We start from the raw sequence: 59,560 nt of genomic DNA, 5'->3' as shown, positions 1-59,560 counted from the left end.
TCTTTTCTAAAATATTTAAAATGCAATATTTTTATTATTTTTGCTTGGTCATCGCTTTATCTCCCGATGACCGGATGCCTCCACCTCTGTTGACCATGAAGATTTCCTATACGGTGTACACTTTTAGAAGGAACATGAGTTCAGCCAATACGCAGCCAGTGCTGTCGCGCTGTTGCGAAGCCAACTGCTAGCGGAAGGGAGAAACAGAGAATTCGCTGTGTCCAGTATTCAGCTTTTTATGGGTATAATGCATGCACGTGATATTTGAGTACAATGAAGTATATAGTGAAGAATTCTACAGAGGATTATATCACTGCAGCATATAAGAGAAACTAGTACCTGAAAGAAGTGGGAAGGTACGTATTTATTATAGAGGAACTGCAAGGTCATCATCATCGCTCTCGTTTCTGTTTTCTGGCATGTTGCCCAGGAGATTTGAATAGGGGTTCATCGATTTCTGTGGCATATACTTTACCCTGTTTTATAATGTGAAACACAGTATGCACACATACATCACACACTTTAGCCGTAAGTTCTCGACTCTGAGAAAACACTGTTTCAGCATGCACTTCTTGCGAACGCCAATTCCTTGAAGTAAGAATAAGCTTTAAAACTAAGATTTCTGTCCTGTGAACGTAATACGAGTATTTTACCCTTGGTTCCTGTACTACTGGTATGTACTAGGTTTCGAGTACAACATTATTAATTTGATTTGATTTGCTTTATTTTACTTCGCTTTTCTGTCACTTTTGGCTAATTGCAAAGATGGGAATGAGTGATGATATAATGAAATTGATGAAGGGACGTTCATAAACATCCATGTTCAGATCAGGATTCGAACCCAGGACTCTGGCATCGTAGAGCGATATGCTAACCACTACTCAATGGCGCCGGCGCGACATTATTAAATAACACTCACACAACACACACACACTATTGCACAACTATCGAGCATAAGGGCTGTATTGCACAACGTGCTACAATGCCAGGAGTCTCGGATTCGAATCCCAGGCCGGGCATAGGTGTTTGTAAGTGTCCCTTCATCAATTTCATCGCCGGCCCCCGTGGCGGAGTGGTTAGCACATTGCGCTACGACGCCAGGGGTTCCGGGTTCGAATCCAGACTTGGGCATGGATATTTGTGAGTGTCCATTCATCAATTTCATCATTCATCCCCATCTTCGTAAATTAGCCAAAAAAATTAGCAGAAAAAGCGAAGTAAAATAAATTAATTAATAAGGGCTGTATTGAATCCTCTCACAACTGTTCTTCGTGCCGTACGAGTAAAATTATCTTACACCGCCCTTTTTATGAAAATGCTGAACTCAAAACTGACCCAGACTCGCAATGTTTGTGAACACACAAGACAATGAAAGGTCATTGTGCATATTCAGCCGAATTTGACACCCATAAATTTTACCAAGACATCGGGGTCAACATGGTGGCAACGAAAAAAAACAAAGGACGGAACACGGAAGGAAAACGAAAGGGTCATTGTGTGTGTGTAGAGACATGTTGTTTCCCGTGTTTCTTCGAGAAACTATAACTCCGGCTGTAGGCGACAGAAATTCATGGGACTTGGACAGTCAGGTTCAAAATGTCTTTCCCCATCTTATGATGAACCTTAAAGTGGTGTGTTTTATGAAAACTTCTGGCACGAAAGAAAAATACAGAACATGGCGTTTAACTTGCACTCCTGCCATTGGCTGGTCGCCACGCACACCCTCTGCGTGGCTCCGCCCGATATTGCTTCTATAACCGTGCGTCGTATAGAGATTTAAGATTTGAAGCTCCCTCGCATTACAAGCCATCAATTTCTGGTTGATATTGAGAATTCACCCACTCTTCTTTTTTTTTAAACACATATTTATATTTTAGGCCAAGCATGTTGAAGCTAAATAATAAAAGTCACATATACATAAAACTATTTCAATTCCTGTGCTACAGGCCAGAAGGTTTATTCCCATACAGCTCCCACCAAAAACTGATGTGTTGTCTGCAGACCATTGTTCCCGCTGTTGCAAACGTCCTTTGGAATATAAACCCTTATAGGGCAAATTCTTTTGCATATACCATCTGAAATACCTACTACCTGAGTGTCCATTGCTTTTCCCTCGGTTTTGTTGTTAATGTGTCAATCAAGTGCCCAAATTCCCTTCACAATATGACCTTTTCAGATGCACTCAAATTGTATGTGTTACGTAGTCTTGCCACAACAGCACTAAAACATTGATCCAACAGTTTGTGATGCTCCCCAAATGCATGAAGGATTCACGTTATTTAAAAGTGAAAATTAGGAAACAGGCTTTCATTTTTTTGCTGCTATTGAGATTACACACAATAAAATCCAATTATGACCTACATCTGATGGAGTGTTATCATATCATGCTAGGACCATCTGGGGTCTTGGGTTTGAATCTCAGACTAGAGTGGCAGAAAGGTGAAGTAAAATAACCAGTCAACCCAATTATGTTCTTATTAAGATTATTATGTACCTAGTATTACCATAAATACTGTCACAAAGTTGTAAGTAAGTTGACACAAAATGCTGAGATATATTTTAATATCCTAATAACATTACTGAAATGGGTGCATGAAAAATCAAAATCACAAATCATTATTCAAAATGGCCACCCTTAGCACGCGCACAGTTCTTAAGTCTTTGTGGCCACTCATCAATTGAATTACTCAACACATCGAGTGGAAAATCAGCAACTGCCTTCAGAAGAGACCGCTTTAAACTTTTAATATTGGGATGTTTCTTCTTGCAAGCCATCTCCTGAAGCTTGGACCACAATTTGTAGTCCAAAGGGTTTAGGTCTGGACTTGCAGAAGGCCAAACTGAAGTGGAAATGAAGTCTGGAACATTTGCCTCCAGCCACTGCTGTGTTGTTCGGGCCTTATGTGCTGGGGCTGAATCCTGCTGGAAGCCCCAGTTCTGCCCATGGAAGAGGGTGTTGTTGAGATTCTTGACTAGTCTCTCAAGCACTATCTTCTGGTACACTTTGGCTGATGTTTTGACCCCTTTTTCACAGAAATGGAGCTACATTGTGCCCTCATAGCAAATGTTCCAGACTTCATTTCCACTTCAGATTGGCCTTCTGCAAGTCCAGACCTAAACCCTTTGGACTAAAAATTGTGGTCCAAGCTTCAGGAGATTGCTTGCAAGAAGAAACATCCCAATATTGAAAGTTTAAAGCGGTCTCTTCTGAAGGCAGTTGCTGATTTTCCAGTCTATGTGTTGAGTAATTCAATTGATGAGTGGCCACAAAGACTTAAGGACTGTGTGCATGCTAAGGGTGGCCATTTTGAATAATGATTTGTGATTTTGATTTTTCATGCATCCATTTCAGTAACGTTATTAGGATATTAAAACATCTCTCTGCATTTTGTGTCAATTTACTTACAACTTTGTGACAGTATTTATGGTAAGACTAGGAATGGACCAAAATTTGAAATCGGTAACGTAACTGCTTTTATTAACTCTTTACTGGTTCTGTCTACATCATTCAAGCTTTAAAAAAAGAAGTTCATTATAAACAATAAATGAAAAGCCCCTCACTGAAGAAACAATTTTCATCACTGGTAACATAAGCATTTACAACAATTTTATATTTTGTCACCATTTTGATGGCTTTTTACAGTGGAACTGAAAATAACAACATAATTTAAATTCAATTAAAGTTTATTGTAACATGTATGAAAACTAAAATAACATACAAAAAAAATTATGCTTTTCATACTAGCAATGATATGTCAGTATTTTTAAATTACAATACATACAGATGCATCTTATCCAACATGCAGACAAGAAGTGCAAATCAAGGAACTATATTCTGTTGTCACAATGTGAAGAAATACTGAGTTTACAGTTGGAAAATACACATTATTCCATTTGCCTTCCTGCTTCCGGCAGTCCTTGCTTCTGGCCATATGCATATGCCACGACCATCTGCCTGACCCATCCCTGCAGATTGCCGACAGGATGACATCATTGATTTCATCAAGTTTTCTTACGACAGCGAACCCTTTACATTGGATGGAAAACCACATTAGCTTCCTGGTTGAAGAACAGGAGATTCAGTTGAGAAGACAAACCGATGTTCTCGACACGCTCCAACTTCGCCTTGTTTGATCCACTGGGTCGTCTTATAATTGCCATGCCAGAAACCCTCATGGTCTGCACATCTTTGTTGTTGTTTAGCTGGACGTGGCAAGTCACGTCGACATGGATGCGCTTGACAAGAGCGCCATCTGAATCGACCTCGCTGCTTTCCTCCTCCTGGGTCCTGTCCACTCGGAATACTGTAGCTTCGCCCATTTGCAGATCTCCAACCTGAACCGTGAAGTTCATGCCAGCAAATACCGCTCGAGGTTCAAAGGCAAAGCCATCTGGATTGGAGTCGCTCCAGAAGTAGTTATCGGGGTCATTCAAGCTCTCAGACTCAAACGTGAGACGTTTTCCATAGCCACGGCCAATGCTAACCAGGCGCAGAGCTTTGCCTCCAAAGTAGTGTTTCTTTGATTGAGCTGGACGCACCATGTAGTGGAATCCAACAGCGATTCTTGGATCTATGTAAGTACCTAAAATAGAGAAAAAGGGGGAAAAACACATTAGTAACAGGTTTATGAAATTTCCTATTGTTACAACCTGTACAAACACTTAGTTTTTCTTTTATGTATACATTGTAGAATTATTTCTATTGTAGCCTGCGGTTGTCACAAGCATAAAAACACAGTTTTTGTTGTGACGTTTCAAGAGAACACATGCTCCCATCATCAGACATTTCTTTTTAGTTTGATTAAAAATACAGTTATAAGAATGATTAAAAATGTGTTCTGAAATGTCAACAAAAACTGTGTTTTTATCCTTGTAAGAACCCTAGGCTACAAGAAAAAATATTATACAAACACTGTTTGGTCCAACAATAGGATCAACTAAAGACAATTTATTTTATAAAAACAGAATGAGGGCTGAGATTGACATTTGATATAAAGAGTAGTAGTAAGGGTAGAAATCATGTTAGAAGTTGATTAGAGAGGACACAGCTAAATCACGTATGCAGTAAATAATGTACCAAATATGATATTTGCAAAAGAACCCAACAGATTAGCAGTTTTGAAGTTTGAAGATGAAAGGAATGAAGCCATTATGTACTTGAACTAAATATTGAAGTTGTCAAAGTTTTAGCATTTCATTTGAATTTCACGTGATTTATGCATTATTTTTGCCTCTTTATTGTTCAAGTTGTATTATATTGGCTCATCAAGAGTTTATCATAACTTATGCTGAGTTTTGATGGTTTAGTGAGTTCAACCCCGAGACTTCACTTTATTTTTTACATAAAAGTAGGAATCAAATTTATAATATGATGCTGGACACCATCAGAGCATCAGTCAAAGCCAACGATATATAAAAGTTAGTTCTGATAAGTAAAATGTAGTAGTGCAGATGATTCAAGCATTATATATTTGCATGCTCTACAGTGTGAAATTTACATTGTACCACACTGCACCATATATGAACATATCAATGAATAACATCAGCTAATAAAATCTGTATAATTTTCTGCATCAAATTGTGAGAAGAAAGAAAAATAAACACTTACCAATAACAGGCATCTCGTGAGATTCGAGGCCAACAACAGTGTACTGGGTTGGGACATCGCTGATCTTCTCCCCATATACAGTAGTACGGCGACACTTGTCCACTCCGGGAATAAGGGAGAAACCCCTCTGGTGGCCGACAACCACATTAACAATGCGGGTCACGGAAGATATTCTGGCTTGGCGTGTCTTCTCTGAAACTGCTAGCCCACTGATGGGGACGACGACTTGAGCTGTTCCAGTCTCAAACCATTCCACTTTTCCCAGAATCCTCACCCTCACATACTTCTTCAGCGTTCCATCGGGGAGTACTTCGTGTCTACTTTCGGACTGAGGAACCTGTTGAAACAGGAATTTGCTTTGTAAGTGGTTGTTATGGTTAAATACTTCAAAAAATAGGTAATCTTATATTGTATTCTCCATGTTGTCATTTCTTGTTTAACAGATTTCCTTCCCAAAAAAAAAACAAAAAACAGATGGATACTGTATGATTAAACATTATTTGTCACATAAAAGGATAGTGTTAAAATGCAAATTCAATAATTTTTCATTCCTTAGTTTTACTGCAATATCATCAAGCTGCTTATATGATTGTTATTACATATATATCTTGTTCATATCCCAATTTTTACTCACAGAAATTCCTACCTGCAAGAATGGTCATGCATGAAATATATATAAAATGTATATAACACATGCATTTGTTAGTGTGTGCACAGATAAATAAACAGACTGGGGAATGTTTAAAAGTTTTTGTGAAGTTACATTTCACCACTTAAAAGGCATACAACACAATATGGTCCTTGTACTAACATTTGAACAGCTCTGGAATGGAATTTGATAGCCATGCTCTGTTAAACACTGAGCATTGGATCCAGTTGTTGCACAATAGTGAATAAAGATGGGAACATTTGGGCTGCCCATAAGCCACATAGCCGTGTACAAACTTTCTTCTCAGCTTCATACTTTAGTAGGTCATTAAGTTTTACTTCTAAGTGGTTCCAGTTAGTGTTACAAGTTAATAAGGCTTAAAAAGAAAGCAAACTACCAATGAAGGAAATATGATTTAGATCTTTTCAATATTTTTCTAAGAAGTGAACCCAATTCCCTTGTTTCCTTTATTATTTGAAATTTTAAACATGGGTACAAACGTTTTTGAAAAAAGTAATTTTGAGATATCTTAGCCAGAGTACAAACTTACTGAAGTTTTTTTTTATTATTATTATTATTTATTTATTTAGCTTACCTTGCATTCAAGGATTTCCAGACTTCCCACTGCTAGATGGTTGGCATCGTGAATGGTGAATTTCTCTCCTGGGCCAACAACCTCAATCTCGAATCCAAAACCTTCAGGGTTGGAATCACTCCAGAAATAATTCTCATTGATATTGAGCTTGTCAGACTCGAAGGTAAACCTTTTGCCATATCCACGACCAATGCTCTGCAATGTGAGTGCAGATCCATTGAAGAGATGCTTGTCAGATCCCAGGCAGCGAACTCTGTAGCGATAGCCAGGAACCACTCGAGGATCCACGTAGACTCCAACCACTGGCAACTCGTGGGGACGGGGAAGAGGCACGACATAGCTGGCAGGAATATCTCCAACGTCAGTACCGCGCACTTCAAGCTGGCGTGGTGGGGTTGCAGTTTCAATGTCACCTAAAAATGTCTCCTGAAAGAATGAGCTTTCTATAGTCACTCTGCATAGAACCATTGGAGTTTTACATACAGGTTCCTGTATCATTTACTTCTTGTAATATTGTGTGAGAATTAGTTAATTTGAACAGGAGCCTTCTTTGTAATGAAAGAGTTGTTTTTTAATTTAAGAAAAGTTGAAACACAACTGACGTTAACAATTATTTATCTGTTAAATACAGTAAAGAAAAATGTTTCAATTTTTATTCATTCAAACAAACTGTTATGAATAAGTTAAGTACAGTACTTGTACAGTTAATAGATTGAGGTAAAAATTTACAGTTAGAGTTCAAAAGATTATTCTTTTGTAATTAAGAAGGATTTTATAATCCAAAACAAATACAATTTGAATACGCAATACCAGTGTACAAAACACTCACGAGTCACCCATCCGAAAATGGCCAGGCTCCATTCCGGGCCTGACAGATGTCGCCGGTCAGTTCCAGCGCCACCAGCTGCAAATCACATGTTGATCTCCAACCGCTGACGAAGACTCTCGCTGCTTGAAGATGAGAAAGCCGCCTCATGTTGGTTCCTCCAAACAAATTCTCAACTCAGACAAATGTGTGATACACGAACAAAACGCTCCTCTGCCAGACAGGCTGCTGTGTGCGAACACACCCTGCAACACAAACTCTTGGTAGTGGCACTGCAGAGGGCCCTTCCCCATACACTTCCACATCCCAACAGTTTGTGTAGCAAGCAGCATTTCTTAAATTTGCCCAGATACACAGACGCATATGTCCACTTTCACACTACATCAGAAGCAGAATTCTAACCCACACTGAATTAACAGGAGATTAATGGGTAAGAAGGAGGGAACGTATAGTATTGAATTTGGCTTCCTCCCCATATACACTGCATATAATTCCAAAAATTATTAATTCTTAGTGAGTACTAGCTAATTCATGCAGTTCCCTATCCTGTAGCTTGGGACTTGTGTGTTGAATGATGTGTTGCTTAAGTTCTTTATGTGCATTTCTAATAATGTTAATACAACACATTTTACTTAATGTGGCAAAAAAAGTATAATCTTTTCAGTCTATAATGTGTCCTAGCATAACTAAGTAAACTAAATCCTATGGTGCAATGGTTATGTAAGGATCTGGGCCTGCCAGAACGACTTTCACATTGGGTGATGCATGTCAACGGTTCGACTATCATTGCTGCTGTTTTTTGAATTTATTAATTGTAAGCATTCGTTACAATACATTGTGAAACTATGTTACTTTTTATTTTTATTACTGCAAGAAGTTACTTTATTTATTTCATGGACACCTCCCCCCCCCCCCAACATGTAATGGGAGTTGTGTAAGAGGGATATTTAAAAGCAAGCACACCGGTAAGGTTTCATTATCCATTTTCAAAAATGGGAATACTTTAATGGTTTACATGCTAACCCAACAAAAGAGCCTGCAGATGTAATGTGAAAGTTGCCAGCTGCAAACACACACAGATGCACTAACCATCCACACACCTTCAATCATATAATGTCTTGCTACTGTGGTTGCTGCATTGCAAAACACAAATTTTAAGATCACAACAGTGAAATTCAATAAGGTAAAAAGAAGCTAAAAGAAACTTTCCACATCAAATGGAGAAAAGTCGTCACTTGATGCATTAACCAACCTTGGCACCAGACCAGGACCAACCCAATCACTTAGCGGAATCTATCTATAGAACAGGATCTGCATGGAAAATGTCTGGGTGGGGACACACTTTTCTAAACATGGGTATGAAATTATGAAAGGTATGATGGTATGATTATGAAAGGAAGCATGTTGTTGCTTCCTTTAAAAAAGTGGAAAACTTGAAACACTATCAGTTTTTTGTCAACATTCAGATTACGCTCACCCTTAAAATGAATTTATTCTTTCCGCAGTTGGGATTCCCCCTTCCCCTCTCCTCCTAAAAAATCTTGTTTATACTGTTTGAACTAGCTGTGTTACAAACTCAGAAACGTGTTCGAATAGAAGTTTCCAATGAATAGCATGGGGATGGAAGTTAAAATGATGCTTTTTTGTGAAAAATGTTGTATCATTTTTGCAGAAAATCTGGTGTTTCGGTGTGTGGGTAAATCACTGACTGTACTGAGACTTCTGTTAATAATTATAATTAAAATTTGTACAGTCTACATTAAAAGTAAGGAAATTAACAATAATCACATTCTTTAAGCCTGTGGTGAATTTTATAATCCTTATTCCATGGTTTGTGTTGCGGAAATTTCAACAAGCTTGAATACTGTCATACGGCTTCACAAACCCATTAGTGAGGTTTCGCATTGTTTCTATCAGCACTCCTGGAGCTTCTCTGCCTAGAGACAATTTCCGGACGTTGATCACACGAACTCTTCTCCCTCCCCTCCTCCATTTCAAGCAGGATGGTAATTCTTAATGACCCCTAGCAATCGAGGTCACCACTCTTGGAATGTAACCAATATTTGGCTTGACCTCTTTACGAATGTTTTTAAACAGTGTCTTGTGCAAAGCAGGACAGGGAATCTTTAAGAAATTGGAGTTGCATAGCTTTGCAAATAAATGAGTACAGGGTATGATAAAATAAAAGTACAACAGTAATAAAAAAAGCACAGGTAAAAGTTGATGCAACTGATCAAACTAATAAAAAGTACATAGAATGCTCTATTGGAATCTCTATATTAGCTGAAATTCCTTCACCAATTCTAAGAGATAAAAATGTCAGCAAGATGTGCTTTCTCCCAAAAGAAAATTATGGGTATTTTGAATTGCAAAGAAAGAATCATATTTGATTCAAACATCAATCTTTGGGAATGTATGTTCCAAATTTTTTTATGAGTGCAGCAAGAATTAGTTTCTTTCGAAAATAGTCTATCTTTGAATCATTTATTCTTATTACTCTGAATAGCAGTGACATCATTCATACTTTTTTGCTCAATATATTTATAATGGCTTATAAAAGGACCCGCTCCTCTCCCAAAGTGTGCAGGTTTAGGAGACACATCTCTAAATTATTATCTAATATCCTCACCAATTGCATTCGAACTTGATTTCTGGGACATTACCAAAAAGGGGAGAGGCAATTGGGCAATAATGTTCTAATTATCATAATAGGTACACTTGCACTTCTGTTGTAAATAGTTCAAATCTGAATATGAGTCATGAAAAACTGAAAGTGACACCGCAAAACTAACATAATATGTGGCAGAGAAAATGTGGTGTCATTACTTGGAATTTAATCTTTCAGTATGCGAGTATTCCAAAAAGTGACATCCAATATGTGTGTGTTGCAATTCAAATGCTTGTATCAATTCACCTGAAACAAGATAATTGTGTGGCGCATCTCACATGCTCTTGGGTGACTACTTACGTCACGGATGAGCTAAAGTAGAAGCAGAAAGATAAGCAACTGTGTCCAAGAACACATATATTACTATGATAAATTATTTCCATAGTATAGCCAAATCAGAATTGTTATTACAAGCAAACAGAACTAAAGGGTGTAAACAAACAACACAGAAAAACAATTCCCTGGGTTTGTTGAACATCATTTTTAGAACAGACTTCAACTAGGTCAAAGCTGGTAAATCAGGATGGATCGTCAGATCTTCTTTCAGTCTATATCTGAAGAGTTTAAAAGTCGCAACATCCACTTTTGTGAATCAAATAGATTTATTCAGATTTCAACTATTTGCAAAAAAAAGAACAAACTCTAAACAAGCAAAATATCTGTTGTAAGTTTTAATCTGGTAACTAAGCTTTACATCAAAAAATTATGCAGATTTCTTTTGATGTCTTTTTGATTTTTTTTATATAAGAGCAATGAAGTTTGAAACACTTCACACAACATATTGTTGAATAACAAGTAGAAACATTCACAGAAAAAAGCTCGTAGCACTTTTATAAATGCAAAATAAAATAAAACAGGTTGATATAAAGCTCTAATCTTGCATGCAAATACTGAATCTTGCAATGCAACCATGAACTTGCAACAGATGTGAAAACATAACAGGTGGTGATGGGTTGGTCCTGATGCACAAAGGTCAGTTTCTGAATTTGACCATTTAAGGTCATTCAGGAGAATGAACCTCTTTACCAGCTTGTCCTTTTTGAAACAATAAATAATGTTCAGTGACCTACCTTCCAAGGTTCATTCTCCCAATCAGATTCCTCAAAATGACATGGAGTGTGACAGCGAGGTGTTGAAGGCAAACTTCTTTCACAGCATGGGGATTTTGCTGTTAATTCATCATCCTCCTGAAAAATAATAATAATAATAATAATAATTGATTACTACAGTACACATGAGTTACATATCTTATAATGACAAGCCAGATTAAATAATGTTAAAACACACATATTTTATTATGCTTGCCTGTTAGGTAAAAATCTTTTCACCATTTGATTTCATTATCAAAAACAATATTTTATCCCTCTCATTTAAACAGAGGAACTTCTTACTTTCAATACCAATGTTTAGTCTTAATTTTCTCTTTCCCCGTGAGTGATAGGAATAATTGAAAAATCCATTAAATAGGTTAATTGGCAATTTATAATGATTTTCAAATTTAAACAAATGCTTAAATGAGGTCCTGCTTATATGGGTACACCAAGAGAAGGGTATATCAAAAGGGTGATATCCCAGTGGTGTATTCTCCCATGTTATCTGGTTTAGCACCGGGATAAAACAACATTTTTCATGCACAGAAATTGCCAGAAAATTTGATGTTGTTGGGAGTTCTGTTTTTCGTTTATCTGTATGCCTGCATTGGTGTCTTATTTATATTATATAATAAATAGGCTATATACAACAAATAAGAATTGTTGTAAACAAAGTCAAATTTTCAGAATACATCACTAGATAAATCCCTTACAATGGCCTTAAATTTTCTTTAAAACAATTGAAGGTCAATTATCAGAGGTGGGAAAATAATGTATAATTAGCAAAAGGAGGAATCATATGTCCTTTCCATTTATATTGCCTATACTTAAAGGCAGTGCTGGAAGTGGAAATTGTTAGGGGGGGGAGGGATTTGCTCCAACCTTGGGGCCAGCAGGGAAGGGGAGATGAGCCTATGTTTAATATGTTTGCAATGAGTCAAATAGGGGATGCTTTGCATACATGTTCCCTCTTAATCCACTTTAGCTTTGAGCACTGCTTAAGGGAATCAACATGACACCCCTTGATTGCAAGTAGGGGCATGCAATGAAATTTGGTAAAGGAAAGGATGTGGCCACAAATGGTGTATGACTTTTGGTTAATCAGTGCACATTCTATCATATTTATACATATCTGACTTTCTATCTTTTTAAAGAAAAAATTATGCCCATGGGGGGGGGGAGGGGGTAATTTAGTTCCACCACACAACCTATCAGAACATAAATTCCCGACAATTCTATCACCGTTGTAATGAAACAGGAAAACAAAATCACTCTTATGTAAAATATTCACGACCTAATAGACTTGGACGTGTGCAGTGGTGTGCCCAGGATTTACGAAAGGGAGGAGGGCTACTTATATATGTTTTTAGTAGTCAGTCCTCATCAGGCGCGTGCCCAGGATTTTCGTAAGGGGGGGGTTATGAATCCAATACATTTTCCAGTTCACAGGTCAAATTTCTTGTAATAAATTAGATAATTAATATACTTGGATTTTACCCCAATGAACGCAATCAATGTATTTGCTATGGATGCTTCATGTTTTTATTGCATCATATAAAAGCACCTGCTTGAATATTTCCAAATTATTAATATTTTATATTTAATTGCTCAAATATAATTTTTAAACAAAAAATGTACACTCAACATTGTAACAACATTAAAGAGATTAAGACTACTTGATGTCTTAAAGACAGTAATAAATAAGGTACCACAGTTCAACAATTTAAATTCTGAAATTTAGGCATCGAGGTTTCTGTGCGAGTTCTGACAATATGTCGTCACAAGTAACTTTTATATCCCAGTGAATGTTCAGAGCAGCTAACCCATTTAATCTTTCTTCGCAAATGGTATTTCGAAGATAGGTCTTCAACGCCTCAAAGTTGAGAATGATTTATCATTTGATGTTGTTGTTACCGGGATTGTACATAATATGCGCAAACGTGTGTTTACCCAGGGAAATATTACTTCAATGCATATATCAATTGCTTCAAGAGCATTTACTGGACGTCTTTGCATTGCTGCAAGATGACGATACCACAGTTTCATTTCAGTGTGAGCGTCGTCGCCTTGTAATCAAGGTGTTCCAGGTTCAATACCCACCCGGTGGAGGCTAATAGTGGTTCGGGTCTCACTTTAAACTTTAGGCCCAGTCCCTATTAGCCTTACTGTGCATAAAGTGGATTTAAAACATCAATTCAATCAACATTGTACTTGTTGTGGAGATGGATTTGCTAAATATTGTGTACATTTTTGGCATTGTATTATTATATTATTGGTCAAAACATTTGTTTGACAGTCGATAAACAAATACGAACCCCTTCAGTAATTAACATTTTCTACTACAGTGTCATTAATGTGTCATATTCATTTTCATATTAGGTCTATGGAGAGGAATTGTGTATAATGTTAACGTTATGGAACTGCGAAACCAACTGTTGAAGGGGCCACTCCCCCCTTCCCCTCCGAAGCCCAGTACCGCACCACAGGATCTGTCACTGAGCCCGACAAAATCTTGCCAGACAGTGCTCGAAATAGAAATTCGTAGCCGAAAAGGGAGGGGATAATTGATCGATTTTGGAAATACGATGGGGTACATCCTTGTATGGATCAACATGGAGACAATACAGTAGGTGGAGGATGCTCAATATGAAAATTATTCTAATTGGGGGTATGATTTGTGAAACTTTCTTAACTGGAGGCAGCATCACCTACTTCGACCACTGATGCCAGAAAAGATGCTTTCAGAAAATGAATTTATTACTGCACACGTATATTACTTATTGTATTTGTTGCGTTTGTATAAGAGAAATATTCAGAAGATTTGTAAGGAATATTTACAGTTAATAGGATGCCTATCTAGTCTATCCCGTGTCGTAATACAAATTTTATCCCTTTCCTACAAAATAATAAAACTGATTTTATAATGTGGTTGCATACATATACACTGTATAGTAGCACCAAGCTTTCTGGGACCTCGGAAAATACGTGAACCACAGGCTTCCCCGTTACTTTAACTAGCGACACTAGTGCCACTGCTCCGATGCCAGGGTTTCAAATGCCTTGGTGGATCTATCGTTTTTCGAGGGTTCGTGAACAAAACAAAAAGTAAATGATTGTAAAGTCCATTTTATATTCAGATACGTTAATCGGGACTGGACTTAAAGTTTAAATCGGGATACGTACCACTGTGCAATGCACCTTCACAGGGGATCAAACCCAGGACCTCTTTGATTACACCACCATCGGTGAGGCCCCTGAAATCATTGAGGGAACTTGTTCATCCTCATGTTCTCTCGCCCTGCGAAAGTTTATTGGTGATATAGGGTGACATCCTACACACGTCTTCCAGACATACACACGCGGGTACCCCCCTCCCCTGCACACACACGATTGTATGCTTACAGCACATGCTGTGCCCTCCCAGAAAAACAATTCTAAATCCGTCTATGGATATATCTGCTATCAAATAATGAACGTCACTTACCTCGACAGTTCCTTGACATAATGTTGCAACAAGGTTTGCAATATCTTCTGTTATGCCTTCTTGTTGAATATCAAGAGTCTGAAAGTTCGCACGTTTCACTCTCGCAATTCGGATGGAATTCCTCTGAACTTAAATCGACCTTTTCTGACGTTCTATTTGTGGAAGGTGAAGCTTCAACTTCCATTTTTTGTTTCTTTTTTAAATAATCTAATACGTATTTCTCCTCTTTTCTCTATCCATCTTTAGTTCCACGTCAAAAATCTATTACACACGCAGAAACGTAACACACAACACAACCACTTCAACTTGCTACCTTGCAGACTGCAACTCGCTACAACCCCAGAGAACACCAGGACTTGGGACAAAGATACCGGGCGGTCGAATGTCTGAAACATGCATCCAACTTGGTCCAGCTCAAATTACGTCACCAGTGTTGACAGCAACCAGTAGTGTCAGTAGTGTTGGCAACTGCTTAATTATTTACGCACAAATTCAAGTGAGATCTTTCACACATGTTACAAGAAAATTCAATAAACTGAAGGCTGGAAATTGGTTGAGAAAAAAATATCTAATTTGTAAAGAGCACAAGAGTAAAACGTATAATATTTTGGCACATTAATTGCTTTTATTTTGTTTATGAAACTGACTGGGCCAGTTGCGCTATATAACGCATCCCTCCCTCCCTCCCGGCATGCTATTGTACAAAACATCGCTTGCCTCCTTCGTAAAACCATGCCTCGCTACTGCCTGCAACAATTATTATTATTATTATAATTATTGATATTTTGAAATAAATATGCATCCAGGTGCGAAATAAGATTTTGACTTACTTTGCCTACTAATTGTAGTGATTCAAATCTAACAGAACTTTGCTCTGCTGGCATAAATGGTATAAGAAGGGGAAAGAAAGAAAAGGGAAGTTAGCAGCACTGTCGTAACAGGAAAGGGAGGGTCATTCTCCTAAGAGGGTCATCGTGGGTGAAAGAAAGGGGAGGAGGGATTCCTTCAGTTCGCATTCCAAGGGTTGCGGCTCTTTTCTTGACCATACTGAGAAGGAAATTCTACTTCCTTTTCAGTGACTAAGGAATGAATGAATGCTTGTGCATTGCTGTAACTCAACTCCAATATTATCAAAAGTAATACATTTCTAATTGCCAAATGTAAACATTTTACAATATTGGCGATTTATGAAATAAAATGTATTTCTGCTTTGAATTTTTTTAAATGACGAAACCAATGGGGGGGGTTTTAACCCCCACCAACCCCCCCCTGGGCACGCCACTGGTCCTCATTTTGCCATCTTCTCTGCTTTGACGTTCTTTTTTTGGAATACCAGCCAAAGGAGAGCGGTTATGACCACCCACTAACCGACCTTGGGCACGCCACTTATTTTGTGCATCTTTGCCGACTAGTCTCAACCGAGAGATTCCACTACTCTATTCATATGGGGAGCAAGCACCATGCTCAGATAGATATTAACATACGTCCCATACCGCGGGAAAAAATCGTATTTTGAAGAAAAATTGGAGCGAAGTGTGAATCCCTAACACCTTTAACGTGAGCAACACAGTGTCATCTAATTCGAATTAATAATTACACGTATTCTGTGATCGGTATGTTGCCGTTTACTGTGGACACTAACCCTATATTTTTCAAGGACAAGTTGCTTCTTCCATTTGTTTCGTTTTTTCGCAAAGTAGCATGAACTTCTGCTACTTCCGCAGTGCGGATTATAATGAAAGATAAACAATAGTTTTCATTCTTAAAATCTACTAGTTTGCCGCCTGTAGGAAAACACACTTTCTAGCAATTTATATTTGTATTTAGTGATGGAAGCGATTTTTTTTTTAGGAAATTTGAAGTGAGAAACAAATCCAAGCAATAAATCAATTGAATGAATTTGATCCTTCTAGCAATTGCAAAAGGTAAGTGAATCTGATTCTCTCGCTCACCTAATGTTGTGTAAATTATAATCGATGACAACAAAATCGACTCACTGTTTATTTAAAAATAATACGTCTACATTTAATACTATATATTGTTCTCTAGCATATTTCAGAACATTTTGGTCTTTCTAGAAATAACCTAGACCTGACCTGCCACCTTGCATCCTGGGTCAGGAAATTTATCGCCGTAAAACCCGTAAACGATCAGCTTCAGCTTTCACCAAAGAAATGGAATGGATGCGCGCGCTGCTGCAAGACGAGTGGAAATTTCTAGAAGGTGAGAGGTATAGATGATTACTGCATCTGTAGGATATCTCGAGTATATCGAAATCATTGCGAGTTCATTGATGAAATAATGTCTACTGATTCCGCTCCTTTATAGCTCGCCGCAACGTTCTAATTGTAGTTAAGAGTAAAAATACACAGTAACGCAAACCATTTCTATTATCCCGAATCTTGATCTTAGAAACACCTAATACGAGACCACCCATCGGGTTATTAGGACAGTATATCCATATCTGTACAATTAATACACTACTAAAAAAACCGTCGCAGAAGATCGTAAATAACCAAAGAATACCCATCCTATCCCGATTCTTTTGATAGCTATGTTTAGTACAGCGTATTGCTGCTTCAAAAACATTAGAAGCATTTAAATTTGATATAGAGAAAAGATAAATTTACCTTTGCCGGAGGAAACACTTCAGTTAGGAGAGACTCCTCATGGAAAGGTGCCAGTCGCCTCGTAGACCAGAGCCTGTGTAATGCAGAAGAGTGGGACATTGGCTCTCCAAGAATCTCGTCAACGTCAGTGATTTGGATTATTTCGGTTTCCATTGCGATTAAAAGATTGTTGTAGTAAATACCCAAATGAACAAAAATGCACTCAGTACTCAAAACGTTCGTGTTGTTGCCGCTAAATCCAGACGACGTCTGTGGTTCAGAAACCTGCAGCTGCGAATCTTTAAGCCAGACGGCACAAGCCTTGTGATTGGTCGAGCGCAAAGTCCAACGAGCACCACCCCGTTATCGCGGTGTTTGATTGGCTGACGCTTTTCGATCACGCACCCGCCGTGTGATCTCCTGGAAGTGAAGTAGTGTTAGTAAATACATGGCAGCGGTGCCAACTCTATCACAATAACACTGAACTTGACCCTTGGCCTAGCAGCATCCTGTGTTTGGCGTAAGGACAAAATGATGTACCTAGATGTAGAATTCGTAAAGATGACGCAATAAATTTGCTTATTATTGATGACTGCATCAGCAGTAGTACTAAAGTTATTTGCATTCTCCATACTCGGAGACTTGAAGTTGAAGGTATATGATATTTACTTATAAACATTATACAACATAAATATATTTAAATACAAGGCCATGCCGAATGGGGGTTTTGGCGTTCAATCCATTGAAATATATATAAATAGTAGTACCAAAAATAAATCCTGTAAAATTAACTTTATTTGTGCACTTCTCTCATATTCGAAATATTCAAATTGTAAAACGCATTTTTTAAATATACGGATGAAGTGGTCTGTTGAAACGAAATATTTTCTTAACTTGAAACGCTCTCAGGTTATAAGAAGATGGTTCGGAAATATTCACGCACTCTCAAAGTAAGTGAAAACTGGTTTGATTTGGCAAATCACTAAAGGGATATGGGATCCAGTGACGGTGCGAGAAGAGCGACCAGTGCCCTCCTCGTCAAGAAACAACAAAAACTGGAGAAATTAACACTCTTGTGGCCTAAATGTGCATTTTTGTAAAGTATTTAGGTGTTTTCTAAATGTGATTGTCCGCTCAGAAAATATTCCTGCTTCCGAACTATTTTTTTCTTGGGTCTTGCGGAATGGGGGGAGGGGAATTTCCAGTTTCGAACCCAATTGAGATTTTAATAATCTATTAAAAGTCCTATATTAAAAGTGTTTTTTTTTTTGTAAATGGTATAATTTTTATTCCAGAAAAGCGAAAACAATCACTACAGGGAAACACACACACACACACACACACACACACATTTTAAAATATGACCTTGTAAAGAAAAACTCCCCTGTTTTCCTGGAACGCCCGTTTAAATATAGTAAACTATGAAAATAATAATATAAAAAAATGTAGAGCAAATTGAACACATTATGCAACGGCTGGACACGTTTCAGCTTTCACATATAAATATTTTATAGAATTTATAAACACCTATGCTGTGAATATTCATTGGTAAGTTTTTATAAACAAATCAGTTATATTTTAACTACAATGTCAGATGAAGATTAAAATTTTAGCCGTTTTTCGATTTAAAAATGCTTTAGTTCTTCCAAAAATTTTCACTATTTTGTAATTTTGAATGCTCTTTTAACATTCTCTCAAACAATGTATTTACTTAGTTTCATAAAATGCACACTGGTCTTATTTACCACTGTTACACATATAATGTGACATATAGTATGGTATAGATCGACCACAAGGAAAAAAACCTTGGGACGAGAAGTCCCCGCGCAACTTTCCCTTCTTCCCTCCACCTCGGGCCATAAGGAAGAATGGTAAACTCTCCCCCTCCCCTACTCGCGGGGGTACGGTGCACAGGACTCGCGGGTCTGCGCAGGTTGTTTTGCTCGTGGTTCCACTATACATACATACATACATCCTACTGCACACACACACACACACACAGAGAGAGAGAGAGAGAGAGAGAGAGATAAGATGGGCACACTGAATGAAATGAGGTCACCTCTTCCGACTTAATTTTCATGCAGAATTGTGATTTCGCTCCATTTTTCTATTAATGATTTAGGTTTCTTTTTAGCATTCGAAACTTCTAAGAATGTCTATGTTCACGTACTATGGATGTTGATCGTTGCAATTAACCTAGAGAGGTACTAAATCCATTTATAATAAACAGATAATCACAAAAAAATGTGATTATTGCGATAATTTTAAAAGAAGACAACCCTGTGTATGTGTAACTAGATAGTACCTTTAAATAAAACTGCGAACGCCTCTTGATCATTTACTTGCTTAGGTTATAGTACTGAAACGTAAATTATGAGATAATTAAGTATTTAAAATGCATTTTAAATGGGGATGGGCATTTTTAAAGGCATCAAAGAGGAAACAGATGCTCTTCCCCGCCCCCCTTCATCATGTGTCGGACTCCTTCATGGTGGCCATGTCATCGCCTTTTAATCAACGGGTCACGGGTTCGATACCCTTTGAAATCGCATAATGGTTCGGCACTTCCAATACTTGTCTCGGTTTTCTTTCTTCTCCCATTCTGCTAACATGTCCGAACCAACTCAATACTCGTTTCCCTACTAACTCCTCAGCGGAATTCCCTTGAAGTTGTTATTTAGTTTTTTGCAATTCTATCTCTATCTCGGGGCTTCCCCGATGGCGTAGTGGCAACGCTGTCGCCTTGTAGTCAAGGGGTTCAGAGTTCGATCCCCAATGGAGGATCATTGCACTTTGATTCCGATCCCAGATCAAACTGTAGGTGCAGTCCCGTTCAGCCGACCTGAGGCTCGTTTTCATCTACTATCTTCTGATAGATATCGTCTCTGTTGCTGTTCACCTTCTTCTATACTTATGCTGCAACGTTAAGCTTTTTGTAACACAAAGCGGAGTTGGAGTGATGATATATGAATTATAGTTTCATATACTGTATTATTGACTTGGTTTAGTCGTGAATTGTCTTTGCTCCGCAATGATAATGCTTAGTTGACAATTTGTTTCTTCTTCAACCTTTCCATCTATCCACATATTTACTGCGTTTCTTCCACATTTCACTTCCAGCATTTCTGCGCTTTCTTGCTTTGATACATGCATAACTTTTCTCTGGGTTCATTTTCATTCCTCTGTCATTTATATATCTAGCACATTTTGTATTTTGCAATTCCCTACTTACTTAATGTTACCAGAGCAATATCGCCTGCGTATAAGAGTAATGTTTGTAAAGGTAATCAAATTTCTGTTTCCACTTAACATTTTCGTTTCTTTATTGTTTATGAGTGTGATCCACTACTATTAGAAATAGTGAAGGGCTCGTCTAATTATGGTGATTTTTTTAAATTCCTTCGTTCTCACTAAACTAGAAAAGAACGTTAAGACAATAACATTCAGGACTGTAAGACATACTCAAGACAAACAATTTTAGTATTTTTCGTTTTCAAAACTCGTAAATCAGATTTCAGTTTGAAATGCTAACAGTGAATCATTGAAATACCCACTAAAGCCAAATGTTGGTGTTTCGTAGTTGTCTAACTAAACAAGTCATTTTTAACACAAATGCTCAGGAAGACGACTGCGCCAGGATAGGAATCGCGTCACCGAAGTTCCCGGGTTCAATCATGGATGGTGATCTTTGTGAGTGTTCCTTCATCAATTTCATCAAAGTAATCATCACTTATCTTTACCGTCAGCCATAAGTGGCAGAAATGCCACGTAAAAATAACAAGAATAAAAGTACAATATGTAATGTCACACTACACATGGCGCTTTTTCTCCTTCAGTGGTTGGCAACTCTGATCAAGGCGATAGGAATGATTGGAATTATGTCCGAGTTCAAAGCATGGAATGTTGGGGCAAGAAGGTAGCCGCTTCGAAAGAGAAGTGTTTCCATTGTGTAAATCTCACCTGCACCTACTGTGAGATAAGGCGTTTGTGATAAGTACCGAAGGAGCAGTGGTGTGCCCAGCTTGTTCATGGGGGGTGGGTTTATGGTTTTCATTCTTACAAGTCAGTCCTATGTTTTGCCATATTTTCATGCATTTGACATTCCTTTTTTTAATATGTATATATATATATATATATATGATTGTTGGAGCGTTATGCCCCACCTTCTTGGGTACGCCACTGCTTAGTATATTGCACAACGCTCACATTGCTCATGCTTGTATTGTGTTGTGATAAAAATTTTCCATAGCACGAGATAATGATGACTCATGCGTACGTGTATGGTCATTCATTTTGTGTTATTCTGCGAAATTCATTTTGTGTTGTAGCGTACTCATGGTTGAATTTTTGGAGGGATTGAACCCAGAATCTAATTAACATATTCCATAATGGGAAGGCTGGTAAAAGTAAGTATATATGCGTGTGTGTTTTCTATGTTCTAGAAAGCCAAATAATAACAACGATGGTACTCAATACGCTGATTTGAAAATAATAATAATGTATGCAGTTGTTAATATTGAACTTTTTCAACACGAACATCAGCCATCAGCCTTCGTCCTTCGGTACCTATTTCAGAATCCTTCAAAATCTGGACTATTTTATGATTTCTTTATTTATTTTTATCAGTTAGTGCACTGTCGTAATAGACAGAAAAAAATGTGAGAGCTTTTAACCTTCACTACCCAAAGAATGGTGAATTTGTATTACTATTGTTATTATTAAGTAAGTTCCTCGTCCTGCTATTATTTCACCAGCAGAAGAAAAAAATATCCGATGATAGATGGTATTATATTAAGTGGATCCATCTAACACGAAGCGCAAGATCGGAAAGCGTGTAGGTTGCATTGCAAAGCCTGCCTTTAATGCAGAAGACGATGAATGAATGAATTAAGCAGGCTATAATTATTCAATAAAATGTGTATCGCTGAACAATTTTAATGTAAACTTAGCTTAAAAAGTTGATTGGTTATAAAATCCATAACGATAATTTCATACTTAATTTAACACGGTATTAGAGTTAACATTTTATTTTTAAAAATGTCCAACTTAGCAAATAAAATATTCCATTGTTTGTTTTCCTATCTGAAGAAAATCATAGGTTAATTTTTACATGAATATTGCCAACACATTATTCATATGAATCAATATAGGCATATAAATATATTAAACTTTAGGCATGGATAAAAAGGGTACAACACATTTATGGAATTGAAAATAACATTTCTCTCACGATTCATGAATGTTTGCGGATCACCTACCAATTCATAAACAAAAAAATTCAAAATTCTTTCAATCAGTGATTATTCAACATCAACACCCTTTCCATTTTTTCCAACGCTTCTCCTGTCCCTCAAATTGCTCAGAAGAGCCCAATTTATGGAAATTTAGACACTAAATAAACCCCATAAAAACGACGTCACGCCCCCAGATGGAAAATCCTGGATAAACCCCTGCTTTCAACCGGTTGGATGAGATAAACCCTCAACTCTTATACATGCTATTTTACTCATCTTTTCGCGTATCCGATGTTAAATTTTATTAAATAACTGAACCAAGTCGGTGGGTGACGTTGCTATATATCGCTATGGTTGCTTGTTTTCTGTCCTCTTCATCAATCAATAACATCTTCCGTGTATATGCATTCTCAATTCGTCAAGTTACATAAGGCCCTTAATGCATCTATTTCAGCAGATGAGTGACTTGCTTCTCAATTCGCCAACTGCTGCTCGTCGTGGCAAATTTTAACTTCCTTTAGATTGGTATCAAGTGGTCATTGGTGGGCAATCTCTCCCTTCAATCTTGTTGCAGTTCAAAGGGCTTGTATGTGTGATCTCTCTGCACACGTTGCAAAAAGGAAAGATGCGAAATCTTGCATCATCATCATTCTTTTGTCGTTCCATTTTCATTTTCTTCGGTATCCCTTGTAAGACTCCCTGGAATAAATGTGGAGGTCGTCAGTTTATCTGGTAACTTCTGAGTTTTTGCTTAAATTCACTTTTATGCACAGTTATGCTAATCCGGACTGGACTTACAGCGTAAAGTGGGATCCCGAGCCACTATGTGCCTCCACCGAGTACCGAACCGGGACTCCTTGATTAGAATGTGACGACGTTACCACTATGTCATCATCGAGGCTCTCTCTAGTAACTTTTAGACACACCGTTCTCCAGCTTGGAGGCAGTCGTCGATTGTGTCAAAGGTACATTTCTAGCATAATAGTGACGAACTCGTGCAATGACAAGATGCATGATTTGAAATCCACATTACCACGCTCTGTGAAGTCTTCTCTGGTAGCGGTAATACTCGCAAGTGACCACGGATTTAATTTTGCTTAAAAAAACGTTAAAATTATTGAAGTATATATTTCTTGAGATTGTGTGGGCGTTTATTTTGGTTTTTATAATGACCTAATTGCGCAACTATTCAAAATAATTCCTAACTGATGTATGTTATTGTACTGTTCATTGTGAAGAATGAAAAATGCGAGATATCTTGACAAGGAAAATGCAAGTAATCAATTACTGAAACCCGTTGTTTGACCAAAGCTTTCAGCTTAGAAAGCAGCGCTACAAAATTATGTGTGTAATAGATTCCGGTACAATAGTCTTGCCGCACTGCAAGGCCCCTCCTAGGCACGCCACTGGAAAATTCTCACGCGGAAAATATAACCAGTCTCTGTTATAGAAACGAGGAAAAGCGAACAATAGATATCGTGGAACGAAGTTTACTTTAACGCTCCTTAGCACTGTATAGCATTCGTAGTAAGTTGATTGGTTGCAAGGAAATTAATGTCTTTAGAACGTGTCACTGATTTAATTTACGTCATCGGTTCTTTTCACAGGTGTGTGCATGTACACACGGATTTCTAACATGTGCCACACACTGATAAGTGAAAGTTGCAAATACGTTCTTTCTCACAACATAACCGCAAGACATACGAATAAAACACAGATGGCACATCTCTCATTTCCATGATACATTCGAGAGCCACATGTGGGAATTTGATTAAATTCAACAATTATGCAGTTCGCCAGTTGCTAAATTTCTCATAGGACTCTATGGCATATTTTGCATTAGTTGCACAACCTGATGTAAGAAACCCGTGCTCTCAGATGACCAATGTTTCTCTGTATTTGCACGTTTCATACTCTCGTGACACATTATCGCAATCCACTCGAAAACTTTACTTTGTGTTACGTATGATCTGTATCGCGATAAGCTTCACTTTCTATTGAAGTTACATAGTTCAGAGGCAGAGGAGCTGTGATTTGCAGCTTTCTGGTGTTCTATAAACCTATATCCCGTGCTTCATTCAAAATTATCTTTCCAATGAATCATTATCAGTCCTAACTGTATTATCTGTACTAGATACAATTCATCTAGATTGTTGTTCAGTTTCATCAATGAAAAACGACTCGCAAGGTTGCAAATATTATTTGTTTATCAGAAACTGTGTATGCATCAACTATAGAGAATTGAATGAATTTGTAAGTTTAGGTGCGTCAGCACTTACGCTATTTTGCACCCGTCACATTATACGGGGTCCAGCCCCTTAGCATAACTAAACTACAGATAATTATAGACTATATTGTCATATTTAACTCTAGTGTAGCCTAATGGTTAACTCTCTCACCCTTGGTGCCAGAGGTGCCAGCGGCAGGCCTTAGCCCCAACTTTTTCTTTGTTTTTTTTTTTGAAGGGGTATTATCATATTGAAAATAATGTAACGCATTTCTAATTAAGATATGAGTTTTCCTAATGCTCGACTTAGATTTGTCCTTTGCTATTAATACTCAATGCAGTAGCACCAAGTAAACTGTTACATGGCACCAAAGGCTGCGCTAATGCTTGTGAAACGAGTAATATTATATCTGCATGACGTAGTTAGTCTGCGCGAAGGAGTTTGATTTCACAAAAAGGCTGACCTTTTCCTGCTGTTATGTTGAAATTTCCTTGGGGCACGTATCCTCAAGTGCCCCCTGCGATGCTTGATAAGAAGTACAAGATGCGTCACGTGTTTATAGACGGTTATTTAAAGGTCATTGGAAAGTTTCTTCTAAATATGCCAAAATGTCCTCTGATACAGAACCCGGGCCACGGAATATATTATTTTTAAAACCTGTTAATTATGCATAAAGTGACTACTACATCTACATTTCCAGACTTAGGCCTTTAATAAAAATAGTCCAAAGTAGCATGAAGGTATGTATCTATTTAGTTATTCAACTGCACATAGAGAGAAGGTCATGATGAAAAGTAAATCTTAAAATGATAAATCTGACTTTATTAGCTAACTAATATTTAAAGACAATAATTTGTGAAAATGCTATCGGACAAAATTTAGTTCATCTTCAACTTTTTTTATTCACATACTTTGTAATTCATATGGAGTAAAAAAGAGTGTAGAACTCGATGATTGAAATGTTTTTCTTTCACTCATCCTTACTATAAAGAAGCTCATAATACTGAGAATAAACTGCAGCCCTTATAAGACTAAGAGAAACGTGAGAAAAGTCAAACACCACCAAATCAATGTAAGTCGTTTAAAAAATAATCTTGTATGTTGGTGTTTGTAGTAAATGATTACTTGCAGAAATATCATTCACTTACCTATAACGTCGCGATTAACACGGAATATAAAAGAAGCGTAAATTGAATACAATAGTCCCCTGAGTAATGTTTGATTCTATACAAACTTGATTTGTTAATTTCAATCTTTACAAAGTACAAATCGTAAGGATTATCAAGATGTAACTTAAAACAACCAATGATATCGTTTGAATTGCATGAAGGGCCTTCCCGATGGAGTGGTGGTCACGCTGTGCCCTTGTAATCAAGGGTTCCTGGGTTCGATCCCAATGCACAGAGGTTCGAATCCCACATCCAACGGTTAGATCCAATCCCGATTAGCCTCTCTGACCATCAAGTTAACTTAGAGATACAGAATTGCATTAAGTAGATGATGGTGCATAAAGATACCGTGGCGGATTTTAACACATTTGAGTGAAATGTTGTCAGATTGATTTACGTATTATTCCTGCATATTCACGTAATTTTTTCGTTGCTGAGTGCCGACAGATTTTTTTTTATTTTGTGACCAAAAGTCTCCAATTACTTTTTCAGACCTTCGGTTTTACACCCCATACGAGCGTGTTACATTTTACCAATTTAGTCACACCGTGTTTCGCATTACTTACCTGTTGTAGTTTGCGCACATTTTATGCGATCCTTTGCGCATGTTCGTCATCACCGCGTCACAGAATGCAGCCAACATCGATTGAACTGCTCGAAGCGCTGAGAGAACTTTCCTCTCCCTCTGTGATATCGATTTCCACGTGGGTTGGGATGCTGCGACGGAAATAGCGCCTGGTTTTACCTGAACGGTGGAAAAATCCTTCGAACCTCTTATAATATTTAGAGCGGTTTTTTTCTATCATGTAGTTGTGCACTGAGATTCAAAATGAAACAAGTAGACTCAGGTTAACACTGTAGCGAAATCCCAAAGAAGACTTTGCAAGGAATAAATAGTTACTTTGAATTGCTGAAAAATGTACTCACTCATAGTATACCGTTAAAGGCATTAAAATGAACTGTACAGATGTTTCATATCTGTGAAATAATAAATTGTGTAGTAATGTCAGTGTGTTTGTACTATAATGTAATTCACTAATTAATAAAACTGTAATTCTATACAAATAATGGAATTGTGTTTTCAGTTTTTTCTCTCTCTCTTCCTCCACACACAAACACACACACACACATGGTGTTTCCCTATAGTGATGTGCCACGACACCACCTTATAGTGATATGCCACGACACCATTTTTCGGAGGCGAGAGTATAATAATCCTTCCGTTAACGAAATAATTATTGATAAACATGTATGGATGTACAAACATGTAAAATAAACACCAGTATTTTTAATTGTCTCTTATGATTAACTTTGCATCAACACCATTTGGATCACAACAGTTAACCAACTAAAGAAAAGTAGCAGAACCCTTTCCCTCGTCGCCTTGCAATCAAGGGATCCCGGGTTCGATTCCCGATGGAGGCACATGGTGGTTCGGATCCTACTTTAAACTGTAGCTCCAGTCTCGGTTAGGCTTACTGTGCATAAAGTGGACTTAAAGCGAAAACTCACACACACACACACAGAACCCTCCCCCCCACACACGTGTGACTGAGAGGGTTGCTGGTCGACTCAAGAGTCAAGATCGCACCCTGGGTTCCAATCCCGATATGTGCATGTGTTTGTTTATGTGTGTTCCTTCATCCAGTTCATCTAATTCATCCTTACATACCCAGGCATCGTTAGTATTAAGCGAACGTAAAATTACACACACGCACGCACGCAAATAAATACTGTGTAAAGTGAGGCACTTTTTCAGATACTTTTAAAAGTGTACTTTGAATTTTGAGACACGCTGTACTTCACGGATATAAAATGCACAGAAGTCGATGACCTCGTTGCTTTCAGAACAAGAAATGCATTTGCTAGAGAACCGAGTCTTGCGGAAGCGAACCTCTCCACAACCTGTTTCTTCTCTTCTAACAGCACGTTGTTTGGCTTTGGAAGGCTAAACAGTTGCAGCACTCGAGCTTAGTTATCATGGAGTTGCTAAGTGGTTGGAAGAGACGAGGTTTTTTTTTTCCATTTCAGAACTCGCTAATTGGAAGCAGTTTCAGAAGTGTGTATGCCATAGACCGGCGTTTCTGTCGTGGTCAATAACAACATCACTTTTATAATTTGTTCCTGTTATATCATCGCTAAAGGCAGTGCCTACCCTAATATATTTGTCTATTTTGGATTTTATTACTTATAATTTCACTAAATGACGTTTAGTACAAAATAAATTGAAATTCTTGATCTTCGCATGTAGAGACATCTTTGCGGTCTCAAAAGCCAGATGGGACACCATTGTGTATCATAAAAAGAAAGTTATTTGGCAAGTCTTGGACCTCAACGCGTTGTGTGCACCATGGGGCTTCGTTTCTTTACTTTAGTTATTTAGCGTCACTTTTATTTATCCTTATTAACATAATCGCGACGATATGGATGAATGATAAATAAATTAAATACATGGAAGAACACGCATATGTACTCAGATTCGAAGCATTCGGTGACGAGAAAGAGTACTGTTGCGGAGTGGTAAAAATTTGTGAAATTTCAGGCCTGTGTTTCTTCCTGGATTAAGGAAGGCCTGAAGTAAAGCAAAACAAAAGCACATTTTAAGTGAAATTGCAAGTTCAGATGGACTAATCGAAAATGAACTTGCAGTTTACAGTGCCATCTCAACCAGGATTGACCACAAAGTCCAGATTCTAAATTATCTGATATCCGTTTCGAGTGCAGAAGATAATACGGATATCCGATCGTGCTGAATATCGTGTGTTTGTAAATTCAAGGTCCGGATTTTCAAGAAATCCGTTGTGTTCATTGTACGTTCTACGAATTTTCCGCATATCTTTTATCCGATATGTCAAATCCGTATCTCTTTGTTACGGATTCTCAATAAACATGTCATTTCAAATATTCGCTTGTCCGTTTTGCGGATTCCTTGCACATGGCTGTATATATTTTTTTTATCCATAGGATAAATATATGATGTTATATATAAAGTAATTCGGATATCCGTATAGATTTCGGTGTAAGGGGCAACCCTTTAAGAAGACACCAAAATGGCAACCTCACTTCCACGTAGAACGTCCTGGACTGTATTTTGCAGACTAATGAGGCTATGGCGTCTGGACTCATGGCGAGTATAATCCTCTATGGGATTTTGTTGTGTGTCGACCATTTGTGTTTGTAATTGTCCCTTCATCTCTTTCATCTCATCTTCGCGATTAGCCAAACTTGGCAGAAAAGCGAAGTAAAATAAACTAAATCAATCAATCCGAATAGAAACTTATCCAATATCCGGATATCTGAAATCCAGATAGAAATTACCCGGATTTGGTCATCCTCGATCTCAACCACTCCACTGCGCCATCACTGTCAATAGAACCCTAGACCTATGATTACAAGGTGCAGCGAAATAAAATGTTGTGTATCCGTAACGTATTTTACTACCGATATTGACTTTTTCTCTCCACGAGATGAAGGTTGTTTTCCTGTAGGACCTGAGGCTAAGACAACAATCCCTTCCCTTGTGGAGTACAGGGATTGTCCTTTGGTCTTTGGCATCAAGTGCCTATTGCGACGATCCGCAGAAGATCAATTCATTTCATGAAGAGCAAGAACCCAAACAAGCTAGCAATCAAGACTCGTCATCTCTTCAAGTCCCCGCCTCCAATTTCCCCTCAATTCAAGGATGAAGAAGGTCGTCTCAAGGACACCATTGTAACAAGCACCGAAACACGCTTGAAGACGTATGTAGCCGCAGAACGTTTTGCACCACATGCTTGATTTCTTGCGAAATCTAACACGCTCCCTTTCCCTGGTCCTTGTGCTAGAAATAAGAAGTTGGCCGGTAAACTGATAGAGTATCATGAGCTTCCGCTTTTTACAGATAAGCAACACCCTAGAACGCCCATTCACCATTTCCTCTAATATAATTAATACGTATTTTCAAATAATATATTTATTGACGGCAGAGATGAACAGATCGTAGTCCAGTTCTGCAATTCCATGTTTTGTAGTTGTGCGTGTGTGGGGGGGGGGGGTGTCTGTGTGTGTGTGTGAGTGTGTGTGTGTGAGTGTGTGTGTGTTTCTGTGTACATACTCTTCTTACTTCGTCTCTAACTATCGGTCATCATTCTTAATTTACATGGTACAGTACGGTTTTGCATTACATTTTCCGTTCTCATTTAGGCTCATACCAGTACACAGCCTTAACGGTCCATTCTACGTTGAAAATTCATGCACATTAGATTGAATCACCCTGTATATATACAGATTATCACAAATACAACTATTATTATTTCATGAACTTAGTCTGGTACTATTTTTGGTGCCCCGTTGAATTTTGGAACTACCAAAACGTTGAATTTGATTCCAAAAATGATCATACAGCTGAGAGGCTTATTTTTATACTTTTGGTGTCCACATTGACCGCCATATAGTAATACATGATATAGAGGATCATTTTAAATTTCTTATTATCATAATAGAGTTATATACTACAACTTGCGTGAAAATAGGATGCCATGAAAGATAATTGACTGTAATGTACAGTTGTCGTTCAAAAAGTAACTGCAAGTTACTTTTACAATTACTTTATTCAGTGCGCAGGAACGGGGGATTCAATAACCCCTGATTCCTTTGACCCGAATTGTACCCTTCTACCCCCTTCAAATAATTTGACAGACACAAAATGCTTCCCTTCAAAGAATCTCATGTTTAGTAGCTAAATTCTAAAGAGTTTAAAGAGTTTATTTTGTCTGCATTAAATCCCTTGCAAAATAATTCAAAGCACTGTACCCCCAAATAAAAAAAAAACGTTACTCCGCCACTGAAGTTTTTCTAGATAAGCTATGTAGGATGCGTTGCATGCACGAACTGCAACCGGGTAGATCTTTTCTTTGTGTGTGTGGGACCATGTAAAATTAGCATTATTTTTCATTACATTATAGCAAACCTCATACGCGTAAATGTGAAAACATAGATGTGAGACAATTCAAAGTAGACCTTTATATTTGAAAAACCACGTCACGTAAAATTTTTGTTCCTAGATGAGACCAGGGGTGCCCACAGGGGTAATTCATGACGCGCCTGTGTCATAGGAATATTTGGGGGGGGCGAGATTTTATAGTTTACCTACCAATTCTACATATCTTCACACAAAAATGGGGGGATCGTATCGTTTGATTGACTTGATATTGATTTTTAGTTATGGTTATTATGTACAGTTTTTCTACTTACCTGTGGGTGATCGCTGCGATGGGATTGAAATGAAACACCACCTCTTATGCCTTTAGAATCGATTTGGAATGTTGGGAAGTGCTGTTCGCATTATACAAGGTTGGTCAAGCAGACAAACTGATAAGAATAAGATTCAATACACTAACAATGGTGTGAGCCTGAGGAAATTATCAACAAGTTTGTTGCAACGACTTTGCAACGTCAGTAGTTATCATTATTTATGTAAAGTGTTATTTCAATCAATGTCAAAGTAATATACAACATACATGTTAATGTTTATATTGTAAACAATACCTAAAGTAAACATATTGCTTAAATATGATATTGTTCAGCAAATTTGATCTCACCAAAAATAATTTGAGTAAATAATTCGGCATAAAGAGGGGGGCGCGGGGGAATGTTCTACCTTTTTGGGGGGAGTGCGTCATAGCCCCTGATGAGACTAATTCTAGCAAACCATAATTTGGTTAATTATAGTCGAAAAGTACAGTAAAGCAACTGTTAATTTCGTTTTGTACTTACAGTGGCTGCAGAATATGAATATGTTGCGAGAATACACAATAAACATAGCACAATTATTTTAAATAATTTCTAGATTAATAATACATTTTGCCCAAAGAATTCAAGGGCTTTATACTTTTTTAATAAATATTATATATATATATATATATAATTATATATATATATATAGTCTACAATATTTCATCTAATAATTTGCCCTAACTGGCCTCCATTGTGGGGTGTCACAGCATCCCACGACGCACGGGTCTCGGGTTCGAATCCCGGTCTGGGCATGGGCGTTCTTTGTGACTGTCCCTTCATCAGTTCCATCATACCATTACTCATCCTCATCTTCGCAATTAGCCAAAAGTGGCAGTAGTAATGCGAAATAAAAATAAACCAAATCGAATAAATTGCCCTCACTTTCCCGATTAACCTAAAGAGGTAGGAAAAAGTTAAGGAACCCAAAAATCAATCTGTTATCCAAATTTACTTTCTACAGCAAAGAAACATGATAAAGTACAGACATTACCTTGTGCAATATGCCCATACTGGGAACGTAGTACAGGTACGTATGTTCGTCACTCAAAAAAGGGTCTACTTTCAAACCAAATACGGCCAGTTGACAGAGAAGGATGCAGAACACAGATGCAATATGACCTAACAATGCAGGTTTGGGGATGAGTCGGTCTCGGTTTCCAAACACGATGTCGTTACTATGATTGCATACTTCCAGGAGACATGACGACAATTATGGATGTCTTTTAGATGCAATTTAAATAGCTTCACAAAAGGAAAATTGGATAAGGAAAATTTTTGCGACTGGTCAAGGTTGTAGGAAAGATGGTTCAAGATTTCCTCCTTCAGGGTTGTTATGGATTTTTTAAAATTTACATTAGCGATCTTGTTCATGCAGCATAATATCTGAGACCATTGTCGTAGGCTGGGAGGGTCAAGGGGGTCACTGGACCGTTGGAATAATTAAAAATTGCCTACTTCTTCTTTTCTATATATTATTTCCAGTTCTTTTCCCTGTTCCGTTTCCTCTTTCTTCTTTCTACAGTAGTTTTTACTCTCTTAAAAATTAATCTCTTCGTATTGATTTCATGTCCTCCCTCTCGTTGTCTATCTTATTGTCTCTCTTCTCTCTTTCCTGTGAGCATCTCTATTATCATAATTTCTCTCACGAACGATTCGTTTCAAAAGATATTCAATATGACTTATACTGTTGTCACTTATAGAAATACGTGTTTTGTCAAGGGATTAAATTACTCCCATTACTATCCACAAACGAAAATCCGTATTCAAGAGTGTGTGTTTGTCTGACACAAGGATGTATTTAGGGGGAGAGTCCAGGGGGTCCGAATCCTCCCGAAAGAATTAGGAAGTTTATAAATTAAATAATGAAAATATGCTTGTTTAGCATTTGTTGTATAATCGTTGCTTATTTATTTCCTTTGAACTTACTGGAAGGCAAGGATTATATTGGGATCATAGGGCTTTGAAGGACAGTACCAAAGAAGAAGTATGCATTCTACTACCTATGATAATATGCATAATAATTAGGAACCTTACTTTTCGTTAACTGGATCTAACAACCTTTCTTGTTACTCAATAAATATTCAATTCTTTATCTATTTGACATTAATATTCGTGTTTTGTTTTGTATACAAATTTTGGTGATATTGAATACACGTAAGGTTGATAATGAAAACATGCTGCTATATCTCTATTCTCATACCGTCTTTTTACTTATTGATGCAATAATAACAATATATTAATTAATGTAATACTTTATTAACATTTTAATTATAATGTAATTACTTTTATTATTATTATTTCTGAGGCATTGGTTCGTAACCCCTCCGAAATATATTTGTAGATACGTGGCTGGTCAGACATTGGTGATGATTAGTGAATTATAAGACACAATGGAAAATCCATATATTTCCCAACGTTCGAACCTATAACTCGCGACTTCGCAACACTCAACGTCAACTCTGGCAACACAATGGCCAAGGGAGGTTGTTGGTGTGGGGTCAAACCATTCTTTGGCACACTATCCTAAAAAAATTGAACTCAAAATGCAGGAAAAGATGGCCAAGTATCAGGATTACGACTAAAAGGAAAGAATCGACCCCAGCTCCACGTTAAGGTCATATTTCATCCCCCCCCCCTTAGAGGCGCAACCACGAATTTTTGTCTGGGGGGCAAGTAAAAGGGTAAATGCACCAATAATAATAATAATAATAATAATTATAATAATAATATCATTATTGTTATTGTTGTTATTATTATTAGTAGTAGTCGTAGTACTAGTAGTAGTATCAAAGACGTTATAATCCTCGTAAATTACGCAGAAGAGGGGTAGATGTCGGTGCTAAAGCATTTGTGTTGGAACAAACGATTTGAAGTAATTATGTTTTTCCAAAACATTCAATTTCACATTAATTATGAAAAACAAGCACACAAACTGTATTTTTGAAAGACAGAAAATGCTTGAAAAATGCATTCCGAAAATAATTCGTCTTTTTAATAGGGTCTATAACAAGCATAACTTTCATGCATAATGCATGTTTTGCACATGTGGAACATGGAGCGACGTAAAATAAGAAAATACACATGCAACATGCTAACACTAAATTGTGTACGTATTCAAAGTTACTTTAATATATACGTATATGTACAGCATTATTTAAATACATTACGCAATCAATTCATCCATCTCATAAAAAAAAACAACAGCAAAAATTACATAAATTGTCTCTCCAAAAGAATTGTTCATTCATTTAAGACAAAAATCAATTAATATAAGTCTTACTTCTCTCTCTGGTAATTTACAATGTATTACAGAAAATAATTATATATTGCGAGAGAAGCGAGCAAGAAAATTTTTAGATCCAATTATTTTGCAAACTGAAAGCAATATTGATTTAATAGGGCGCAAATAATTTCATGGAGCACCATGGCATTCTCTCTTTTACAACTGTTTAAATTTAGATTGTTCGGCGCCCAGGGCCGACTCCCGCCGCCCCGTAGCTACGGCTCTGAAGGTGATAAGAATAAGAAAATGAGGCATTGCGAGCGAATGTATTTTTATTTGCATAAAATATGAAATCGAGGGGAGCAATTGCTCCTCTGTGCCTCCTGCAGATGCCATTGACCGTCATTGTTTACCCGTCTTTGCCCCCCCTAGAACTTACTTTCGTCCTAGGTTGGGCCCCCCTTCCCTGTGGTTGGGCCATTGCCCCGTTACAAAAATCTTTGGCACGATAATAATAAAGATTCTGGAATCATTCAGGCAAATAAGAATATTCTGGAGTCTCGTGCCACTAAACGAAACAATAGATTTATCACCTGACGTGTATTTTTAAAAATAGATCGATTCACCATCACCGAGACGCGGAAGGAAGAGGAGCTTCTTATTTTTAGACGCCCTCAAGCTGCCACCGTTCAGAAGGCTTTTCCTGGAGAACATGCATCTCAAACTCCTTCGCAGGTTGCCACGTAACGGTAACTTGATATCTGTTGTTGACATGTGGAACATGCCCTGGACTGTGACATGCAAAAAATATCAACTCGGCGAATCCATCGGCCAGCTTTCATCGTTGACCTTACTGGAATGTTCCTTCCCCAGGAGCAATGGAATTTTCCACCTACGGAAGCCTGATGATTGGAGAAAGCTCGACAGACTTTGTTTTGCTTCTGCTGTGAATCATGAAGTTGATTCACAGATTTGGATTAGGGCTGAGCTGATACCATTTTTACCCGATACCCATTCCGATACCGATACTCTTACTGATACCGATACTTGAAAATTGTAACAATTAAAAATTGTTCAATATATTTATTAATGATACTGGGTGAGTATTCCACTCCAATTATAAGCATCAATTTACCAGAATTTTCCTTTAAAATGTTCAAAACTTACATCCAAATATTAAAGTACAGTACAACCTCGTTAATCGGGACCCCGATAAACCGGACTTCGCTTAATCCGGACAAGCAAAAGGAATAAAAGAAAAGCAGAATGCAAGGTTTTAGATGTGGCTAGAAGTCAACAAGAGAACTTCCCAAAGAAAAGGCAGTCAACCACTGATGAAATTCTGTTTCCCGCAGACTTTGTACTGTACTAGACCTATGCCCTTTAAATACACCATAACAAACGTGTTTTGTTGTTATAAACGGAGTTTTAATGCACTTTCTACTGTTCTTTTAGGTTATTTTAGTTAATCCGATTTTTCGTTAAACCGTTCAACTTATACCCCCCACCCATCTGTCAGGATTAACGAGGTTTTACAGTACCTGCTATATAATCAATATACAGTTTTCTTCACGTAATATTGGTGCAAAATGAATAAGAACTTAGAATTTTGCCAAACTTTCAGAACAATTCGATTCTGAACGATCAAATCGCCGGAAAATATCGGCCGGTATCCGTATGTAAAATCCTACAGATACTTTCTGATATCGATACATCGGCAACAGTATCGGCTCAGCCCTAGTTTTGATATTATTGTAGTGGAAGCGATCGGTAACAAACATTTACCCAGAGCTTGTAGGGACAGTTTGAGGGAGTTTAGATAAATTTTGAGCCAATTACGATATGAAATTACGAAGGCCGTTCGTAAGAGGTTTTTTTCTTTGCCACGGAGGGACAATGTTTTTTCTTTTAGCTGAAACGGTACTGTAGCTTTACCAAGATGAGGAAACTACTGTGGTGCTGTCGTCGGATTTTTAACTGCAAGCGAGAGGGGAAGGAGCGTGGGCGATGCAATCAGCTATTTATCATGTAATTCTACCCTCGCGTTACTAAAATGTGCGGCATTCTTCAGCGCAACGTCCTCAACTTTAGTCGGTGACAAGTGTTCGTATCATCACGAAGGAGAAAACCGCACCCAGTGAAAGTACACATGCAATATTTGACGTTGTTGAAGTTTTTGACAATGAAGCAAGGACGGGAAGTTATACATAAGGGAACACGGGTCCACTATCGGGCACAATGAAGGAGAAGTGAAAGTAGAAAATACATAAAACTATCCACTTTAGTTTGCGAGCTTGCATCGTTTATTCTCAAATTGGTTGAACTGTCTGTATTTATGGATGGCTGCAGATAATGTTCTAAGGAAGTATTTGAAACCAGAGAAATTAAGAAAGCAGACACTGAAATATATATACAGTAAAACCTGTCTATCCCGGAACATGATGGTTCCGAGCAAAATTTTCCGTCTTAACAGTTTTCCTTCTTATACACGGTTGACTTTAAATACAGTGTGGAGCGCTGCAGGAAATAATGGAAAGACAGATTTACATTTCGCATTACTTATAATGTAGAGTACTAATGCATGTACGTATACATGAATAAAAATGCGATACAGTCGCAATAAGCATAGCAGAGATTACAATTATGTAACTACACAACATGTTGGTACACTTTTTACAGTATTGTAAGAACGTACAGTACGTACTTATGTATCTTTTCGAACCCGGGACCCCTGGCGTGCGCGATGTGCATAGAGGGAAAGAGAAAGATTGAAAGATGGAATAAGAGAGGTGAAGAAAGATTGAGATAAAAGTGGAGAAAAAAGAAACAAAGAGAGATAACAAGAAAAATAGAAAGATGACGAAAGAACAGAGGAGAAATAGACACAGAAAGGTGGAGAAAGAGGGTAAGAGATGAAAGAAAGAAACTGAATCGTAAGAGGTATGAGTATTGTAGCGCATTCTTTCATATCGACAATGTTACCGATAAGCTAGTGGCAATTCCGCGTTAAGGACGTTTCCGCCTTAAGCAGGTCATTTTTTGGTATAAAATAGGTCCGTTCTGGGGAATTTTTTTCCCGTATTTTCAGGTTTCCTTCTTATAGAGGTTCCGGGATATGCAGTTTTTACTGATAAGGCAATGAAGGAAAGGGGAGAAAAGAGAAAGAAAAGAGGAAATGAAGGAGAGAGAGAGAGAGGAAAGAGGAATTAAAGAAACGAGAGAGAGAGAGAGAATACAGAAATAAAACAGAATAATAATAACAGAATACAGAAATAAAACATAATAAATAGCGGAGGGAGGAGAAGGGATTTAAATATAAGAAAGAGAAAGGAGGAGAATTTTCTCCTATTCCGTGCGGAAAGGTCAGATGATCTCCTTTAGTTCTTCATGTGAGCTCTCCTCACCCCAGAGCGTTGAATTTGAAATTCCAGCGACCTTAAAAAAAAAAAAAACAACCAAAAAACCCACAACTTTCCGCCTACGATAACAGCCGCCTCCTCAACTCCCGGAAATTACCATATACTGGAAGAACGAGGTTAAAGTAAACAAAACCACGTGACTTCTGAGAAAATAGTTCGTTTCCCATGCGTTAGTTCCGGTGTTATTTTGCCGAATAATAAATTGGTCGTAGATATATTGCTTGTATACCACAACTTCAACATAGTAGCCACGTTGAGTGGTACGGCTTTATCACATACTCTATATTCCTAAGCGCAAGATTCCCACACAGCTGCCATTCGAGCAACCAATAGGATTTCTCAGAAGCCACATGCATTTATTTACATCGAATTCGTTCTTACATTGGACAGATAATAGGTCGTATGTACTTGCACGTCTTGCCATCTCCATGGTTCCGGGTTCGAGTCTTGGTGTTAACATGGGTGCTTTTGAGTAAGTGTTCCTTCATTAATTTAATATAATCATCATCCATTCTCATTGTCGTGATTGCTTAAAGTGACAGAATGAGGGACGTAAAATAAATATACATAAATACTTGCCTGTCCTTGATTATTTTATCAATGAGGTCCCCGCATTTTATGTGTATGGGGGGTGAGGCGAGGAGTTACTTGCCCAGTACTTTGGGGACTGCCAATGTGCCTAGAACAATATTTTTGCTTCCCAAACGATATTCACGACGATAATGTCGTTCCGCTTTCGACAAATGCTCACACGTATTTTGGAAGCTGTAAAGTTTACTGTCGTATACGCAAATATAACAAACCCCTCCACCCTCTCACTCTCTGCGCCTGCGCTTGGCTGTTTAACTTCCTATCTTCGTTTTAACTTGGCGTCTCCTTGTCTTTCTTCTATTTTTCCGGTCGTGTACAAGTTTCTTCTTTTCTCTCCACCCTGAATGTTTCTCTTTCCTTCTTTTTTTATGCGAACTGCATGCCTCACTTTTTCACTCTCTTTTCTTGAGGGTTGACTAGTAACGTAGCTATAGGCAAAGGAGGAGGTGTAGGGCAGGGTACCAAGGCAAAGGGGACACCGGAGAAGCAAGAACGATTTAAAAAATTGGAAAAGAGTAATCGGCGTCGCGCCGGTGAATGTATTAGAGCAACATCGAATTAATATATTGTCAGCTTGCGAAGAAATAGAGCAGTCGCACCAAGTTCATACTTATTAATATACGTATATATATATATATAGTAAACAAATAGAGCAAGGGAACCGGGTTGGAGACACATAGTTGTTCGGATGCCGCTTTAAACTGTAAGTCTAGTCCCGATTAACCCCGAAACTTATATAAAAAAAACTAATTTTTTGAAGGAGGGTATTTTTTTTTTTTCAGAAAGAGAGAATTTTATTGCAGTGGAACGTGCGCACTTGAGACAATATTGATGGTTTTGACTATGAACTCCTCAAGACGTAGAGATTTCAGTTGCCGCAAGTCGGGAGAAGGAGCCTAGAATAATAGATTACATCGCTTGTTTGGCTAACCGCGACGATGAGGATGATAAGATTGAATTAGGGAGACTCGCAAAGAACACCCATGCGCAGGTCGGGATTCGAACCCGGGACCCCTGGCGTCGTAGCGCTCTGTGCTAACCACTCCGCCACGGAGATCGGCGCCTGAAATGAGAATAACATTAAAATGGCGGAGTATTCCAACATCAAAAGGGCATACATTTGTTGGTTATGTTAATATACTCGAATAATTAGTACAAATTGTAAGTTGCAAGCACATGAGAAATTACTTAAAACTTACCGGTGTTGTCTTCATAATTTCAAATTTCTACAGCACCCACGGGCAATCCGACTTCGACGATTGCACAACGGTGATTCAGGGGACATCGACAGATAGAACGAGGCTAAAGAGAGCAGAAATGGGGCGCCACAAGAATAGTCGAGGCCGAAGCAAAGGCAGCGACGGACTGAGATGCAAGGACGCCGGTGGAGATGTTTTTGGCGCTTGTTTATCGTTTACCTGCGACACTTGCTTTGCATCTCTGTACGAAGGGAGTCATTTGCAAATGAAATTTACCTGCGCATTACATTTTGATAGGTACGGCCAAGCATGTATCCGCAGCGTCGATGCGTTACATAACCCCCCTGGCACCTGAACAAGTTCAGAGAGCACGGTGCAGTGGCGTGGGGGCCAATAATAGCTGGCTGCCTGCACCAAGCCAACAATGAGAGGGATGCACCTGTCCCGTATGTCTTTTGTCCTCGAATAGAATGGAAACATTTTCCATTCCTTTCATTGCATTTTTGATTTGGCTTCTTGTTTTATTTTTAAGTAATTTTTTTTTACAGGAACTCCCGTTCCGTAGCTAATACTCGAACGAAGATCCGGGAATCTCTGGACCGAGCGAACGAAAGCAAGTCTCTGGGCAAGTAGTGACTCAAGAGGGCTGGAGCAATGAACAAATGCGAGGGAACGGGATTCCGTGGAGGGGGAAAAGCGACTTCAGTTACCAGCCTTTGCAGAAACGTGTACTGTTTCGTTCCGCCCACTCACTGTCTCCCCTTCTCTATCTTTATGCGCGGCTGGCTCCATAGATTTCCGGGATATAGTATACGATCCGCGTCCTCCTCCGTAGTCGTTAAGGCGTTCACTCGTCTTGAGATCGTTCGCTGCGGGACGGCGTAGGTTCGAATCCGGCTCTGGTCGGAATTTATTCGGCCTACGTATAGGGCCGGTGGCAACCCACCATCGTGAGGAAATTGGGAAGCTCCGAGTGAGTGAGCGTAACCCGGTCGAGAAGACCTACAACAACGGCTAGGGGTTCGTCGGGCTGATCACCCGTCACCCCAATACTGGTCTGAGACCTCCACGCTATAACAGGTGACGGAGGAACAGTGTGGGAGGGAGACCAGCAGTCGGTAGGTAAGCCAAGGCCCGCCAAGGTGCTGTAGAGCTGTGGGGTTATGTTTATGTTAGTATACGATCCGCATCCGAACCACTCGATTATCGCTCGATTCGTAGTCGATTCTAGTCCTGACTTCACGTTAACAATTGCCGACTTGGACTTCTTGCGAGTTCTTGTTAATCTCTCTTGGTATAGGTTACGCCCAAACAACCAATGAGCTTTCAAGAATTAAAATCGAGAGTCAAGAATAGATTTTTCTTACAAATCAACTGGGCTTTGTTTACTAAGGATTAAGAACTAATAAGTGGAGTGACGCGTGAGAAAGTGTGTCTAAAATAAGTCTCACGCAGAAAACTATAATAGTCGAAATTATGGAGTATTCTCCCGGTGGAGGCACATAGTGGTTCGGATTCCACTTTAAACTGTAGGTCCAGTCCAGATTATCCTTACTGTGCATAAAGTGGACTTAAAACACCAAATCAACCAATCAATCAATTATGGAGTATTCTATAATATATGAATTTATATGTTGCCAGAAGAATCAATATTGTTTTTTTTGTTTTTTTTAAGTTTTCACATTCAAGGATCTTTGTATATGTGTCTGTGTGTGTTTACCTCAAGGCCGGTATCTTTCTGGAGAAATGTACGGCTTAAGCGCCTAATCATAGATAGTTTTAAGTTATTTATATGTCTTCCACTGCCGTATTCATGGATATCGAATGATCGGGGTTTTAATTTTCAGTGGCAGAACGATATTTAAAAAAATAATAATTTTATTCCTATTCCTGTTGTTATTTTTTACTGTTACAGGTACAGAACCATAACCCAAGCACCTTTGTAGATGTCTCCAAACACACTAACAAATTTATATTTAATAGTTCCCACACTGATTGTCTATTATTGAAAAGAAAAAGTTTTTCAGTCGTTCTTTCTTCTTCAAAAATCTTCACCTTCTCGAAGCAGCAGGTACACATATGCAATTCCATCTTGGAAATAAAACATCTCATTCCCACTTTTGACGAAATCTGTACAGGTGTCCGGCGTGTGACTAAGTTCCAGTCGATTTCGTCTGCGCGTTCGTTACCTTACCTGTTCACGAAAGGCTGAAGACTACCAACGCTAAATGACATCCGTGAAATTTTCTTCACGTAAACGGCATGAGTTCTTAATATGTTAACGACCCTACAGTTCAGAACTTCCGTTACGCCCCAGGAACCTGCCAGCACAACGCCTCGGCCACCGAGGGGTTGAAAGGATGGTGAAGTGATGTACTGATGGTATAACGTGCACAAAGGAACATCGGTTTACACTAAATTCAAGCCCAGAACTCCTTGTCTATTCCTAATTCTAACCAGAACAATCTAGAATAACTAGAATAATCGTGACAAAATGTGAGTAAGGAGCAAGAAAATGATAGAGGAAAAAATTCAGTGGAACCGATCTTTTCTTAACCGTCTGAAGTTCTTGGAATTGAAAGAAAGATGTAATTTCTCATTCAACTTAGAGCGAGGTTACGGCCGTGAAAGGAAGAAGATTGCATAGTGGGAGATGCTCTGCCTTGCAATGCCGAATTCTTGGAAAATCCTCAAGCCTTAAGTGCACCTGATTGGTTGTAGTTGATTTATGTCCTGTACTAGGAATTTTCACGAATGTACATGTGATAATTCACCTGAGAATTTAGCTCTTCTTCATTACAAATAAATATTTTCACAAGAAAATTCAGCATCACGTTAAATACATGGCCTGGATTACAATATTTTTAAGAACAGGAAGCAGCGTTAGGATGACGTGGTCAGCACGTCGAGTTCCATTGCCACTTATTAGATGAAAACCGCTACTTTTTATCCTTTGTAAGTAGATCCAATTGCACTCACGATGCTGGGTGAATATTGAAATTTTGGAGCTTCCACCGGGAATCGAACCTGTGACGTCACTAAAGAATTACACTTGCTTCTCCTGCAGTGAACACAAATGTTCCTCATGTACGTAATTTATAAACAAAATTATAAACCGGTTTTATATTTATTCTTAAGCCGTTTAAGGTCGGAGGAGAAAAATCCATATCTGTCAGCACCTCTGCATCGGTATTTATACTTTCCTACCGTGATGTTGACATCATATCATCATATGTATGTATTGAACTTACAGCTTTACATTTGACTGTTCATAGCCAGCATACATTTTGAAAACATGCTCATTTACATTTTAGTTGCAAAATTCAACATATTCACTCGTTTATCACATAGATATATCTAGTAAAGGATGTTGGCAACATGATTATTTTATAGTGAGCATCACTAGGCAGGTACAGGTTGGTCCATCCACTTGGCTTAAAAGTTAGAAATGTGACGTCATCGTTAGGAGGCTGTGGAGCATTTTGAAGAAAAAAATAAAGCAATTCATAACAAATGCTAGCTTTATTTTATGCATTAAAAATTTCACAATGTTTTAATTTCTATCTCGTATTGTTCATTATAGGAAGTCTGACTTTGTATAAGTTCAGTAATTTAATAAATACTATTTTGGATTTCAGGAAGAGATCTTGTGTCAATGCTGTCGACTGGTTTGAGCGTGCGGTAAGTGCAAAATTTGTCTTTACCACAGTTGTCTTGTCTAAGCATATCAGGTACAGATGTGGTCCTCTTCAGTGCTTAGAATTGCTGATCATTCATAACTTAAGAGATAATAAGGAGATAATCGAATTTAGATTCCTCTTTTGTACTTTGATGATACTGTCATAGTTTCAACAAACCTCAAAGATCTCCCGAAAAAAAAGTTGAAGGTTTAGGTTGGTTGAGGCGTTGTTCTAAGTACACTTTTATGCACAGATAGGGTAATTGGAGCTAGACCTGAAGTTGAAAGTGGGATCCGAATCAATATGTACCTCGTCCGGGTGTGAAATATTTGATTGTAATGTTATTAATTACTGTAAACATATAATAATAATTATAATACATATATTTAATAAATGTAATGCATAATAATAATTTGAGGCTTGTTCACAATGTTTGACATCAGTCTTCCTTTTGAAGTTAAATCAACGATTATTTTTTTCCCAGTTTCTTTGGGCCACCATTTTCCTCACCGTATGCTTGCTATTACGTTTGCAGGTTGAGGTATGGGATTTCGTGTTAAGTGTATACGATTATGAAACCAAAAGCAGGCAGTGTTGTGTGTCTGGCACTAGGACGCAACGAATCCCATGAACCCGAAATGATTAGCAGGCAGCACACAAAGCACGCACAGACTTCAAGCAGTTTTGCCAGCGCACATTTTCAAAAATCAGGAGAGAGATTCTGCTCAGCCATATACTGTATGTACCTAGGTACATACAAAGGTGAATTTATTACTTGATTCGCTTCTCCACAAGCCCGTAACTAGGTAAGGGCTAGAGGTAGGCCCGGCCTCCCTACCTACGAGTTGGATTTGATTCCATTTTCGAAATCTGATTCCATTTCATTGCTTTACTTCATTGTCAGAGGCTAACACTAACGTTTGTTTGCATTTATAAATAAACAAAATTAAACTATAATAATTCAAATTTTAACATGTCAAATTCTTTACTCTCCCCCTGTATCGAACTGACTTCCGAAAGGGGGGGGGAAGGGGAGAGCTTCGTTAAGGAAGTTTTCAGACGTTGCACGGGAGAAATTTAAGATATCGTATTTGTGTCTCAAAACGCACAACAAACTCCAATCCTACTCATACATATTTATTTACACGTGGAATAATTATTCACTAACCTAATATTATTATTAGCTTCATATTTATCCATGCATCCTAGCAACTCTTTTAACATTCATTTGTATTCAATTCGCGAATAATCATTAAACTGCATTATAATTATGAATAAAAATCGACGATGCCATAAAACGTATCCATTTGTAAAGGGTTTCTTGTTGGGACATTACAGTAACTTCTTTGAAGTATAGAAATGCTATATTGTCTGCCTGTCCATGTTCAAATACCACCCTGATTATACATGTTGTGAAAATTGTTTGCAAAATTTCCGGGGAAGGAAGCAAGCAACCCTTCCACTACCGTTATTCATCTTTGATTTAAATGCGACTTATAATGATACACAACATAATTATTCAATGTTCTGTATCTCAAAAAGACAAAGCTTTACGCGCCATTGCATCCTCCAATAATTCTTAACCTTCAACATATTCTGCTTATTGCTCTTTGATAGTAATACGATACACATTAATTATTTATAACAACTTGTAATAATGTTTATTGTGTTTATAAAGACAACTATATTTCAGACCAAAGAACAAAAAAATGTTGACTTTTTCACTCATCTGAAAATTTTTAGTTTTAGCCCCCCCCCCTCGTATATTGTATGCTCCATGCCCCGCACCCACCAACCGACCATGACTAGGATAGATCACATATTGTGAATGTCCATCTCATGGAATTATTCGTAACTGTAAAGACAGGTGTCCCGTATTTTTCATACTCCTTCAACAACTAAAAGACAAGGGAAATCTCTTTCATATCTAGAATACCCGCTGTTAATCCTATACGTTGTCTATGCGTATAACGAAGTCTACAATGCCTACAAGTATTGGTTACGTGTCAAGTTGGAAATCATGAAAAAAATGTCTGTGCCTGCCAACCCTGCTTCAGAGAAACATGTTTAGAAAGTTCACGTGATGATCTCGTGCACCTGAAAGGCATCCAGCATCCCCTCCGGTTCTTGAGTTTCAAGGTTGAGGAGGAACTCGCTGAGCAAGGTAGCGAGTGCATTGTAGGGCTATAAAAAAAGGCGAACCTATTTTGAACCGTCTGTCCTTTTATTTACTCCTGCGTCTGGCCCCTTTGGCTGGCTGAGAAGGGGGAAGGAGCCGTGCGTCTTATTTCATCTGAACTTCGGAGACAGCCTATCAGAAAGCCTATCTAGCCGGAAGAAACAAATCATATTTCTGATGTGAAAAATTGGAGACTTACTTTTTAAAAGTAACCTAATTATAGTTCCTGATTTTGAAATGTAAACTTTATTACTTTAACAAGCAATAGCATGTTACATAGAATTCACACCGAAGCGACAGGCGACTCGTGTCGCTTGAGGATTTCACCAATCAAACGCGAGCAAGCGCGGCCCGTCATGCCGCTACGGTGTGAAAGGTTGGTGCTGATTGGCTCGTTTCCAAGAGGCATGTGTCGCGTGTCGCTTATCGCTCTGGTGTGAATTCCCCGTCGGAGTTGCTTTATTCAGATTACCGGTAGCTTGAAATGAACTGGAAACAGGTTGGTTTTCTTAACTTATGACGACCTAAATTAAGACTAATTTCCATGAAATTATACAACAATAGCTCTGTGTTTAATTAGGGATATACGGGGGGAAAGTTCAGAGTAAACCCCCTTATGTGGAAATTTAAGTGTAAAATGTACTTAATCCACCAGGATTCGAACCGAAGTCTCTACCAAACTGAGCCCAGTCCTGTTTTCTCTTCCGCTGTTTCTGCCTGCGTTGAATTGTCCCTGCCAAATCTACTGCAACGGCATCAGTTGCGTGCCAAATGGGGGTTGGTGAGTGTCATAATCCCCTTCCTTTGGCCCAGTATTTCTAGAAAAATTAAAAGTCATTGACAGGATGTAGATCCTAATAAAACAGAATATACAAACCAGGGAGCAAAAAATGTTGTCTGCAATAAACTTACTGTGTTAGAAAGGTACAATCAACTATTAAATTGCTTATTGTGCGCTGGAATAGGGAGATAACTAATTACAGAACAATGAAATTTGTAAACCAATGGTTAATGTGAAGTACAACGAAAGACTTGGCACTTTTTAAAGATATTTGTTATTTAGCATAACTTTTCTGCCACTTCTGGCTATTCGCGACGATGAGAATTTGCGATGATATGGTGAAACTGATTAAGGGACATTCACAAAGAACTCCCATGCTCAGGCCGGGATCCGAATCCGTATTGCGCTGTGCTAACCACTCTGTCACGGAAGTCGGCTCTTGGCATGTTGTACCATATTTTGTTCTGAGCATAAAATATTACTTTATTGTCAAGTGGAATTTGAGGAAGAGCTTTCTCAACACCTCAATTACTAAGAACCTGTTTACAAGGTTTTTTATAATTGTGCGTCTTGCCTAACCAGCTCCGGTATAGTTTCTGTTTCTTCGTAGTCTTCTCTGAATGTTGCTGACTTGTGTCTAAGTCTATTCAGACATTATATCCTTCATAGGCGCCGACTTGGGGAGGGGGTGTGGGCAATGCACTTACGCCCCCAATTTTTTCTAAGAGATCACACACACGCCCACACATACATGTAGGATGTAGCTACATACCGTTTAAGTCAATTTTGCCCTCCAAAATTAATTTGAATTTGGCGTCTCTGCTTATGAGATTTGAACACAACTGAGCACAGTTTGATATAAACTTTAATTATTCTCAATTAATCACATAAACACAACAATTTTACAAGGAGTTCATTTTCTTCATATCTCATAAAATTAATTTGATGTCTTTCTGAAGCACTGTCGTTCCAAAAAGCTACAAGTTTCTTTCCGATGTCCTTTTAAGTAAATATAAGGATTCATAGGAAGATCAAAATTTTGAACTCAGGTATGTTTTATGTTTTCAAATGTTATCTTATAGAAAAGGTTGATTGGACAGGTTTATGTTCCACCACTTGAAATAAAACTCAAATTTCCTTTTTTTTTTCCTGTATCCAATGTCTTCCAAATGCGTTACAGTCGGTTGTTATTTATCATTGGACTGTATTGGATGTAGTTGTTTACGTCGCTTGCAATTTGTTTTTATGTTAAACGCAAATATGCAGTTGATGAAAGAACACCGACAAAGTCTAACGCCGTACCAACCACTGAAATAAAGATATCTTAATTCTATTTCATATTCCAGTATGTCATGGCCAGGATATTCGAAAAGGAATGTAACCACACAGTTTTATAATTATTATTATTATGTAGAATGCTGAACCAAGAGCAGTTTGGATCCCAGCAACCTTCCCTTCACATGCCACTGTCTACTACTTTCCAGCGTAGTGATAACGTGGTCGCCTTGTAATGAAGGGGTCACGGGTTCAATACTCGGTGGAGGCACATAGTGGTTCGAATTTCACTTTAAACTATACATCCAGTCCCGATGCATCTATCTGTGCATAAAGCGGACTTTGAAACTAAAAATACTTGAATTAAAACTACTCAATATCGCGCCAATTAATCATAAGTCTCTTTACGGCGCTATCAAGAAGAAATAATTTGTATCACGTTATTGGAGGATCGTTCTGCTCCCAGAATGCAATAAAAGACAATAGTGAACATAGGACACGATGTATTTAACAAAATCAGTTGAAAATCAAGTTGGTAACACCATTCCCAGTTCAATATCTGGTTAAGTGACCACTAAGTTGCTTTAGAAGGAAATTTAGTTGCATGGGATTCGAATCCAAGTCACTTAGTTTCGTTCACCACAAGACGGACGGGTGCCAGCGGTATTGAGTCATCGACCGAGCAGAGGACATCGTGAATATTGCCAAGTGAGTCTGGCGTCTGTAGATAGATCGATTCACAGATACTACGTGGCAGTAGCTTACTTCCTGGGTAGTAAAACCGTTTACGATGAAAGTCACGTCAGGGCGGAAGTCCAGTTCTACTCCTTTGACTGAGGTCAAGCTCTTCCATTGGCCGATTGCTACTCTGGCAATGGCAGTTCTTTCAGGAAGGGATGACATAACGATGAAAGTTGAAAGAAATTAATGATTTCGGTTGAACCTGCCCGGAATAGACCTCCACCAACAGCTGACACACACACACACGCACAGAGAGAGAGAGAGAGAGAGAGAGAGAGAGAGAGATAGGAGGGAGGGACCTTTCTGAATGGTTTCAGTCAAGCATACGGCTATCTCATGTTCCTATTTCCACTTACACCTTTATAACACCTGGTTTAACATTTTAAAAAAGCAGAGCAAAAGCATGGAAAGAGTTCTCTTGAGTCCCATTATGCACAGGTAGATAACTAGTACTAGTTTTAAGCGAGATTACAGTAAAGGTCGAATCACACGGAACTGGATTTCCAGTAGGAATGCCATAGTTGGCGCTGGACTGACTACATGGGTAGAAATGATGGCTGCCGGTCTGGCTATACTAGACTGGTTTTGACTAGTACTAGACTGTATTCTCATTGCAACTTGCTTGTCTGCTAGATGCTGTGGTAACAACCAATCAGAGCAAACGTTCGGTCAAGTGAAGATAATCTGTGGCTTTGGCGAGCAAAAGCGGTAGCATTCTTTGTGGTTTTAGAGCGTTGGTTGTGCATTTTTTTGTTCGCTGCTTAAAAAAAAGAAAATGAGGTGCATTTGTGTTTATTAATATTTAGGAATGTATCCATAGCAATGAGATTTGAACACGACAGATGCGATTATTCGATGATAAAAAGTATTTATTATTACCATTGTATTTAATGTTTAACATATTTAGTTGAACATTTTTTTTTTTAAATGAATGCATCCTGCGAATCTCATGTATGTACAAATACATACCAAAGTTTTTTAAAACATGTTGAGTACACCACTTTGACTACCATATTTTATTTGAAGTCAAGTTTTAGCTCATGCTTTTCTTCGAATTTTGGCAATTGTAGGCAAATAACAGCAGTAACTTTTCTATCCTACAAAGTTCTTCGTCAAGTCGCTCGTCTGCACAATTCCTTGTGGGAACAAAAGCCTACCAAGAAGTACGGTAATAAGCAGTGGCGGGAGAGGCGGGCGAGAGAGGGTAGTGCCCCCCACCCCACTTTTGGCAACTTTTGTCCCCGCACTATCTTATCTATAATGGGAAATGTACTGTCTTTGAGCCCTTGGTTTTGGAACCCAATCGCCGCCACTGGCAACCAGTATCGTGTGAGGTGAAAACTAGCAGATATACAAGTACCACGCAAATAGTCCAAGTCCAACTGGAAAATCCAGCAGGATATCTTGCCTGGCGTGATTCAGGCACAATTACTAGAGCCCGGATGTTGCCCTAAATTGCTATTTAGTTCCTGTTATCAAATTCGTATGCTTTTTCAGTGTGATACAATCATTATGTATGAAAATTCTACGGTGCATATAATTGCCTATTTCGACTGCTAGTAACTGTTTCGGTTATTAGTGACTAAAATATTTCGAAAGAGGGACTAAATAACGTTTCAACTGCAAAAAGTGTGTTTTTGTACTGTTTTTGTTTAGGTTTCCCTATAGGTGAATTCAAGGAGCACAAGGAGCTACGTACTGCCCCGCCAATTGACAACTAGAACTTAACAATAAATATTCCATTGACATGAGAATAAAGAGCGATCCTTCTCTTGACGTCATTTTTAGTGTGCATAGTGTCAACTAGAAGAAAGTTCATCTCCCGTGCCCATCTGTCACTGTTATTTTCCTCAAAGCCACCCGCGTGCGTTGAACGGTAGACCCACAATCTCGATACCCAAGATTTTAGGTTGAAACTGCAATTTTTAGCGTCTAATAAGGTGGGCAGGAAACACTGGGAGCTTAAAAACTGTTGGCAGACGGGTATAACGTATGACTGTTGTAAGGACCCTGCGTGGTCGCCACATTTAACGACCCTGCGCGGTCGCAATATTGTATTTTGTTAAGAAGGTTTGGATAAAGAGTGCATGCTAAAAGTCCCTGCGAAGCGTACACTTCTAGTTTAAATGTGTTGACGCATCCACCTCTACGTTTATTAGCTTCGACCCTGAGTGGTCGCTCTATTCTGAAAACGTTAACGGATCCACCTCTACGTTTATTAGCTTCGACCCTGCGTGGTCGCTGTATTCGGTGCATGTTATCATTTATTGTCATTTATACCGGGTGGCCAAACTAAAAGAGGCCCCATGTCTTATAAACAACATACAGACAATTCACTCATTTATTGTATATACAGAATACAGAGTAGGAAAGTATTATTATGAAAAACAACGTACTGAACATTCAATAGGTCAATAGTTCACAGGAGGTGCTGAAAATGTTCACCATGAACCTCGATACACAACTCAGCACGTCTCAACATGTTTCTGGAAACTTTTGCCAATTCATTTGGTGTGATTTCCGCAATCGCATTGCGAATGTTTGTTTTCAACTCTTCAATTGTATGCGGGTTGTTACTGTAGACCTTACCCTTTAAATTACCCCACAAATAAAAATCACAGGTCGACAGATCGGGCGATCTGGGAGGCCATAAACCTGCGGAAACTGTACGTTCTTCTCCGAAAGCTTCATGGACGTATGACATTGAAAACCGTGAAGTATGCGCCGTAGCGCCATCGGCCTGAAACAGCACACCAAACGCCTACTTTCAAATCATGCAGAGGCACCTCAAAGCGTTCCCTGGGATTGTATGTTGACGAATAGCATGTGTTTTGAGAGTTCACGTACCCGCTAAGGTGAAACCATGCTTCGTCTGAGTGGAAGTAAAGATGAGGATCCAGATAACCATCAGCAACATTCGTGAGTAACCATTCGCAATAGTGTTGTCGTTGTCCGTAATCTGTAGGTTTTAATGCTTGCATCACTCTTACTTTGTATGGTCGCATATGTAACTGCTGCAACATGTTCTGGCATGACGTTCGTTTGATGTTTAGTTGGGAGGAGAGACGTCTAGTTGATTTCCGTGGACTCCTTACCATAGCCTCGTGAACACGTTCAGTATTGTCCGGCGAACAAACTGTCTTTACACGGTTACGTTTGGCGTTAGCGACTGAACCTGTTGCTCTAAATTTCGTGATCAATTTCTGCACAACACTTTTCGCAGGAGCAGCTGTCTCTGGATATTTTATAGTGAACCTTTCATTTACAGTTTTAAACGATTTACATCCGAAGTACGTTTCAATAATGAACACTCTTTGTTCGATTGACAAAGGCATTCTGCAGCACTTCACAACACACTTCAAACAGACTACTGACAACGCAGCACTGATCACTCAATCGCTGTTCGACATCACGTGACCCCGCTCGAGCGCCGCCCTAGCGGTAAGAAATAACAACACGTCATCACACAACGTGCGAAAAAAAAATTCTTGTAACATAAATGCAGCTCTTACTTGCTTAATGTTCTTTTTATATCACGTATAACACAGGCCTCTTTTATCTTGGCCACTCTGTACTATTCAATTCGTTAAAGAGGCCTGCGAGGCTCAATATCAATTGTATTGTCTGAATGCACACAGTTTTAGTTTAAATTGACACGTGCAACTAGTGATTTTCCCACTAGTGTTTTCTTAATGTCACTTCTTGGATGTTTCTCAGTACGAAGGTTGCAATATGTAAAAAAATGAGGCAGCAACGCGTACTTGTAGTTAAAATTTTCACCACCAATGCGCCGCCCCCGCGAGTATAAAGCCAGCGCAGTGAGGCCCGGAGTTCAGTTGGCTCCCTGATGTCAACAGGCAAACATCCAGGGTTAACTAGCCTCCCAGCCTGAAGACTAGAAGCCATCCCAGAATAAAGGAAGGAGGAAGAAAAAATAAGAAGAAGAGCCTAGCAGCAACCTACCTACCTGGTCCGCTCGTTTCGGCTGATAGGTGCCCAGTTCTACCTGCCCGGCTTGTCTGGGAGCAACCGGACCTTCCTTTCTAACCTGCCGTCCCTGCATAGGAGACACCGGTTGGCTTGCCAATTCCAAGATAACGGCGGGGGTGTCGCGGCATCCTTTAATCCTTTTACCCTGCGCCCGTTATTCGGGAGTACCGATTGGTTTCGGCCAATTCCCGGCTGTGGTTGGGGTACTACGTACAACCTACTCTCTCTTACAGGTAAACCCGTGAAATCAGCGGCGACCAAGGCCCTAAATAAAATACTCCCCCTGGCGCCTCACAGCGAGGAATAAATTGGATGTTCCCTGCCCCCCTTATCTCTTCGAGACCAAAGGTGGTACAGGTGAAAGCACGTGCGTGGTACAGGTGGAAGCACGTGTGTGGTATAAGTAAATGCACGTAGGTGTTACAGGTAAAGACACGTGTGCTAACGGACACCCTTGTGTTAAGATTATAAAAAACATATATATATATATATAAAGCTGGTATAATCTTTCCTTACACCCAGCAAGCCCTGAGATAATTCTGAGTCCATGTTCTACGGCTAACAAAAAGTTAGCACATATGGGTAGACTTTTGCCGTCCACCTAATTGCACGGTTTAGTTTGTTAAACGCAGCCCGTGCCAGTACTCCTGCGCTGTGTTGTTAGTGAAGTGCGGAGCACGTGGGGATGACGTTGCACTGTATTGACATCTTATTCGCACGAAAAATCGCATATTTTGGAAGTAAAACGCGAGTAGGCCCAACCAAGGGAGGCACAGGGAATTCTGCCCCTATGCCCTCTTCTTCAATTACACGAAGCTGCATCCTTAGTTTTTACCGTTAAGAATATGATTACTTCATCGCTTTGCGCACGGTTACACAGAGTTGCTGTTTGATCTTGCAACAAATGTAACCTTTATCTATCTTACATTTCTTCGTCGGATGAAAGCGACTTCCTGCTCATCCCGATAAAGGCCGGAATTTCTTGGATCTTGACAAAGAAGGAAATCAATGCCATTGCCAACTGCCTTTCCAATACGGAAGTCCATCATCGAAGGTGAGCCACATTTGATTAGAACAGTTCATTGAATATCAGCAGTCAAGAAACCGACCAAGGATATCTAGCGGATATGTATGAGTATGAGGTGATATTGAATTTTAATCCATCAGGTGCCGATAACCCTTTATCTCCTAATAACGGAAAATGCATCGAAATATATACCCGAAGACAAAAACACACAACTGATGATCCAAATTGTGGCCCTGTTAAAATGTTAATTTTTGCACGTGGAGACCTTTCGTATAAGTTTGATTGAGACAGGTGAATGTGGTCGACTTTCGATCTCGCCATCCAAGTTCCCAGGTTCGAATCCCCGCCTGGGCGTAGGTGTTGTGTGAGTGTCCCTTCATCAATTTAATCTAATCATCACTCATCCTCATCGTCGCGATTAGCCAAAATGGACAGAAATGTGACTTAAGTAACAAAAATACCAGTACTGAGAGGGATTAGCCCATCATCGTTGTGCAAAATAATTGTTACGGTGCGAATTAATGAAGAGAAGATGCAAAGAATTCCTTCCCCGACCCCCACAGTTTTTCGAAGTGGAACAGTGAAGACTCAGGACAGATATTTCTGTTAGGAAATGAATGATTCATTAGTAAACAATAATATTGTTATTGTGTATTTATCACTCCACAGAGAGAGTTATTTTTGTTGTAAATTTATGTATTGGGTTGATGCATCGTTTGTGTTTGGTATGGCAACACTGCGGTGTTGGGAGTTTGTTTATCGTTTCATGTTCATCAATTTGAGTGGCAATGTTGTTCTTGTGAATATGCATTGAATTTTAAAGATTTGAAGAAAGATGGTGTTATTAATGGGCTAAAGAACAATGGGGGAAAACCCACACTCCGCTAACATGACAAAAGCTGCTATCCAGGAGCTTGGTTGGTTAGTTATTCCACATGCTCCTTACTCCCCCCCCCCCAACTTGCGCCCTCGGATTGCTACCGTTACAGCCCTCAATCAATCAATCTTCAAGGAAGCTCCTTTGGCGACGAAAATGCTCTTCAACTTGGCTTCACGACGCTTTTAATCCAGAGTCAGCTGATTTCTTCAGGCGTTGAATTAAAAAACTGCCACAGCGTTGGTAGACAGTCATAGACAATGAAGTAAAATATATTACTGATTAATTTATGTCTTTTGTTCATCTCAAATTAGTATCAAATAAAAATACTTTTGTCACAGTGAAAAAAACGCTACGAATTTATGCATCAACCCAATATTTCTTCATCTTTTCATGTGAATCCAGCATCCTCCTAAAAGCAATGTAGTAGTTGGTTAGCGCATCGGATATGAAGCAAATTACAGGCCTGTCGCCTGTAATTTCTGAAACTTTTTGGCTAACCGCGAAGATGAGGATGAATGATGAAATTGATGAACGAACACTCATAAAGAACACCGTGTCCAGGCCGAAATTCGAACCCAGGACCTCTGGTGCCGTAGCGCGCTGTGCAAACCACTCCGCCACGGAAGTCGGTCAGAATTTGTTCACCTGAAGAGATGCTCTCCCGTAACGTAGTGTTAAAATAGGCCAAAGCAGAAGCACTAGACAATGGGTGCAATCTAATTGGCATTGCATTCTACGTTCTTGAAGTACCGTTGCTGCTACTGAAGCGAAATCTTCAATATATATCCCTTTTTAATTTGCCTTGGACTTCTTTCATATTCTATCGGATTCTTGGCGAGTAACCAACATTGAAAAACGCAAATACGTGGCTCCAATATACGACATTTGCTATATTCGCAAGCACATTAGCTAACCATAGACGCGGGGTCTCTGATAAGAGGTCAAGGGACATATCTCGATTCAGAAACAAACATGTCAAGGGCCATGGCTTAACCGACCCAAAAATAGTTGACGTCAAATCGAAATTCGTTCTTTAGGTTTCCTTTTTCCTCCTAACCCTTCTTGCGAACGTTCATGATGTTATATAATGTGTTGATCTCCGTAGCACATGTTGCACGTGTTGAAGGAGTGTTGATGTGCCAGAAGGCCAGTTGCCACGTTTTACATATCTGTGTTTATCATTTTTTGAAATTCTCTGTGAGAGATCGCTTCGGTATTTTAAGATCAATATAGATCAGGTCGAGGCCAAACGGGCAGCAGCTTTTAACTTTTACTTGAAAAAAATAATCGCAAGGAAGAATCTGTTGTTTAAGGCAGTGGACTAAGTAATGCCTGGGTAACTATAAACCGGAATATTGCTCTAACTTTTATTATGTGAAAATATTGCAAAAGTACAAATGGATCGTTTTTATGTATACATTCCACTACAATCAAGGCACTTTTGCCATGTCAGGGCCATAGGAAGGATGTTCCAGCACAGCCCAGTGCATTTTCACAATTTTTTCTTGGGATAAAGAGGTGGTATGAGGTCTCACGTTGTCATGCAGAGGAATGACACTACTGGTGGGGAGGTCCTGTCTTTTTGGCTTGTAGGCTGCCTTAACGTTGTCCAAAAAAGTACAATAATAAGCAACATTCCGGCTTATGTTTGACTGACCCACGTACATGTAAATAACATGACGGCAGGCATTGGTTCAGCAGTGCGAGTTACCGTTTTCCCTACAGCCGATGCTTGGAAGAGAATGTGATTTTTTTATGCAAATAGGATTGTTTTCATCTGGATATTAACCAATATGATTGAAATATTGCACCTTCTTTTGAAACAGTGTTGTAAATTAATTCTTAGTGCAGTTTACATTGTTTATTTCATGTAATAAATGCATAAATTACTTGTGGACAACATAAGAAAAAGTAGACTTTCAGTCTACTACACTGCATGATGTGAAGTGCACATGCATCGTTTGCACGATGATCAGATGATCTATCTAGTAAATTACTGCATTGGTGTTTCGCGTCCGCATAAAACTGTAGGTCCAGGGCGTGCAAGGGCAAGGGAGAATACAATTTAATCAATTTGGAAAACAAATTGACACGGGTTTCTTAGTGATGGCCATGAAAGATAAATTTACCTGATCGTCGTGGTTAACATAGCTACCAAACCTGCCAGGAAATAACATGACGACGAAGAGAAACGCAACTTGACAAAACATGAGAGTTGAATCAATTGACCTACTGCCCTAATTTAACAAGAGGTTGTTACTTGAAACTTTCGAAGTCAAGCGGACCCGGGAGAGTGCAAAAAGCCGACGGAAAGCTGCTGATGTTGGCCATGAAGAATATCGTCTCATAGACAACCTTTCAATATGGACTACTAGAGCAGCAGGAATCTTAGAATTAAAATTGGTTAATTTTTGCATTTTTTAAAATTTTATGACTACTTAAATTTTGCATTGTTTAATACTTTTTGGACTACTTAAATTTTGCATTTTTAATACTTGTTTGACTATGGTAGAAAGTATGTTCATTCACAGATTAATCTAATTTTGCAAGCAGTCTCTCACATAATATATACCTTAGATGCTACTAAACCGACAAAGATACCATTTGGTGGCCTAGTTCCTCCCAATGTTGCTATGAGAATCAAGAATGCATCCATGTTCTCCTTACAAATGGACTAAAGATGTATAAGAGTGTCGATAAAGTTCTATCTGTATACATTTATCTGCATGAGGATGTGAACTGAAGTTAATTCTTTAAGATAGATTTTACACAAGACTTAATTTCTATGATAGAGTTTACACCGTAGTTAATTTTTGATGACAAAGTTTAAATAGTAGTTAATTTTTGATGATAGAGTTTACACAACTATCATAAAAGATAAACTCCACATTATCCACATGCAGAAGAATGTACAGACACCTTTTTCGACACTCTTAGACATAGTACCAAGTCTTGGCAGTCTTGTCCCGGTCCTTGAATTAGGAAACCTGTTTCGTTCCCGGTCTTGTTTCGTGTTAAAGATTGCTGTCCCATTCTTGTCTACGTCTCGGAGACATTTTAGGTCATCTCAAGAATAGATGAAAAGTTTAAAAATCTAAGCATTAGTTTGTGCACCATACAGCCATCACCTCAATATGTCGCACAATAAAGCAATTTTGATTAGCCAAAATTTTGATATAATTTGCATCAAATAAGACGAGGGTTTTTCGACGACACGTCTCTATATCTCGTCTTGATTTTGCAGACGCCTGTGTGTATTTCTAATTTGGGTTTCTACGCGGCTTTCCTACCACCTGGGGTAATCGCGACGATGAGGATGAACATATGAAATTAACATGGGACAAACAATAATTCAACCGTGCTTTTACCAAGGTTCGAACCTGGGACCTCTGGTTTCGTAGCGCATGATGTCGACCAGACGTTGGTGTCTTTCTCGGTCTCGCCTCGACAAGTCTCGAAGAGTGTGTGAGTTTGGTTTTTTGAATAGGGGTCTCGGCGTCACTCCTACTCATTGCCATGGCTAAGAATAATAAGTGTCTGAGAGTTGCTGTCTTAGATGATAGCAACGCTTTCCTTGGGTTTTTGGTATCGTTAGAGTGAAGCGTGAACAACATATATCTGCAAGGTCGATTCCACTTCACGCATCTCACTTTTATGTATGTACTCATTCCACTAGTATTGTGCAATCACTATGCACTTGCAACCAGCTTACGTCGGTTTCAGCTGCATCGGTTGAATGCTCCACTGCATTTTGATAATGGAAGACGTCATCGCCATAAACAACTGGCACTGGCAGGCGCTCAGGAGTGTTTGATTCGAAGGCAATAGTTTTGCAGTAGAATGTTATACTTCTGTCTCTGCAAAATTCCTTCAAAACCAACGATAATAGCTATCCTTCTTTAAGATAGATTTTATACAAGACTCTGAACTGTAGATCCAGTCCCGATTAGCCTTACTCTGCATAAAGCGGACTTAAAAGAAAACAACTCGACAGTAACTGCACTGGGCTAATATTCCTTGTTTTACCCCTTAAACATTTGCAACCTGGAGTTGTAAAACAGAGTGCAGAACTATCAGGGGAATTTCTACATAATAGCTGCCCTTTCCCAAAACACCGTTCACATGATAAGAAAACTAATTCTTTAGAGACGCAAGTTTAATTTGTTCTGCTTTCTTAAGATACAAATTGCCAGGAATATGCTAAGATTAACATCAAATGATTCAATATCGATGTGTAAAGCTTTGCTGTTGCATTGCGTGTATACGGACATACTGCTTGTTGCTGAGTACATAATCTGGAGTCAATAGAACTCTAATGGAGTAAACGACCTGAGAAAGAAAGAAAGCTCAACGATGTTGCTCTAAGACCTGGATGAAGGCCGCCGAACGAGAAATTCCTCTTTTAACAGGACGTATTTTTAGAGACAGCCACATCGGTTCTGAAACTACTTGGATGTCGAAGTGAATCAACCTTCTGCAAGAGTAAACCTTCAATTTGCAGTGTTAGGGAAGTTAACTATAAAAATAACTAGTTATGGTATGAAAAATAGTTTCTTGTACGCGTAGCTTTCCAGGGGCTTCGGACAGGATACAGATACGGAATTAATTCGAGAACTACAAGTTAGTATACGTATTTAGTTGGTATACTGCAATCCCGTGTCGAGTCCCCATCTCGTCTCGTTGCATTACATCTTCTATATTTTTAGAGGACAGTGGAAGTCGAAATAATCATCTTTCTATTGAAGCCGTGGAACCATCAGAACGATAGTGATATGAGAAAACAAAGAGAGGTAATGCTTAGTTGTTTTTCTTTTCATTTGAAAAAATGGCTATCCTTCTCGTGTTTCGGATGAGCGGTCCCGGGTTCGATTCTCGGTGGAAGGTCCTGAATTTCGGTGTTGAGTCAGCATCGCGAGAACAATTAGCGAGCAATTTAATAAAAATAAATCTTTAGAATGTCAGAAAATACCGGGAATAGGTATCGATGCGCTGACCACAGGTCAAACAGTAAAAAGCCATTTGGCAACTCTTGGACCTCAAAGGACTGTTGAGCCTCGAAGTTGAGTTTATTTTATTATTCGTTTATATGATGCATTTCTTGCAATCCTTTCTGTATCCACTTCATTTGTTGTGTTTATCT

At 38.7% G+C, this 59,560-nt stretch overlaps 1 protein-coding gene across 4 annotated transcripts; it reads right to left on the bottom strand.

The window, feature by feature from the left end:
* Positions 1-3,456: 3,456 nt before the first annotated feature.
* Positions 3,457-17,809, bottom strand: LOC145986560 (uncharacterized). Of its 4 annotated transcripts, none has more exons than XM_083120711.1 (5): positions 17,552-17,809; positions 11,417-11,533; positions 6,853-7,278; positions 5,609-5,945; positions 3,457-4,583 (listed from the first exon to the last, which is right to left on the bottom strand). In XM_083120711.1, the coding sequence occupies exons 1-5, from the start codon at positions 17,702-17,704 to the stop codon at positions 4,030-4,032; spliced, it is 1,587 nt and encodes a 528-aa protein (XP_082976837.1). In that variant the 5' UTR covers positions 17,705-17,809; the 3' UTR covers positions 3,457-4,029. The 4 variants fall into 4 exon arrangements, with proteins under 4 accessions (XP_082976837.1, XP_082976838.1, XP_082976839.1 ...); XM_083120712.1 differs by having other exon boundaries at positions 6,853-7,275; XM_083120713.1 differs by lacking the exon at positions 17,552-17,809 and having other exon boundaries at positions 6,853-7,923.
* Between the last annotated feature and the right edge of the window lie 41,751 nt (positions 17,810-59,560).

Source organism: Lepisma saccharinum, chromosome 4 (genome assembly GCF_977018435.1).
Source record: "Lepisma saccharinum chromosome 4, izLepSacc3.1, whole genome shotgun sequence".
Classification (NCBI taxonomy): domain Eukaryota; kingdom Metazoa; phylum Arthropoda; class Insecta; order Zygentoma; family Lepismatidae; genus Lepisma; species Lepisma saccharinum.
The sequence above is the reverse complement of the archived record's forward strand: the minus strand, read 5'-3'. Positions and strand labels throughout refer to the sequence as shown.

Coding starts and splice junctions, on each gene's coding strand:
- LOC145986560 (XM_083120711.1), bottom strand. CDS start 17,704: ATGGAAACCGAAATAATCCAAATCACTGACGTTGACGAGATTCTTGGA. Junction 7,279..11,416: donor GGGAGAATGAACCTTGGAAG/GTAGGTCACTGA, acceptor TCATTCTTTCAG/GAGACATTTTTAGGTGACAT. Junction 5,946..6,852: donor TGGAAATCCTTGAATGCAAG/GTAAGCTAAATA, acceptor CTGTTTCAACAG/GTTCCTCAGTCCGAAAGTAG.